The sequence below is a fragment of the Elaeis guineensis genome, chromosome 10 (genome assembly GCF_000442705.2).
Source record: "Elaeis guineensis isolate ETL-2024a chromosome 10, EG11, whole genome shotgun sequence".
Classification (NCBI taxonomy): domain Eukaryota; kingdom Viridiplantae; phylum Streptophyta; class Magnoliopsida; order Arecales; family Arecaceae; genus Elaeis; species Elaeis guineensis.
In genome coordinates this window covers 565,251-637,339 of record NC_026002.2, presented here as the reverse complement: position 1 = coordinate 637,339, position 72,089 = coordinate 565,251, and the positions used below count along the sequence as shown (strand labels likewise).

The window sequence follows — 72,089 nt, the reverse complement described above, 5'->3', positions numbered from 1 at the left end:
TCTTGGATCAGCAACAATGGATCAATGATTTCCTCGATCCTCTCAGGAAATGCCATCTTAACAAAACTATGAAGGGTCAATCCATTGTTAAATGCATCATCAACTGGTCTCTTTCCTGTAAAAATCTCCAAAAGAAGGATTCCATAGCTATACACATCACCTGATGAAGAGACCTGTCCCCCGCCCTATACTCTGCGGTTTATACATCTAAGAGTTAGTATTGCATAATCCTAGAAGAACAATAACTATGATGTTAAACAAAATAACCATTCTTTTCTAGAAAAAGAAAAAAAAAGAGGAAAAAATATGGTTAAATCTTGGTTTTGTTGTGATCTAAAATTACCTGGAGCAACATACCTAATTGTTCCCCTTATGATGTCAGTTGAGTTTGCTGAATTTTTCAAAGGCATGCTCATAGCTTCAAAAAGGATTTTTGCCAACCCAAAATCCCCTACATGAGCAACCATGTCAGCATCAAGAAGAACATTACTAGGCTTCAGATCACAGTGAACAACTCGTGGTTGACAGTTGTGATGAAGATAATCCATTGCTTCAGCAACATCAGTGGCTATGTTTAACCTCTGAAGTAAATTTAAACTGTTCGTCATTCCCTGCTCACTTATTATTTGATGCAGCCATTCCTCTAAACTCCCATTAGGCATGAATTCAAAAACCAGAGCTTTCAAATCATAACCTCTAAAATCAACACTGGAGCACAATGTTATGATCTTGACTGGATTATGATGTCGGATGATTCTTAAAGCATCACATTCAGCTACGAAACTCTTGATAGCTCCTAATTGTTGCAGGTTAAAAACCTTCACAGCAACAGCTGCATTCCTATGAAGCAGAGACCCTTCATACACCGAGCCATATCTTCCCGCTCCAATAAGATTGGTGGCGGAGAATCCATCAGTTGCCTCAGCCAATTCCCTGTAAGACACTTTAAGATATTTGTCATCAAAGGAAGATGCAGGCGATCTCCTGTCCATTCTTGGCTTTTGTTTCCAACAAAAGAAAACAAAGAGAAAGATCAGTGCCAAACATGAAATAACACTAATTATTGGTATCACAACTCGAACCAGATGAGACCTTCCATCATTTTCTGATGATTTTCTGGGACATCCAGGCAAGCGAAGTTCTGGTATACCTTCACAGAGCCCATCATTTTCATGTAGCGAGATCCAGATGGTTGAAAGACAATTGAGATATACCAAAAAGTGTAAGTTTGCCAGCAATTCAGGCACAGGCCCTGACGGGTTATTGCGCGAGAGATCGAGATTTTGAAGTGCCTTTATGTCACTCAAAGATGGAGGAATGGTTCCCTTGAGGAAGTTATTGTCAATGAAGAGGTTTTCCAAGACCTCACAATTGCTAAGTATGCTAGGTATCTCACCCGACGACTTGTTTCCAGAAAGAAGTAATGCCCTGAGATTTATCATGCCGCCAACATCCAATGGTAGTTCCCCAATCAAATAGTTGTCAGAAAAATCCACAGAATTTGACCGGAAAGAAAGGTTGAATATCTCTTTTGGGATGCTACATCTAAGACCGTTATGGGAGAGGTTCAGATCTGCTAAATGTTGGAGATTTTCCAGACTTGAAGGTATCGGTCCTCCAAAGGCATTACTGTCTAAGTAGAGTTTATTCAACCGGGTGAGGTTGCCAAGGGAGGATGGAAGGGTCCCTGTTAACCTGTTTCCACCCAAGGAAAGAGCCTGCAGCATCTGAAGTTTTCCGATATCTTCTGGGATATTACTAGTGAATAGGTTATTCTCAAACCCCAATGCATACAAATTGAACAGGTTTTCAATTCCAGAGGGAATGTTGCCCGATATGAGGTTACCTCCAATTTCCAGAAACTGGAGTTCTATGGAGAGGTTGGTGATTGATTTTGGCAATCTACCGCCAAGCAGGTTGATTTCTAGGCCCAACATCTGTAAAAAACTGCAGCTGGTTAAAGAGTCAAGAAATGCCCCTCCGTTAGCTTCACCTGTCCAGTAAAACCGTTTTCATACGCATCAATGTTTCCCATTCTGGTGGCATTGCCTAATGAAGTTGGAATGGGTCCTTCAAAATGGTTATCACCTAACCAAAGATTGATAAGTCTAGGAAGTGTATTGCCCAGGGTTGGTGGAAGGCTACCCTGCAGCTGGTTGAGAGCCACGTTGAAGAGAGACAAGGATGAGAAATTGTAGAGGCGCCAGGGGATGATACCAGAGAGCACGTTGTCAGACACCTGAAAGTATTCTAGGCTTTCGTGATTGGACTGTTCCACCTACTCATTGGTAAACTTGGTCTAACCAAAAAATTTCACATCAGCTTGATAGGAGCTTTAGTCCGGTGGAGTCAACACGGCGTCACTCTACGAAAACAGGACTGCTTTCACATTGTCTTCCTTCCATGCGTGTTGACGGTAACTCGCTGAAATCCCAACTACCACAGCCATATTTACAGTCCATGGCAAGGCACTAATAGTGGCTAGTCTGGAGGACCATAGGTGCTTAACTCTGAACTATCATAGCCATGTTTCTGGTCCATGGCAAGGCATCAATCATGGCTAGTCCTATGAACCACCACAACCATATTTCTAGCTTATGGCAGAGCATCAACAATATGGCTATTATAGAGCATCACAACCTCACATACAGTCATACAACTCAATTTCAAACTCGTTAGGTATTGTAATTCCAGATAACATTCTTTTGCAAAACTCGATGCACACAATTATCAAAATCCATCCAAGTCAATATTAATGATATGTAATACATAACGACGAACAAGTCATAAATATATACTCAACAACTAAGTACATAATATGTCATTATCAAAAGTTCATGGATCGAAATCACTAATGCATAAAATAGTTTTTATATAACTAGATGAATAATGTCCAAAAATTCTTAGCTCTACGGCCATCACATTGAACTCACTAGGTTTACAGTCTAGGTATCAAGAACCCTACTAGATATCCTCCTTGTGCATGAAATTGTTCTCCTACAGATCCAAAAGTAACAATAAAATAAAATCTATGGGATAGGGACTATCCATCTACAATCCTCTTTTGGGGTTCACTAAGGTCCACCGACAAATCCCTTAAATTGTTTCACTCATGGATCCTCTGGTTCATCTAAGAGAAAATAAACAACTCCCTAAAATTTTTCATCTAAAATTTCCCTAATCCATCCCAAAAGAATAATTAACTAATTAATTAATTAACTACCTAAATAACTAGAGAAGAGAGAGAAACCCTCTCCTCTTCTTCTTTTCTTTTCCAAAAGAGGGGACATCACTCCTATGTCCCTTCTCCTAGGTATGGCGGTGGAAGATTGGGGGTTGGCCACCTATGGTGGCTCCCGACGGTGACAAGACCATGCCCCCAATGATGGCCCTTGCTGGTGGGTGGTCAATGGATCCCAAATCCAAAATAGAGATTGTCCTATTTGAAATAAAACCGACAGCTTACGGACTCCAACCATAGGCCAAGAATGAGAAAAAGTTGGGGAAAAGGAAGAGAAGGGATGGAAAGAAGCTACCTAATTCTGACAAGGCCAATGGGGAGGGATCCGATGATAAATCGATGGTGGTTCTTCTAGCCTATTCTGGATTGGATGAAGTGCAACCTTTATGTATTGGAGTCACATACGTCCTACTGCATCTGTAGCCACCTCCAATCCAGTACCTCTATAGTAGTCGGCTTCTCCTCGTATAAGAGAGCATCGATCAACCCTAGCTAGATGAATACATCTTTTATCCTTATCTACCATAAGAAAAAATTGCTCTTTCTATCAAATCTGTTGATCTCCATCTTGATTGAGTCTATCTTCTCCATCTTCAATCTTACTCACCATCATCGCAACCTATGTCCTGGTACCGCCTTGCTTTAATACTACTTATTGGGGATGTCTGGTTAGGACACCACCTCTATAGGACCTTTTTGATACCACACGTCATAGCAGAAAAAAAAAAAAAACAGAAATACAATCAAATATGTGAATCAGTCAAAAAGCTCACCTCTACGGGGCATGCAAGCTTCACTATGAAAAAAAATTACAAGAGGAGATTACACCCTCAACTCTTGTACACCCAATCTCTTTCTCATAAGAAGCTCTCTCTCTAAGAAGATTCTCTGAACCCCTGAAGTGACCATTATTTGCAGTCTGACAGTCTGTCTGTAGCCTCTACTCCTACTTTCTATCAGCATCTCTCTAGGGTCTGCTGCTACTGCTTGCCGAACTGCCTCTTTTGGCTATGCCTCAGCTACTTTCAATAGGTTTTGTGCATCTCAATTTATAGCCCCAACTGTGTGTGAAATTGTGTTGAACATGGAGTTCGAATCGACCTTGAAACAGGTCTTTGAATCCTATTCAAACAACAACTCCAAATGCCTTAAGAGTTATTGGATCCGCATGAAATACCCGAACCCGCATCTGCCGAACTCAGATTTCACTGTAGCTATGCTATAGTTTCCCAACATCGTGATTTTTAGCCATGGATCTCTTAGGGGTCTACGGGCTACCATGGTCTATTATAACAGAAGCCGATCCATCATGGACCAGAAGGAGAAAATGCGGCTTGGGCCGCCTACTGCTCGCAGGCCACACGCTCGTTGGGTCAACCCCCGCACGCCCACATGCATCCGCAATGGGCTGCGTGCCTACGGTCGGCCCACGCTCTGCCATGTGCACTCGCTCCACCGCAGCCTCCGTCAGCCTGCCGTCGGCCTCTGCTGCTCCGTAGGTCATGCCACCACATTCTAATCTTCTTTCACGTGTAGTTTCTCTGTATGAACTTCATTTGAGCTGATTTTGAGCTCGTTGGACTCCGTTCGTCATCGCGGACCTTGCTATGGGGTTAGTGTGGATCGAAGCTCGAGACGTCAAATCTTAACACTTTATATACTAAGCCATACCTTTCTGCACCAATAAGATAAGTGGAGGAGAATCCATCAGTTGCCTCAACCAATTCCCTATAAGATACTTTTGGATATTTGTCATCCCAGGAAGATACAGGTAATCTCCTGTCCTTTCTTGGCTTTTGTTTCCAATATAAAAAAACAAAGAGAAGGATAAGTGTCAAACACGAAATAGCAACAATTATTGGTATGACTACTCAAACCAGATGCGATCTTCCACTCTTTTCTGATGATGTTTTGGGACATGCAGGCAAGTGAAGTCCTGGTATACCTCCACAAAGCCCATCATCGCCAAGTAGCGAGGTAGCCGTTGCATTGTTGAAGATCCCCTTAGTCGGCACTGCACCATTCAGATGGTTGGAAGACAGATTGAAATAAGGCAAAAAGTGTAAGTTTGCCAGCAATTCAGGCATGGGCCCTGACAGGTTATTGTGCGAGAGATCAAGATTTTGAAGTGCTTTTATGTCACTCAAAGACGGAGGAATGGTCCCGTGGAGGAAGTTATCGTCAATGAAGAGGTTTTCCAAAACCTCACAATTGCCAAGTGTGGCAGGTATCTCACCCGACATCTTGTTTCCAGAAAGAACTAATGTTCTGAGATTTGTCATGCTGCCAACATCCAATAATGGTAGTTCTCCAATCAAATTGTTGTCAGACAAATCGACGGTATTTGACAGGAATGAAAGGTTGAATATCTCTTTTGGGATGCTGCCACTAAGACTGTTATTGGAGAGGTACAGATCTGCTGAATGTTGGAGATTTCCCAGACTTGAAGGTATCGGTCCTTCAAAGGCATTACCGTCTTAGTCGAGTGTGTTCAACCGGGTGAGGTTGCCAAGGGAGGATGGAAGGGTCCCTGTTAACCTGTTTCCACCCACGGAAAGAGCCTGCAGCATCTGAAGTTTTCCGATTTCTTCTGAGATATTACCAGTGAAAAGGTTATTCTCAAACCCCAATGCATACAAATTGAACAGGTTTTCAATTCCAGAGGGAATGTTCCCTGATATGTGGTTAGATCCAATTAGCAGAGAATGGAGTTCTATGGAGGGGTTGGCGATTGATTTTGGCAACATACCACCGAGCCGGTTGTCATCTAGTGCCAATAACCGTAAAAAACTGCAGTTGGTTAAAGAGAAGAAATTCCCATCCGTTTGCATCACTTGCTTCAAGCTGGTTCCCACCAAGATTGAGATAGTAAAGACCTTGCAGTCTTCCCAAATTCGAAGGCGCCTGTCCGCTAAAACTGTCGTTAGAGAAATCAATGTTTACAATTCTGGTGGCATTGCCCAATGAAGCTGGAATGGGTCCTTCAAACTGGTTACCACCTAAAAAAAGCTGGTTAAGTGTAGGAAGTGTATTGCCCAGGGTTGGTGGAAGGCTACCCTGCAGCTGGTTGACAGCCACGTTGAAGAGATACAAGGATGACAAATTATAAAGGCGCGAGGGAATGATACCAGAAAGCATGTTTTCAGACACCTGAAAGTACTCTAGGTTTCCAAGGTTGCCTAGTTCCTCTGGGATGCTTCCTTCTACGAAGTTTGACAATAGATCAAGCACTAAAATTGAAGAAAAATTCCCAAGCCAAGGTGGGATGACTTCTGTGATGTTGTTTGCACCGAGCCGTACATGCTCGAGCTTTGTTAGTGACCTGAGTTCATCTGGTATTCTCCCAGCAAGAGGGTTGTTTTGCAGGTCAAGCACTCTGATTTCAGAGCAATTGGACAGTTCAACAGGGATCCTTCCCCCAAATGAATTAAAGTTCAGGTTTAGCTTCTGCAACCGGTCCAGATTACCAATATCAGAAGGGATGTTATCAAAGAATCTGCTGGATTGAAGGTTGATTTTTCTGAGGAAAGTGAGATTTCGTATGGATGGAGTAAGAGAGCCCACCAAGCCGCGGGAGCTGAGGTCCAAGGCTATGACCCTCTGCCGGTGCTTCCTGCCACACGTGACTCCCTCCCACCCACAGAAATGGGTGGTGGAATTCCATGTGCTTAGAACTCCATAGGGATCACTGATTTGAATGCAAGCAGTGCAAGTAGATCTGTCTCATTGCTGAACAAAGTCGGAGCAGTAGCAGCAAACCTGCAATGGTTGAAGGAGTTTAAAAACAAAAGGAAAAACAACAAGAGCATCGTTACCTCCATATGTGTTGCCTTCTTCTTCAACTCCACTTGGAATCAACGGTGAGAGTTCAGGATGAAGAATTGAGACACATTTATAGACTAAATGAGATTTCTGTATCACAAAAAAAAAAAAAAAAAATCTTTATCATAAGTACGGATTTGTAGACTGACATGAACTAACATAACTAACATGTACAAAGGGAAACAAAAAAGAAACGAAAGGGGGAGAGGGATCAATACAGATATATTTTGTGTTAAGTAGGTTTGTGCTTGGACTGGTCCATCAGCTTATCGGTGGACCCAATCCAACTAAAATTTCATGCCAGATTAGCAGGAGTTTAAATCAAATGGAGCCTACATGATATAGTTTTTCTCATGGTGATGGAACTCATTGTCAAATCATTCCACCAAGTAAAAAAGAAAAAAGCATTGCTTTCTATTTTACATTCTTCCTTTCATGCGTGTGGGCTAGAATATTTAGGTCTTGGTTATCCTTTGTGCATTGACGATGTCTTAGTTATCATTTGTGCATGGACGATGATTTATTGAATTTAGTTTCAGAAGCCATTTAGAAAAGAGAACAATCAAATCGTGAAAGAAAAAAAATAAAGAAAGAAAGAAAGTTATGAGGCTTCTCTACCTCACAGGCTTGATATTTTCTCAAGAACCCATACTGCACTTGGAAGCTTTAATTGCCCACAATCGTTTCTATATCAATCTGCCACTTTAATCCCTCGAGCTGAAGGCTTTACCCTTTGTATTAAAAGATCTATTAGATGGGAGAAATCTTTTGTTCTTGGTTATCATTTGTGCGTTAATGATGACTTATTGATTTTAGTTTCAGAAGCTATTTAGGAAAGAGAACAATCAAATCGTGAAAGGAAAAAAGGAAAATAAAGAAAATTATGAGGCTGCTCTATGTCAGGGATATGATATTTTCTCGAGCACTCATACTGCACTTCGAAGCTTTATTTATCCACAATCGTCTCTACAACAATGTGCCGCTGTAATCCCTCAAGCTGATGGCTTTACCATTCGCATTAAAAGATCTATCAAATGGGAGAAATTATTTGTTGGGCCAGGTCCTGTAGCTCAGTGATAGGTTAGTCAAACCTTGAACCAACACGCATAAAAATTGACAAAAAGGAAATAGAAGGTAAAAGGGGATCAGTACAAATATATTTGTGCATATTGTTTCGTGGTCAGACTGGTCCATTAGCTCATCAGCGAATTTGATCCAACTAAAAATTTCATGTCAGAATGGCAGGAGTTTGAATCGAGTGGAGTCCAGACAATATAGTTTTTTTTCATGGTAATGGAGCACTCATCATTGTCATTCCACCAAGGAAAAAGGAAAAAAGGATTGCTTTTTCTTTCACATTCTTCCTTCCATGCGTACGGGCCAGAATGTCTTGTTCTTGATTATCATTTGTGCAAATTGTGAGAAAAAAAAAGAAAAACAAAGAAAATTATGAGGCTGCTCTATCTCACTGTATCAAGAAGGTGACTTCGTGAGAATATGTATTGACATCATTTAATTTGGAAATGGAAATAACTAATGGTGTCCTATATATGACATGTACATCTAATCATGTGGCATTGGTTGGTATTCATTAGATGGTGTGGACTTTGCAGACTCCTCAAATCACCAAAAATAAAAGAAAAAGAAAAGTATACCATGAGACGGTCCTATTAAGCCAGGATTTTCATGGATAATTTAGTGTGTACCAAATACTTGTTGGAGTCATCACGCACTCCAATTCATCAATTAACTAAAATATTTTTTTTATATTTTACTGCTGGTCTGTGTCAGTTAGATTGAGCTTAGGCTCAATATACTAAAGTTTGAAAACAGTGATACGCCATCCTTTAGCATAAGAGAGAATTATTCTGGTGTTTTAATACAAGAGAGGGAGTGGTGTGAGTAGTTGGGAGAATTCTTTTCTTGTAAGATGTTTTTGTGAGAAAGAATCAAACTTATTGTTTCAATATTTATTTTCTTTTCAATATTTTTTTTTTCCCGCTGTTGTAGTTTGATTTAATAGGTGCTTACGCCGGATCTTGGATCAATATCTTTGATCCACACAGAAAAACCATGTCATTCTGCAATACTTTTTTCCAGTTCACCATGTAAACAGATCCATGCCGCCGTGTCAATTTGATATCTCATTGTCAATGCTTTTCCACTTGCTATTGAAGTAATCTGGATAGAAGACAAGGTTGTCAATATACTTGTTAAAACTGTCAAAAATGATGGAAGGAAGAGTTCACACCGAAACTGTTAGCAACGGCAAGAAGCAAGACTACTAGCGTGTATTGAAAGTTGAAGGGCAAAAGCTAGCGTGCCAATGCATCAATATTTAATTTTGATACATGTAACCATTCTTAGAATGCTCTTGGCTCATGTAATGCACGTGAAAGGTAGCAGGGCCTAAATCTAATTAACATACTTTTCCATGCATTTTGATACATTGAAGTATGAACAAATAGGGTTGAGAACAAGCCCACACAAGCCGTATCACCATCGTGCTACTCACAAACAACTTGATATAGTGAGAGCTTAAGATTATCCGAGATTTTTATTTATATAGCTGGACATAGTAAACCCAGAGCCGGTCCTGATATTTTTTAGGCCTGGGGCCAAATAAAAAAAAAAGCCTTCTCTATTAAAAATTAATATATTTTAAATATTAATTATTATTGAAAATTTAATCTGTGTATTTTGTAATACAAAATTTTTTATAATTTCTTTGTAATCAATATTTGACAATAATTCTTCTTCAATAGATAGCATAGCTAAACTGTCACGTCCAAACCCAACACCGGATCGGATACGTGATGGCCGCACACTCCTTAAAGCAAGTCCTAAAGAATATGCAAGACCAAATTAAATTATTACAACATCAACATTCATAATATCTAATTTTAATAATAATTAGTAAAATTTATATAATTATAAATTAAATTTCTTCAATCTTCTGATCAGATACTATGACACTCTATCTATCTATCTGCTCATCTGTAAATCCAAACCATAACCAATCATCAATATTCTGTAACTCTGAGAGAAAAAAAAAGATGAAGGGGTGTGAGCTTTACAGCCTAGTAAAAATTCTCATATCACACCGATATAATAATATAATCTAAAAATAAGCATAAACAATAAAATATAAAATTCGATATTCAATATCTGGAATAATGCAAACATCCATAAATTTTCTGTCTTGTTAAAATAGATGCATCATCATATGTTAACAAGTGAAACACTTTTGTTCAACAATTGTTTCATGTTTTATCTTTCATTTCTCTTTTCATAATCACATGATTTTTTACCTTTTCTTTCTAGCTTTGGACTAATCAAGTCTATACCTCAGTCATTATCCGAATCAATTTTCACTTAAAAGCCTTTCAAGGCTGTCCCAGAATGAGTTCCTGACGGCTGTCCCACGTATGAAAGTCCGTGAGAGGCTGTCCCAGACATAAGCTCCTAGCGGGCTGTCCCAAGCATGAGCTCTTGGTCGGCTGATCCACCTATAAATCAGTGGGGGCTGTCCCAGGCATAAGCTCCTGGCGGGCTGTCCCAGGCATAAGCTCCTGACAGGCTATTCCACATGACAGTGCTAGTCCATACCATATTTTTTTTCATTTAATCATTATGTGTTGATTTCATCAAATCAATTCTGACTTACATTATGATCAATTTAGAAATGTCATATCCATATAATCATGCCATCAATCTCTGATACATATATTGACATAATATACTCATACTCAAAAATCATATAAGCAAATAACGGTGTCTCAGATATAGCAAATTCATCAATCTCAAATCCAACGATGCAAAATCAATGATGCAAGACCAACGATAAAATAACATATATAATGGTGATCATGTACAGAAATTCTTACTTTATCGGTGACTAATCTAAACACAGAAATCAATGTTCTTCTTTGATTTATGAATTTCTCTAACAAGATATTCTGCTCGATATCTTATGCAGACAATCGATCTCTTCATGACCCTGATCAAATATAAAAAATATATATGAATAAATTATGAATAAATGATCCTGATAACATAAATTCAGGACTTCTCCTAGGATTATCCAAAATTAGGATTTGTCTAAGTATCTAGACCCTCCATTGGTCCACAAGACTTCTAAAGAGAGAAAATCTATGATGAAAGAAAAAACTTTAGAGAGAAAAATAGAGAGAGAAAGTGAGAGAGAATCTTCGTATCTTTCAAATGAGGCAATCATGATCGAGATCATTAGAGATCATATTAGGTGACTCAATATAGATTAAATATGATCGATGTTATAGATTTCGAATAAGGATCGAACCGGGATCCAATCTGCTGCATGAATTTCGAAGCAATCTCAGGTCATCATATTTTCATCTCAAATTTATCCTAGGATCCGTGATGAAATCAGAGAGAGAAAATGACCCTAGAGATAAAATTCATAAAGAGAGAGAAAAGTCGAGAAAGAAAAATAGAGAGATAATCTAGAGAGAGAAGATGGAGAGAGAAGGTAGAGAGAGGAGAGAGAAAAAAGAAGAAGGAGAGAGAGAGAGAGAAAAATTCTCTCATTCTTTTTTTTTTTTTTTTTTATTTTTTTCTCTTTCTCTTTTTTTTTCTTTTTTTCTTTTTCTTTTTCTTTTTCTTTTCTTCTTCTTCTTTCTTTTCTTCTTTCTCTTCCCGATCGAACAGAGGACGGACTGAGGGGGGTTCGATGGCTCAGCTCCGACAAAGGGTGGCGGCATGGCCGGATGTCCGACAGTAGGTGAAGGCGGCGTGGAGCAAGGGATGGCCGGCGCAAGGTTCGATCAGCGAGAAATCAAGAAGAGATCGGAAAAACAGGGGACCGTCATTTTTCTTTTTTTTTCGATCATTGGCCGGTCACCGCAGTCAATATCTTCAGAGAAGAGAGATAAAGGGACGAGGGTTCTATCCTAGGGATGAGACGCGCAACCAATGGTGCCGGTGGCCAAAAAAGAAAGGAAAGGTCTCGATCGAAACATAGCAAAACAGGATTCACCCTTTTCATGATTTTCCACGATCTCGAAGGCAGCGAGGGTGCACACAACCATGGAAAGGAGGGAAAGGAAGAAAGGAAGGAGGAGAAGGGCTTACCTCAAGCTTCGGCTCCAATTTTCGACGAGCATGAGTACGGGAGGTCACGGCTTCAATGGAAGAAATCAAGGAGAAAAGAGAGGGAGGAAGGCCAGTGGAGGTCTTAGGAGGGGGAGGATCTACTTATAGAGAGCCCTAGGACCTCCGATGGTCCTAGGACTCCCATTCCAAATGGGACTCATCGAAGAAGAAGACTCCTATCGAGAGTCTTCTTCTCGATTTTCTCCTCTTTTTTTTTGTGGGCTTCTCAGGTTTTTAGGCCTGGTCCAAACCCAAATGGGCCGGATGTTACATAAATCATTTAATCTTTCTTGTAACATTATTGATCGTAAATATGATTTTAATAATTTTAATTTTGAGAAACTTCTTTCAGCAGAGGCAATAGTGACAGGTATGTCAATAATATTCTATATACAATTGATGTATTTGGATAACAATTTATTTCATTAATATAATTAAGTATATCCATAGCAGTATTTTTTTTCTTTTGGTATAATTATTTTTAGAACTTTTAATTCTAAAAATAAATCAATCCCATCAAGATCATAATGATTACCATTTGTTAAAATATTTTAAAAATTAAGACAAGATTTTTTCAAACTTTCTTCATCCAATGAAATTAATATTTTAAATCAAAAAAAATTAAAATTATTTTTATATAATTAAAATTATTCAAACCTATGTTTCAATGAAAAGATAGCTTGATCTACTAAATATAAAAAATAATTAACTCTAAATGATTCTTCTGGTGATTGTTCAATATCTATATTAATATTTTATCAAATTATCTTTTTCTTTTTACTTGATTTTATATGAAATATAGGATCAATTTTATCTCATTTATAATTTTCTTAGCTAAAATCATGAAGAAGTAAAGCCAGTTTCTCTATATCTTTCAAAAAATGAAACTAATCTTTTAACTGATCAATGGCAACATCTATACGCATATCCTTAGATTATAAATTTTTGCTAACTAAATTAACAGTAAATAGTATATCATACCAAATAATCATTCCTAATAAAAATTTAAAATTTTCAAGCTCGTGTGTTGCTAAAGATTCAGTTTCACTCTTTGTTTTTGAATCCTCATAAATTTCAGCTAATTGATATAAAGCTTCTCTTATTTGTGGAGTTTAAAATCTTATTATTTTGACGCTCTCAATATGACTTTTCCAACATGTTTGTGACAATGACTTTAATGTTAAATTAGGTACATTATCAAGTAAAATTTTTTATCTCTTTGTAGAATCATCAAATACATTATATATACGTTGTATTACACCAAAAAAAGTTTTGGCTTTACTACAAGATGAAGCCATATCACAAAGTGTTAAGTTAAGACTATAACAAGCACATAGTGTATAAAATACTCTAAGATTTATTTCTAATAATCTTTTTCATACTCTCTATTTTTTTCTTTCATATTAGATCCATTATCATATCCTTGTCCTCTTATATCATCAATGTTTAAATCAAGAGTTTCTATAATAGATTGTAATTCATTAAAAAGGCCTAAACCTGATGTATTATCCACTTTTAAAAATTTTAAAAAGTATTCTTCTATTGTTATTGATCTTTTTGAAATATTCACACATCGTATGATCAAAGATATTTATTCTTGGTGACTTGCATCTGAAGTACAATCAAGTATAATAGAATAATATTTTACTTTTTTAATTTTTTTAATTATTAAATTTTTTATATTAGATGCTAATGCAATTACTAACTCATCTTGAATTTTATGACTAAGATAATGATATTGAATTTCATTATTTTGAATACGTCTAAGATGTTCTTGCATAATTGGATCAAAAACAGCAATCATTTGAATTAATCATAAAAAATTATCATTACTATTTTGATAAATCTTTTCATTTGTTTTACGAAAAGTAGAGAACTTTGAGAAAGAATTTAACAGCAGCTACTATTCTTAATAGTACTTTTTTTCAATGTTCTTTCTCCTTATTAATTTGCTCTTGAATATGTTTATCGATTGTTTATTTTTTTTAAATCTATTCTATAAATCAATCCAAGTGGTCATATTATGAATGTGATCATTCCTAATTTCATGAGCTTTAAGTCTTTCACTAAGGTATTTTAATCTCCAAAGCCATCACTTGCTAATTGACTTCTACTACTATTATCATTTGATTTAAATAGCTTACAATAAAAATAAAATAATTTGTCTAATTCTTTTGAATATACTGACCATTTTCGATCATGTTGCTCTCCATTTGATAAAGTTCGATCGTAATGTGTTAAAGAAAAATGTCAGTTATATTGATCAAGAGGAAACTTTATATTAATATCTCTTTTACGATCATTTTCAATTAATAAATCTTTAGAATTTGTATCAAGACTATCCCATATCCTAGGATCATAAATATCAAAAGTATTTGATTCACTTAATTTTTTATTCATTAAATTTTTATCACCACTAATGAGATCATCTGTGCTATTAGTATTATCATTATTATCATTATTAATAATATTATTATCATTATCCAATTCACAATAATATTTATATTTTCATTGACAAATTCACTAGAATATTATTGGAATTCTCAACTATATCACTTTTTTTTACTTATAATAAATTTATCAAGACCTCCTTTTAATGATTGAGTCAATTGTTCTTGTTTTCTTTTTTTCTTAAGTTTTTCATGACCCGAAGGATATTTTCTAGGTATCATTTTTATAAATAAAATAATAAATATTAGCTAAAATTAATAATCAATAAATTTGAAGTTTAGAACAATAGAACCTGATTTAAAGCTTTTTGATAGAACAATAAAACTTGCTTGAAGGCTTTTTTAATGGAACAAAATTTGAGCAAAAGCTACTGTAATTGTAATAAGAATTTAAATCTGAAAAATAAAATATGACAATTAATCAATTAGTTTAAGAATAAGATATAGTAAAAAAAATAAGAAAATGAAGTGAAACCATAAGCTATCTAAAAAAATAAGATGGATATAAAGACTATAATTATATTTATTTAAAAAAGCAAGTCCTAGGTGTATAAAATTAAATATATTCCATCATATGCAAGAATGCTAACCTATTGATTGAGACTCTCATATAGATAGGTCAAATTTCATATGCCTAAATCAATCAGATTATAATTAACAAATTCATGTAATTATATTGTGTGAACCATCTTTTTTTTTCTTCTTCTTCTTCCATAATAAAATAGAGGACTCATCCTCTCTTTTTTTTAACGAAACAGTGTGGATCATCTTTTTTTTTTTATTGTGTGGACTGTGGATCATTTTTTCTTTTCTCTTTTCTTTTTTTCTTTTTTCTTCCATGATAAAATAGGGATCCTTTTTTTTTTTAATGGAACAGAGGACTCATCCCTCATTCCTAAGGCAAAGCCGTAAGGGAGATCCTCCTCCCTGACCAACACCGCCATAACTAAAGGAGCAGTCTCCGACGATTGGATGATGACAACCACAGGCTCCGATGATTTTTTCTTTTAATTTTAAATTTGTTACATGCGGTAGAGAATGGTTAGAGAAAAAGTTCATCTGGAAGACTCAATGAGCTGAGAACAAGAGAAGCTGAGAGTATAATATATTCAAGGATCTAAAAGAAAATGAAAAAACTTATACATAAAGCATCAAAAAATTCAATTCAGCCAACAGTGGTCGAATAATAGCAATGGAGTCAAAAATACCAGATCAGATGGTCAGAAGAAAATAGGCATTTAACATCATGTGGTCGATAAGTATTTAACTTTTGTGAGGGATAGCCTTGACATGGAGCTTGTTCTTGTATCCCAACCATGGAAAATTTTAGTCTTCAAAGGGACAGCTATCGAAGATATTAGAGTTTCAGAAGATAGATAATTCTGACCGTGCTTGTAGATTCAAGAATCTATGAAGCAAAGCAGTAATAACGAAAGTACCAAAACCATTAATATACAAACCAAAACTAAATTGATATCTATGAAATACTCAAACAGTCAAAGGGATCAATTACCAAAGATAATTAGAGCAACCACAAGTCCACAACAAAACCACGAGCCACCAAATGGATAACAGATAAACAAACCACAAGAGTTGCACAAGTACAGTCATCACAGCTTTTTTTTTCCTTCTTCTTCCACAATAAAACAGGGACCCTTTCTTCTTTTTTTTTTTAACAGAGGCAAGGCCACAAGGGAGATCCTCCTCCCTAGCCAACACCGCCCACAACTAAAGGGGTGGTCCTCGACGATCGGACGACGACATCCATAGGCTCCGATGATCGACGGCGGCCTAACGGTGTCGGAAAGATTAAAAAAATAAAAAAACAGGAGAATTTGCTGAACTAAATTTCAAAAAATTTTGATAATAAATCGAAAAAATCAAGTTTAAAATTCATAGCAGATTGAAAGAGGAGGATTGAAGAGATTTACTTGACTTTTTGATGGATTTTGATCTGATTTTTATGCCCAAAATAAGGAAGAATCATCGATGAACAACAAAACAGGAAGAAATCAAGGGAGGCGTTGTGAGGTGATGGGAGACGATGAAAATTAATAGAAAATTGAGATGATGAGGGCTAAAAAGTTGATGCTGGGAGCCATTGGGGTGCCGGGACTCGGAAGAGGGAGTGCAACGTTTGGTTTACCCAGAAAAAAAAAATCAGGGCCTGGGGCGGTCGCCCAGTTTGACCGCCCCAAGGCCGGCTCTGAGTAAACCCAAACATATTTGATATATCTTGGAATCAACTACAGTTGACGTGCATGGCACAACTCACCAACCAGAGCCTTTCACGAATAGACCACAAAGTTTTCACCTTGATTGACTAGTTTCTACCACATGGTTACTCTAAAAGGAGCACAGAGATGCTCGAATTTCCCATGAATTGGTTATAGGCTTATAACTAGCCCACAATGATGGAACAACCTCCATAACCATGATATGCACATCTCACGATACCTTTTGAACATGCAAGCAATTATCCTCAATGATCACCCTCTCACATCTCAAGATTTAGATCAACGGTTCCAGTCCTCACTTATATAAACCACTCCCAGGGGTCTTCCAATTAAGTCTGAAGTCTAAATTAAATCCTTACTAAGTACACAGTGGAATAAATTGAGACTCTAGTAGTTTTAAACTCTCCTGGATTCTTTGAGCTCTCTCTGTCTCCCTCACAGACTCACTGGCCCTCTCTCTTTGCCTTCTGCTCAAAAGCTTCTCTATTACCTTGAGATGATCTGATTTAGGCGTCAGAAGGTCCTTGCCAAAAAATCTCCAGCAAGTAGACTTCTCTTGTCGATGGTGTTTTAGAGTCGATTCTGGCATTGAAGCAAAGATCCTACCACCATCAACCGCATTGAGATTTTTAGCTAGCTACCTAAGTCTTTTGGCCACCTCATCCAACTCTCCAATACACCTCTCCGCTCATCAGCTTGAGTCAAACTGATTCTCAGCGACAACAGATTGGTACTAGAGGAACGGTCATAGTCTCATGATTAGAGATTCTACACAATAGCGACTACCATGAGATCTAGGAAAGCATAAAAGGTGCCATCCACCACTCATCCTAATGTGCCTATAGAGTCCGACAGCTCTACCTCTTCGAGGCACAAATAGCCCTAGTAGTCACTACAAACTAGTTCCAATTGCTTCTGTAGTAGGTCCAAGCACTGAGGAGAGCAGTGCAAGACCTGCAATAAGTAGCTATCCAATAGTATTAGTAGAAGACTCACGTGCCAGCTGATCATAGAGCCCCTACACAGCCAAGCTTTCCACCTCCTTCACGAAGTCCAAAGTAGAGTTACCACTCCAACTCCTTAAGCTTCAGGAGAGCCCTCCATGGCACCGATCCTCTCATTGAAGCCTAGAGTGATTCCCTCATTGTCCCCATCATTGTCCAGACCCAAAGCCATCACTCTGGTCTGCAGAGCTCAAGATGAGGTTAGGAGTACTCACCCTCCACTTCTTTCTTTTTCTTCATACTACTACTATTTGGATCATCATCATCCCGAGAGGGTTTCCATAAGGAGAGATGACCTCAACCAGAAGTGACAAGTGAAGGATTGATACCTCAACATGCTATAGCAGCATTACCCAGTCTTAGAAATGATTCGGCGTTCTCCATTGAACCTCCTTTCTTGACAAAGATCATGGAGGAACCATTCCTTCTCTATTTAAGATGCTACAGTTGGAGAACTGATACATCATTGAACTATTCTGGATGACCTACAAGACTTGACATATACATATCTATATATGTATATATCTATGTATATGTGTCTATACACACGCACGCACGTGCGTGCGCCCACACACACACAGATATATATATATATATATATTTTTTTATATGTTTTTATATATATATATATATATATATATATTATTATGTATGTATGTATGTATGTATGTATGTATACATACATAGTTATATGACCAGATCTCTGTCTGTACTAGAAAGCTCTTTGCCACACCTAGAATCCTCAGAATCTGGAAATTCTACCGAAATATGTTGAAATAAAAGAAAAAAAGTTCTTCACGTTAATACTCTTTCTTCATGGTGACACTTGTTTAATTTCCTCCTTTTTCTCCCCCACCACTGCCTCCGACTCTTACGTGAGCTAGCGCGTCATACATTCTCAAAATTGTTATTACATTTTTCCTTTTTAGTAGCCTGTTGTTCCAAGATAAACAAGCAAAAGCAGTATCACAGACATTCTCCAACTATTGCTATTGAAGTTCTATTTTTATAATTAAAAATTAGCCTTGTAATACCTATACAAAGTAGTATCTTTAGATCTGAATATTTTTATCAACTAAAATAATAAACTTTTGTTCAGAATGAGTAATTTAAAATATTTTTTTTTTTATTTTTTATTGGTGATCTTTTTTTTTTGCTACAGGAAGCTGCTTTAGCAGTAATTATTTGATTATTAATACTCCAGTCCAGGCAAATCTGGAAAACAATAAACATTTAGTAAAATTGTTTGAATAAAGATTCCTTTTAATTAGTGGGATCCAAATGTCACTATTATTTAGCGGAGCCTAATTAGGATTTAAAGTTTCATATATATGGCATTGGATCATATAAATTTTGTTTGCTACATTTTCTTTTTCCTCGTTTCATGTCGGCGAGGACCAACTCGAGGCGAACGCTCCACCGCCCAACAGGAGGCCGGAAAAAAAAAAAAACGCCAAGCCCTGACGATTAAACGGCAGGCACTCCACAAGCCCACACCTGGCTCACATCCCCCACGCTCCAAACCAACAACGTGTCCCAATGACAAGGGTCCCATCCCCTTCCAAACCCTCCATGTCTCATCACAAAAATTCCAGACGTCAACCCCCCCTTGCTCCACTCACCTATATAAATACACACGCCGTATAAACGGCCTCCATTGTCCCCATCCTAAGCCGTTGATACTCCACGACTTGCATCACAAGAACCCAATCACTTTATCTGAACCCTTTAACAATGAGCCAGGAACCGCCAACGAGGGCTAAACTGAACCAGGCCGAGGCCTATGCCCGTGCCAAAGGAGAGCCCATCAAGTTGGGGCGTGGAGAAATTTTTGTGCACCCGTTCTGCACCATCCGTAGTGATTAATTCACGCACGAAACCGAAATGCGATGCATGAAAAAAAAAAATTTCATCGATTCTATACAAAAATCAATCGCCGCGGGTGGTGCACGAGATTGTGCACCACCTGCGGTGCACAAAATTTCTCTGGGACGTGTTTAACGTCCTGGGGGAGCTGGCTCGCGAGCCAATTGCACCTCGGGACGCGTCCATGATGCAATCCGTCGAGAAATTGGTCATGGGCCAGACCCAGAAGGGTGAGAGAGCCGCCGTCATGCAGTCAGCTACCACCGCAATGAGCAGGCCGGGATCGTCAGCCACCGCAACATCAGCAGCCTTCCAACCGACCTGGGCATCTTCGTCACCGAGACGGATCTCCCTGACAGTCATGTCATCACCAAGTCCGTAGGAGGATGGCAGAGTAATTCAGAAAATAATATCGAGATAAAATTTTTATAACCGAATTGATCATGAAAAAATTTATAATCGGACATATTTAAAAATTTTATCAAAAAAATAAATAGCCGCATGGTATAATAATAAATAAATAAATAAATAATAAAATATTTAATATTTAGATAATATTATATAATTATTATTTTTTGATGAAAGTTTTAATATATATATATATTGGCAGGCAATGACCATCATAATTATTTTCCTAGAGATTTTTTTCATAATATTGGAATATAATTTTTGCGGTTACTTCTTTATACTATTTTTTGGCTTTTGGACAGGTGGTGGGAAGGCATGAGACGCCAGTGGGGGCGCTACACGGCGATGCAACTACTATACTCGAGGTGACGGTGATGAAAGCCGGGGGAACAGAGCGATGCACCGGCGATATATATATGCAGCGGAAGTGGAGGCGACGGGGCAGAATGAGGTTCTGCCAGGGAGTGTCGCCGCCGGGGTGCAGTGGGCGGCGAACGCCAATCAGGGTGAAAAATAGATAAAGTGGGAGTGGACTTAGATCGAGTGCTAGTTTTTTGGTCGAGTTTTGCTCGAATGCAGTTTGTGATATGGAACTGTCTTGTTAGTCTAATGTGTCTGTTAGTGTTTCATGTATGTGAAAACTTAAAGCGAGTGCTAGTTTTTTAGTCCAGTTTTGGTCGAGTGCAGTTTTTGATGGAACTGTGGCTTGTTAGTCTCGTGTATGTGACTACTGTTTCATGTATATGAAAAACTTAGACCGAACGCTAGTTTTTTGGTCAAGTTTTGCTCGGATGCAGTTTGTGATGGAGCTGTGACTTGTAAGTCTTATACATGTGTGTGTAATTAATTGTTTCATGTATGTCAAAACTTAGAGCAAGTGCAGGTTTTTCGGTGAGGTTTTGCTCGAATGCAGTTGGTGATGGAAGTGTGTGTTTGTCTGGTTGTTAGTCTTACGACATCTGTCAAAAATGGTTCTTGCGAGACCTCGTTGTTTTTGTTAGGAAAATAATGATTCGTGAAACTAAATATAAGAAGGCCACTGTGGGACGTTGCAAGATCCACAGCACCTTGGATCTTTTGAATTTTGTGCATTTTGAACATTTTTTTGCTTAATGGGATCTAAAGTTATCCAGCTTGTGGCAAGCAGGAAGCCATGGAAACATTTCAATCTTACAAGAGCAGGGGACTACTCTCTAACTCTTGAAAGTTGTTCATGATATGCCCTGCCTTTGGCCTATGAGATGCATGGACTTTAAAAAGCTTGATCAAAATAAGCATAATGATGTGCCTTGCCTTGGCCTATGACATGCATGGGACTTTATTACCAGTAGCGGATTGAGGCCACTCCCATCTACAATCTAAGCTTGTCTATCCAAACCATGGCATAATTTTAAGGCCCGGTTTTCTCCCTCATGGTAATTCTGATTTATGGTAGTTTTATGTTGTCCCTGAATCAACAGGAAAAAGGGATACATTTATTTTGAATAATTTTTTAAATGATAAAATATTGATCAATGATACATTTTGACATCTAGATAAGAAAAATAGTTTATTAGTTTTTGGCGTACGTGCAACTATGCAAAGATAGTATAATGTGGGAGAATTTTTATTTCTTTTTTTTATTTATAGATGGAGAGCAAACGTGCAAGCCAAAAAAATCGAGGGCGCAGATCCTCTGCGGTACTCAAAAGTATCATAGAATGCTGTCCATGGTTGGATGTCGTCTATCTTAAGATGGATGGCTGCGCGCGTGTGAGCATGCTTATTCATGCATGTTAAAAAAATTAAAAAAAAAAGAATATATAAACTTCAAGAATATTGAACAATTTGGATGATCGTCTATTTTATGATAGATGGCATCTAACTATATACAGCACTCTATGATATTTTTTGAGTACCACAAAGAATCTCATTCTAAAAATCGAAAGCACATGGTCTGTCCTTTCTCTCGTTGGCCTCTTGGATCGCACATTAAGCCTATGCCGATGCTCTGTCGTTCAAGCTTCCTCTTTGGCCCACTCCAAACCTATATGTCTGTTCCATGGAGCATAGATGGAGATCTAAATTATCAAATCATTTTGTCGAAACTGTCACTGGCCCCTCTTGTCTCATCCCTACACAACTTGGCATGGTCCTTTTTTTTTTTTTTTTGGCCCCTCTTTTTTCATGGTTGTAGCAGCCAATTCTTTTTAGCACCAATGGATAATATTTGTCATCCCCATTGTTCCTCTCCGTTTGTTTAAAACATTGTGGCCAGATCATAACCTCACAATGGTGAAAAGATTATTTCCCACTTTATATGCAGAGCGCAGATCTTTTGTCGTGTGCATGCAGCACCATAGGGTAAAGTACATCTGTGGATGCCATACAATATTGCAAGATAGACAGCCGCATGTGGCGTGCATTGTACGGCCCATGCTCATGGGCAACTGTCCATTCTGTGATGGACGGCATCCATAGGTGCACCACATCTTGCGATATCGCACATACACCATAAGGATCTGTGCTCTTATATGCAAGCCCTGTGAACCTCATACGCAAACCGCACTTCTAATGTTATGTTACCTCAGGTCCTCTCTCTTGCACTGGCTCTCTTAGTCTTCGGCTGCGTGTTTTTTGTAATTCAGACTAGTCTAGCTATCTCACTTCCTTGGGTTCACTCAATGATTGTTGCATCTTTCTTGTTGATAGTCTCATTTCTTGGAAGTCTAAGAATAAACAATCCACAATTTCTCAGCCGAAGAAAAATATATCTATCTTCGACAACTTACGAAATTTTGTGGCCCTCCTTATACTATGAATATTCATTCTGATAGTCAACCTACAATACATATTACCGCCAACCTAGTTTCTATAATGCATACCAAGCACATCTAAATTGATTGCCATCTCATCCGAGAGAAAATTCAAGCTAGCCTCATTGAAACCTGTTACAACCACACTAGTCAACAAGAGACCAATCCCTTCATCAAGCCTTCAGATCATGATCAATTTCATAATTAAGCCTCTTAGCAAGTTAGGTATTTTATGACATTTATTCTCCAACTTGGGGAGGGCTATTATGCATATCACTTATTGCCAACCGACAAAATCTCATGATTTTATCATTACATTTTTTTTTTCAAATATTTAATTATCGATCCCTCAACTGATGCCGCTATAACAAAAACTTTTCACTAACCAAAACTGTAACTCCCGATCTCTACTTACGGTGACCTAATAGTTTTAGCACGAGATGACTTTAAATAATACCCAGAATATTCTTTCAAACCCCAAATCCCATTAGGCAGCAAAAAAAAATAAAATAAAAAGAGACAAGACGAAGAAGACTCCCAGCAAGTGCCATGCCCGAACCCCATCTTCTCCTCCCTGGCCCGCCCTCCCCTTCTCGACGACCGCCCGCGACGGCTAGAGCCATCAAAACAGGTCGGCCCTTCACGGGCCAGCCCAAAGAAGTCTTTTTGATAAACAAACCATCAAATAAGCAGTCCGGTTCTAACTCTTATAAGTATAGAGCCTAAACGGGCCGACCCTTATAACTCAGCAAAAAAATTAAAATAATCAAAAAATTAAAAAATTAAAAAACTCTCAAACATAATATTTTATTAAATAAATAAATAAAATTAATCCCTACATCAAATTTTAAAACACTAAAAGCAAATATAAAATAGCTCCACAAAAATTATAATAATATCATAATCTCCATTCTCTATAAGAAAAAAAATACCATAAACTAATTAAACTCTACAAAATCAAACAAATGGACCAGCCCACGGGCTAGCCCTTCACGGGTCGGGCCATAAACGAACCAAGCTAAAATGCCTTTTTGTTAAATGGACTGTCAAAATACCAGCCGAGCCCTACTATTTTAAGGGCCTAAACGGGCTGGCCTGTGGGCCAAGGCCCATTTTGACTGCTCTAGCGATGGCCTGCCCTTACCGTCCCGTGATGCAACGGCCCCCATCCCTCTCCACTGCCCGAAACCCCGCTTCCCCTCCCCCACAACTGCCTGCGACGCCTCCCCCCCGCCCACGACGGCCCCCCTCCCCTCCCCAGTGACCGCCCGCGACGGCCGCCCCTCACCAGCCCAAAATGTGATGGTCCCCCCTCCCCTCTCCGACGCTCGAAACCCCTCTTCCCCTCTCTGACGACTGCCTGTGACGGCCCCCTTCTCCTCCCTAGCGACCACCCACAACAGCCTTCCCTCGCTGGCCCACCCGCGACGGCCTCCTCTCACCGTGCTCCCCGTTGTCACCAATGTCAGCCTTCGACGGTCCACAGAGAGGACCATGAGCCATGAGAAATGGGTTGAAAATGGCCTTCGATCCACGCCTCGCTCCATGGATCATGTAAAATTTTATTTTAAATAATAAAAAATAAAATATATAAAAAATAAAAAAAATATAATAAAAAATAATAAAATATATAAAATATATAAAATAATAATAATAAATAATTTATTTTCAATAATAAAAAATAAAATATATAAAAAATAAAAATAATATAATATAAAATAATATAAAAATAAAAATTCGATCGATTTTGTAATTGATTTTGAAAATTAAAATATTATAAAAAATAAATTATGATAGATTTTGTGAATGATTTTATTAATAAAAAAATATTTTAACAAAATTAGCAATCGATATAATGATCGATAAATTAATTTAAAAAATTAAAAATAGTTATAGATCAATTTTGTGATCAATTTAATTAATAAAAAAATTAAAAATAATTAGCGACTATTTTTACGATAGATTTATTAAAAATATATTTTAATAAATTTATCAATCGATTTTGTGATCGATTTTAGTGATTGATTTTTAAAAAATAAAATATTATAAAATTTAAATTATTCTTCATGATCATTTGTTCACCAAATGGAACAATCGTTAAATTAACATAGTATATAATTAACTAACTATGATATATAGTTTAATTAACATGAGACATAGTAAATGAACACTGTACATAGTTAAATTAATATAGTACATAGTTAATTTAATACTATATACAATTAATTTGATACTGCACATAGTTAATTTAATACTGCATACAGTTAAATGAATCATGCATACAGTTAATTTAATATTACATATAGTTAAATGAACCCTACACAGTTAATTTAACATTGCACACAGTTAATTTAATACTGCATATAGTTAAATAAATTCTGCACACAGTTAATTTAACATTGCATACAGTTAATTTATAAATAATAAAATATTATTACATGCTTAATAATAAATTATTATTTGATTAATAATAAGTTATTATAATTTGATTAGTAAAAATATTATTTGATTAATAAAAATATTATTTTATTATTATTGAACTATAATTTTAAGAATATTATTTTATTATTTTCAAAAAATAATTTATTATTATTTTTAAAAAATAATTTTAAAAAATAATTTTTATTTATTATTAAAATCGTCGAGTGAACAGACTCAGACTTTGACATCGGAGAGGAGTTATGGGTGTTCGACACAGAGCCACGAAAGCAGACTCAAACTCATCATAGACTGAGATGCCTGGTGTACTTATGCCTCTCCTATGTGGCGTCAACTCTTCACCAAATTGACTAAACAGAAGTTACTGCAAAAACTGTAGTTAAAAATATTAATTTTAAAAAATAATTCTAAAAGCATAGGCCACCGCACCCCAGTGCTCCCTGCATATTTTTTAAAATTATTTTTTTAAAAATAATATTTTATCATTATTTTGAAAATCTAATTATTTTCATTACAAAAAATAATTTATTTTTAAATAATTTATTTTATTTTATTTTATCATTTTATTTTTTTATTTTTAGTTATTTTAAAAAATATTTTTAAAAAAAATTAAAACTATTTTTAAAAAGAACTATTTATTAATAAATTATTAATTTAAAAAATATAAATAAATAAATATATATATAATATTCTTTTGAAAGCGCAACTCACTAGAAATATTTTAAAAATATAAATAAATAAATAAATAAAATATTATTATTATTTTATATTTATTTTTATTTTTATTATTTTATTATTATTTTTATTTTTATTTTTTTCTTTCCTTCTCCTTCCTCCTGTCACGTCCCAAATCCGGGACATAACACGGCCATGCTACCGAGGGACGGACCTATGATAATACGAAGCCAAAATTCATCTTCTTAAATATAATAACAGGTGTATCATAAATAAATGTAATAATAAAGTTCAATTCAAATATTTAATTAAACCAAAACTGGTTCAAAGTATCTAAATCTAAAGATTAAATAATCCAAGCCTTAAAATTCATAATGACTACAATCCATAAACATAAACTGAATTGCTAGTGCAAAATTTTCAAGCTTGCTTTGCTGATCCCCAAGCCTAGATTCCCTTTCCACCAGTACTAGCCTTATTTCTCTATACATGAAAAAGAAAACAAAAAGAATATAAGCTACACTAGCTCAGTAAGTAGACTTCCGCTTCCTTACCGGATCAAGCATAAGTTTTCTATGATAATGCATCATTTAGCAAATAACAATTATTGTAAAAATAAATATTTTATAGAGCATATAATAAAACAAGTTATAAGCTCATCATGCATGCATAAATCATGTATATTTCACAATCATGAATCATAAATCATTTCTGTCATGTATTTGTGTCATGTTTCAAAAATATTGCTCACAGATGTTCGTGCTAATGTTACTATTATATCCGTAACAGGGCCATGTTTCTTAATCGACAGAATTCTTAATTCATGTGCCAACTTTATACCCACTGGCAGGATCATGTTTCGTGTGGATGCTAGCTCCAGATGTCGATCTTCCCGAAGGGATTCATTCATAGCCATCTGAGAGCCTTTGAAATCATTATATCTTTTTCTTAAATCATACATATACATAGAATAAAATCTCATACTTCATAATCATGCAACTTTTATAAAATACATTCATGCAATCAATGCTCATAATAAAACATGCTTTTTCATGTCACATATGCTAATCCTAATTTTACGAAAAATATGACTTCATCAATAAGAGATTATATGCATGAAAATTATGGAGATTTAAAAATAAATAAGGAGCATAAGATCTACATACTTCGATCGTCCTGGACCTTTTAATCTTTCTTAAAAGAATCGGACAGTCCTATTTAAAATATTAAATCATCAATAAATTTTATTTCATATATTTAATAAAATTACATAATATAAGGAGATGATCGATTTGATGATTAGTTCAATAAATCTCCTCCTTCGGCTCTAAACCGATTTAAGGTCATAGGTCCCTAGGAGTGGAGAAGATGGCCTAATAGGGGATCCATATGGCTTCTTAAAGAGAAAATTTTTTGAGAGAGAAAGTAGAGAGAGAAAGTCCAATTCTAGAGAGAGAAAGACTTTAGAGAGGGATGAGAGAAATTTTCTCTCATGTGTATTATTTATTATTATTATTATTATTATTATTATTATATATATTTTTATTTTCTTTTCTTTTTCTTTTTCTTTTTCCCATGGCCTTCTTTGGCCGAAACAGGGGACCTAGAGGTCCCCTTGTCTTTGACCGACCGTTCATGGCCATACCTTACCCGACGGTGGCCGGCGGCAAGGGGCGACCCTTCCGAGTTCGGAGAGGCCAGAGCCGGCGGTCGGCGGTGACTATCGGCGCCTTAAAAACCAGAAAAAGGGAGAGGCCGAACAGGGCTTCTTTTTCTAACGAAATCCGACGACTCCTGTCGCCGGCAGTCATGCCCACCGGCACGGAAAAGAAGGGAGAGAAGGGAGGAAGAGGAGGAAGGACTTACCATAGCCTTCGATGACCCCCACTAGCATGAAATCATGGCGAGCACGAGTCGAGGGGCCGCGGCTTCAATCGAAAAAATCGGAGAAAAACTCTGGTGATCGTCGGTGACTGTTGTGTCCTCTCTTAGAGGAGATGAGGAGGGTTCTTATAGGGCTCGTCCTAGGATCTTTTAATGGCCCTAGGACTCTGATTCCGATCAAGATCGGGGAAGGAGAAGACTCCTATCGGGAGTCTTCTTCCCCCTCTCCTTTTTTTTTTCCTAGGTGGGCTTAGTGGGCTTTTGGCCCATCGGGCCGGGTTATCACACCCCGCACGCCCAGGCTCCCCCCTCCCCCCCCTTGGGCGGCCTCGGGCTCCTTTACACACGGCACCCCCCATTGCACCTTCGGCACCACACGGCGACCTCCCGCGGCCCCCGACGCTGCCCCCTGGCCACTTGCACTGCCCGTCAGCCGCTCGCGCTGCCCCTGGCAACCCGCACCGCCCTTTCGACCGCCCGTGCTGCCCCTTGGCCACCTGCACCGCCCCCGGCTGCTGCTCCGCACCCCGATCCCCCGATTGCCCGCACTGCCTCTGGTCGCCCCCTTCGTTCAACCCCTCCGTTCGCCAAAAAAAAAGAACATAATTATAACCGTGTGCAAGGTATTTTTGAGGAGGCATTGTGAGCAAATTGAAAACGTTCTTCGATTATGCACGATGAAATAGTGCCTCTCAAGTAGCCAGCGAGGAGGGAAGAAGAAAGAAGGAAATTTTAAGGTGGAGATTTAGATGGGACAGTTACCGTATTAAAAGTGAGGGTATTTTTATCTCATGAGGAACTTAAAGTTAAACACCTAATTCTAATGGATTGGAAGTTATATTTTAAATCAATAGAGCTTAAATATTAAAGTTCGGTCCACAAATGTACCGGCATCAAAATCTCTTTTTTTTTTTTTTTTCATTAAAGAGCATTACATTTTCATACTCTTTCCTTCTATCCTAGTTGACCGAGAGAATCACACAATTTTAGCATTATAGCATACTCGATCTTTCCTTTTATTCAAGTTAACCTAATAGCTTTATGTTAATTTCTTTCCTTTTCTTGTATCCAAATTGAGCCAATAACTTCGTATATATATCCATCTTGAACATTTAAAAAATAAAATAAAAGGAATAGAAAAAGTTGGTTCTCCAATTTTTAGCATAACTTGGTTGATAACTACTATAAGAATACAAATGGGACACAAAATTATATTTAAATTTAATTCTTTATATCACTTGCAAATTTTGTTTTGTTTAGGAAGTTGACACTAATATCTAGAGGACTGGTATATGCTAACAATTAATCATATAATTTGACCTTCTTTGTATGTGGCCTCCTTAGTTGAGAGTTGTGACCTGCACTTCGATGATGATCATCATCATCTATGACCTAATATTGAGCTCAGTGGTCAACCCCATCATCACTTGGAAGCAAGGGGTCAAGTGTTCGAGTCTTGAATGGAGTTATCTTAAGAATTTGACACCTCATGAAAATTTACCAAGCAAAAATCCTAGGTTTGTGGTTGCAGGTGCCCTTTTTCTCACACTCGCAAAACCCAAATGGAGAGAACAGAGGAGTGTGGCCTTTATTCATCAAAGAATTCAGTATCGACAAGATTCTTTAGCGCCAACAGGAAAGTTCTGGTCCTATACACTGTGCATAATCATGATTAATTGATCATGGTAATAAAATTTAACTTACATGTTTTTCTATACAAATCCCGTCCATTACAATACTCCCATAATTGTATTTCTAAACCAGTGTGCTAATCTTAAATTTCATCTCCTTTTATAAAATAAAGCTTCCATCCCTCTTTCAAAAAATAAAAAAAATCTTTACCCAAAAAAATAAAAATAATAGTAATAATAATAATAATAAAAGATGATGCTGATCTCCCTGTTGCTCATCATCAATAGTAACCAGACTAGGATATGTATCAAGGGTATCATCCAACCCAATCCCCTACAGCGTCCAAACAACCCTATCTAGTAGGATTTATCATCTAGTAGCACAGCATGCCACTATAGGACAATAGGAACACAGTCTTAACCTTTGTACTGACATCCTCTGGACAATAAACAGACAACCGAGGGGGACCATCCTCCTTAATAAGCCAACCTCTTGACACGTTCTTATCTAACTAGCCCTTCGTGAGATGTCCAATTAACGTCTCCGGACACTTGTGGGAGAAACTTTATGGAGCCCCCCACCTGGTGGCCACAAAACTATGATAACCGAGTCATTGTTGCACCAACTCAGAAATTTATTAAGTGTTGGTGCTACCTCTCTCCAACAACAGTTAAAAGTACGACGTCTCCTTTCGTTTGAAACTGGGACAGGAGATGAGTTTTATGCGTTTGGACTTCGGGAAAGCTTCTATAATGGACGAGTTCTCCACTGTGGACAAATAGGAGGCACGTGAAGCCAAACCAGGCGAATCTCTCGTTGTACGAAATCTTACAAACGGGGAACGTGGATTTGGGATAGCTCCAACCGGACATCACGGATCTTGCCCACTAGATTCCCTGCGTTAAAATACACACAGCCACTGTCACGCTCGTTATGCAAATCTATAGATATTGGTAATTTTCATGTAACTTCCTACGTATGAATATGTTAATATCCTAGTGGCGGGAAAAGCTTGTTTAGTGTCATCGATGGCATAACTGAGAGATTATATTCCCTCTCACATGTTGTGTGGCAATGTAACAGGTGCATCGGTATGTTAAATCTGCCTATAGTTCCATGCACTACTTAGAATAAATTAGTATTGCCAGTTTAACTATAACTTTCCATAGGCTGTTAATTCGATATATCTAGTGCCGGACAAAGGCTGTTTAAGACAAAAATGGTGAAAGAATATTTACTCCCTCACGCTTCATTAAGATATTGGTTCCCATGATTTGTTAGGATATCTTTGAATTGGATTCTGGGCGAGCATGCACGATGGTTGGCCATTCTGTGTGCATCGATATTGTCACAGCATGGCAAACAGTGGACTGAAGTTCATCTGAATGCAGTACTGTTATGAGATGAGTCAATGGTCAGTGGTCATCAAACTTTTTTCTTGTTGAACAGTGGTCATCAAACTTTCAACAGCATTCAGAGCTCACTGGTAGAGCATCTGAGATGAGATATAATGCTGTTATATAGAAATTAATATAATGGCTTATGCATTCTTCGTGTAGTACAATTCATGTGGAGGTATGCAGGTGAAGCTGCTATTGCAGACATGATTAGGTATGATTCACATGAAATCTACAAGTTGTCTATTTTTAATAGCGAGTGTTTCATGATAATTTTTCTGAAAAAAACTGTCAATTGTTGTTTTATGACATCAAATTAGTTTTATAGGCAGAAATAATTTTTATATCTACAAGTTGAATATCAGATGCATTTGTGATTGGTATACTACAACCAAGCCAAAATGATCGAGTTTTTAAATGCTTCAAAATATCTAGAAGCACGATGTTACGTCACTCATCTGATTGTGATTGCCTGCTGCATACAGGTTTGTTGCAACATATAATGTGAGGCTGCGATCTAAATTAAGTATCTTCTATTGAAAATCAGTTCCTATTCAAGTTATGTTTAGCTGGTCTCTCTATATATGCTTGCAATATATATTTTTATTTTTTTTAAATTATTAATTTTGGTTTTCCTTTTCCAATTTATGATTCTAAGATTCTTAATGCAAGTTGTTTGTTATTAAGAGCGTGAAAGAAAGTGGCTTGAGGTGTGAAGAGTTTAGAAATTCTTTTTTTTTTTTTTTTTTTTTCCCTTTCCCTCAAAATTGTAACATGGGATGAAGGAAAGCTCAAGCAACTTTAGAAAAAATGGTACTATATGTTGCAATATTTTATTTTGAATTTTATTTAGATTTTGAAGACTAACTAAAAATGTCTTTTCCTTTTTTTTCTTTTTCTTTTCTTTTCTTTTCTTTATTTTCTTTATTTTTTTTTGAGAGAGAGAGAGAGAGAGGATGTAAATCCACCAATCTTTAAAACCCGAGTTCATAAGTTTAGGGTTGCAGCATTAAAGAATTGAACCAAAAACTCCAGCTGCTAAGCATGGGCGTATGACCATTAAAGCAAAAGCAAATTTACTTTTCACAATTCTATTTGTATTTCTTAGCAATCAAACAAAGCTTTATCGACTTCTTCTAGAATTAGAACCAAAGAAAATTCAGCTAAAAATCAAGCAAGTAGAACTTAAATCTGTCAGGGGATCAATCCCTAATAACTTTACCAACTGCAGTAATTGACACCCTCAAAGCTCTATTAATTAATTAAAGTTCAACTAGTTTAAGTAATTAAAATTACATACCATATACTTCACTCCAATTACTGTCACAAAAAATATATATATATATAAAAGATTTTTATAATCGAGATTTTAAAATTGAAGTTTTTATAATCGAGATTTTAAAATTGAAGTATCCTAGAATTATGTCACAATGGTAGCATAAGCTTATACAAAGAAGCGAATCTCAAACTGATATGCTAATGTGTAAAACAAAATCAACAAGAAGCTCTCAGAAACCTTGCGAGAAAGTTTGACAAGAAAAGAAGAAAAGTCCAATTTACTTAAATATTTTTTCTTCTTTGAAAAAGATAGTTTTGTTAACATCGACGCAATTTTTTGAAAGGTACCCAATGCAGTACCCTTTTTGGATAGTAAAGTTGATGCGTTTCCTTTCATCTGTTTCAATCTCCTATTGATGCTAACCCTGGAAACTCCTTTTTAGTGTACTTCTATTATCTTATTTTCATGATCCATTACATCAGAAGCTCAAAAAATTTGATGCTTTTGTCTTGATGGTAGAATATAAATCAAAAAGGAATGCTGGATCTACATTATCCTGTAGATATGGACCGCTTCACTGCTTGTCCAAGCAACAAGTATAACAGCAGCTTCAAACTTACATGTGATCATGTGTGAGCCTCGTGACTCAACAAAAGAGTAAAAAGAGGCATGTACAATTCATTCTATCTATGACGTGCTCCCTCATATGCATATGTATACAATTTGGTTTTGCACGGTAAAAGCTTCAGGGATTCCCTCAGGTTACAAATAGGAATAGTAAAACCAAATTCAGCTGATATTTATCCGACATGAACCAACATTTTGACCTAAGTGTTCGATACTTACATCAAACAGATACCCAACTGCCAGTCCTAGATTTTTCGGAAAAAAAAAAATCTAGCTGAGGAAAATGGACCTAACCAATGTAGGGGTCGGTTGTATATATTTTTCGCATGAGAGAATGATCCACCATCTTTTACCACGTCAACTGTTGGATTTTCTCGAACAAAACATCAATCATCGGATCGCGCAACGGTCACTTGAAGATTTATACAAATATATCGTAAAAAAGAATTGAAGTGCTTTGAGATGTGTATAGGATATAATCTAATGGTTGATATTGCATAAGAAATATCAATCTTTCTTTCACACGGAAGACACATCCTCAACCCTCAATCTAGAGCTAGTGAAATAGTTTTGAAAAATTTGAATCTAAAACATACGAGTAATATATTGAGACAAGTAGAGCCAAGATTTGCAGGACATTAAATTCTGAATTTAGAAATGCCCACATCCTGCCTTGGTCGCAGAAAAAATTGCCTCCAAAACCTTCGCTCTGTGGACATTACGACAATCACGCAATCAGTCCCAGGCTCATGCAAAAAGCTTGACATCCCCACGTCAACCCCCTCAGTCTAAGCTTCCAACCCTTCGGTTGGTTCGGTCTCCGAACCGTCCGGTCCGGCTCGGTCCGATTAAGTCCAGTACCCGGCCCAAAAATCCGGCGAGAAAAAGTTTATGTACGTGCTCGTATAAAATTCTTATGCGCGAGTTAGATCTGCCGTCCATCATCCCTATAATCGAAAGCCGTCAGATTAGACTTCACTGACATCAGACGGCTGTGCATCAAATCGGCATTGAAGATACCGACGGCGATCAAACCCTCGAAACAACTTCCTATTAATTATTCTCTTAATTAATTAACTAATTTAGTTGATTACTGTATTAATTAATTAATTTAATAATTTGTGACAACTATAAATGGATCCCCACCCTTCCTTCCTTCCCTCCCTCCCTCCCTCTTGGCTTCCGAGCAGAGGAGAGAGAGAAGAGAGAGAAATGTTGGGGAAAGGCTTAAATCACTGCTTCTCTCGCTTCAAGCGCCCTTCCCATTCTACCCCTCCGCCCATCACCCATTCCCTAAATGCCCCCGGGCCTCCGCTACTTCGTCTTCCTCCGTGGTCTTTAAAAGTTTCAATTCCCTCTATGACCCCGCCGCCGCTACCGCCTCCGACTCCGAAACCCTAATGCTAACCCTCTCCTCCTCCGCTGCCACCGCCGCCGAGGGCTCCTCCTTCTCCTCCTCCTCTGATTCCGCCGCCGGCACCACGGCGGCCTACGAGGGCTCCTGCCCCTCCGACCGCGACCTCTCCACTGCCATCGCCTCCCGCCGCTTCTTCCCAGCCTCCCCCGGCCCGTCGAACTCGATCGTGGACTCGGCCGCGGTGGCCGTCGGCGTCCTCGGTGCCGGGGTCGCCGTGCCGACGTACTCACCGGACCCATACTGGGAGTTCCGGCGGTCGATGGAGGAGATGGTGGCGGCGCTGGGGCTGGACCTCCGGGCCCATGCCGCCCAACTCCACGAGCTCCTCCTCTGCTACCTCGCCCTCAACCGGAAGCACGCCCACAAGTACATCGTCGGCGCCTTCGCCGACCTCATTCTCGGCCTCGCCGCCGCCGAGACGCGCCGAACCGACGCCTAACCTCCCTTCCTCCCTCCTCCGCCGCCGGAACTAAAGACCGTTGTTATCCTGCGCCTTCGCCTCTAACCTGCGCTCTTTCTTGTTTTTTTTTTTTTTCCTTTTTTTAAAAAAAATTAAAACGACGGTTTGGATGACTTGCCTTTGTTTTGTAATCTTATACGTAAACACGATCTTTGTACAGCTTCTTTGCGAGAAAAAATGGTTTTTTTTTTTTTTTTTTGTTCCTTGTTTTCAAATGTAAATTTTTTTAGCATAGAATGATCTCTGCCGTCCATTTAAATCCACACAGATAGCAGGGAGTGGATGGCAGCAGGTTAAAGGGAGGGGATAGCAGATATATATATATATATCAATGCTTACGTGCCATATATATATATATATATATCAATGCTTACGTGTCATTATATGATTGGCAAACAAGTGGGGCCGGTATTGGTTTTGGGAAAATGTCACTGCGTAGATTACTTGTGGGCCCGCATTGTTTGGTGGTGGTGGAGGTAGCATTAGCGGTGAGTGGGGAGTGGTGGTGGCGGTGGTGGTGGCTGGGTGGACGGCACATTTGGAGGTAGCCAAGTATGTTTCCACTTTCATCTTGCTGTCACCACTCACCACCCACCGACGTTTTTGGATCTTTTTTGCGGAGTAACGTAAAGCACTGTTTGGTTCGGGGATAATTTGGGACAAATCTTTAACGTGAATATGTTCAGCCAAATGCATGGCTTAAAAGAAGGGGAGAAAAGAGCTTTCTTTAAAAAAAAAAAAAAATTATAACAATGTCTTTTTCTTCTAGCCAGCTTGTTAGCCGATGTGTGAGTTAGAATCAACTAATCTACTTTGCATGTGTCAGTTTCTACTTTAGTTTGCAATTGATTTCTAAAAAAGATAAATGAAAAGTGGAATTTTCTTAAGACTTATGTTTGTACCCCTTGTATGTCATTATCTATCTTCTCACAGATAACCTCAAATGTTTTTGTGTTGCTTGCTTGTTCAATCTTAAAATAGGGATATATTTGGTTTGCATGAAATGGTATGGTTGATCCGACCTTTTCTTATCCCACCACCAAATGTAGTTCAATTAAAGTCTAAAATTACAATCAATATAACGCTACAGTGGTTTCAGACCTCCTTTCTACACTATTTATAAAATAAAAAGGAAAGATAGTGGCCATTATGGCACAAGATTTGGTCCACTGTAACGGCAATAAAGGTTGTTACTTGTCATTTGGACTATCTTCTTGATAAAACAAAATCTTTTAAAAATTGAAAGTTTTTCCAAGAAAAATTTGTACCACTGGAAATTAAATAGTTGTTCATTAAGTAAACAATGATTTGGACAATAGTACTTATTATGGTTTGCTATTTTCCATTGCATGTTTTTAGATAGATATCGGATCATTATTATATAACCATTGTAGTTATTATTATAATAATATTAAATAATTAAATTGCATAATATAGGTAAACAATAGTTGTTTAATTGTTACGATGGTCCACAACGATTAAGTAGGGTCTATATCAAAAAAACCTAGTTTTATCGAGGATACTAGCGGGAAGAGACTCAAGAGTGAGACAGGGAGAAGAGGGGAAGGAAAGGAGGATGAGAAAACTTGAGCAACTACAACTCATCTTGCAATTAATTTGGCAGCAAGTCAACCCACGTAAGATAGCCTTGCCTTGAGTTGTAGCTTAATAAGCAACTCAACTGATAATGCAGTTCAAGTTACTGGATGTTCATGAGCGGAGATAGCTACGGAAAAAACCCACTATCCATAGATTGATTACTCGATATGTTGCAGATGAGGCGGCATGCTTACATTCAACATTCGAGCGAGTTGTCAAGTTCTACAAGGAGATATCTAAAGCTCGAAGGAATGGTAACTGGCTCTCGTAAAAAGAATGGTCGGTCAAAGGCTCAATCCAAATTTCTTACATCCACATATATGCAAATCAGATATGGTTTAGTGTCAGATCGATGGCTAATGGACACTGTTTTTCCATTTAAGTTTGGATACGCTTTGATGACCATCATTGGAGTTTGGTATCAGGTGATAGCAGGGCAACTTCATGACATTGAAACTTCAAGGTGATAAGGCTCCTCTTTTTAAACTGCAGTTTGGATACGCTTTGATGACCAACCATTGAAGTTTTGCAGGAGGATTATCGCTGCAACAGGAAACCATTTATAACTGGATAACAACACATAGAATTTGAAAAAGCTTGCCTATGCGAGAGCCTGTGTTCTCATTAACCTTGCTGAACCTCTAGTAACCGGAATTGATATTAATGAGTGCACATACCACCTGTCAAAACGCTGAAGGTGAAGAACCGCCAATGGTACCAACAGGAAGTTGAATAAAGAAAACCATGGTTGGTGGCCGGTGGAGGGGAAATTAAAAAAGAGCCCAGCTACCAGGAGCTGGGTTGGCATCCAGAGGGACTCGAAAAGCAAGGGATCTCAGGACAGGGAGGAAAGGATCCAATGTGCTGACTGGGGTGAAAGACCAGTAAGTTGACTGGGAGGTAAAGAACAAACCGATAGCAGCTTCTGATCTCCCTATTCCCCCAAACTAGAGAATAAACCAGCACAATGTACAGTTCGCACCACAGAGACTAAAACCCTTTATCAAGTTATCAGAAAAAGATGGAAGTTGCCGCTGCATGGGCGTGTGATATGCCATGCGCAGCCCCCATAATGATGAACAATGACGATGAGGTCCCCAGAAAAAAGGATGGGCATATCACTCAATTGGTAGATAATATATGGCTCTTTCTAGATAGCATACCTTTTTGGTATGAGTTCAAGAGGATGAAACCAAGTTCTGTCAGTATTCCCATGTTCAATACAGTTGATGAAGATTATATTCATTTCATAGAGAAACATATAGAACCTTTGATGTTGCCAAAAGCCACAGGCTATCCAATAGCAGTAACTTACAATGGCACCTTTAACAGCAAACTAGAAAGGTGAACCATTTTACAGAAAGCCCCATATGAACTAGGAAGGCATGAACTTGGTGCGTGCGGTAAACCTTCACCAATGCTGTGGAATCTAATTTCTGGTGACAATAGGATGCAGGATTAAAGTAGAGCAGCAACAGAGCCATGTGATCAATTTCAGTCCAAGTAAAGGGCAGAAACACAAAGGAAAAATTCGTTAATTGCATATAGGTCCAAAGGAAATTGCACCCTTCAATCCCCCAACCCCAAGCGACTAAATTCAAACAATTAAGTGCACAGGCATTCCTCGTTTTCACACCATTGAAAAGGTGACATTACCCAAACCGTGTATTCATGTTCATCATCTGATTCTGCGAAACACACCAAGTACTTTCTTAAGCACTAGTCAGATAGGTCAAGCTCCCTCCTGCTCTTGATCATGATCTTTTTCTTTGTATCAAAATCAAGTTTATCGAGATCTGAAGCAATTGCCAGGTACCCATAAAAGATCCTCTTCCTCTCACCAGTTTTCTCATCCACCTTGACCAGTGCTGGATTCTTGTCATCATCACCAGACCGAGAAGCTTGTGCGCGTGCCCAACCTTTGCGTCCATGGTTTTCCCTCTCAAAGTACTCCACCAGGCGCTCAGCCTCCTTTAAGCCAGCTGGAGTGTTGGCAAATTTCACCATTGTGACACCCGTATGGCCCTCCCTTCCATAAATTGACTTTGACTTGCCACCACCGAAACCCAGTTCTGCAAACAAAAATAGAGAACATAGTTCAGCAAATATTATTTAACATGACATTGTTTCATGAATTCTAGGGGGGCCATAAGCATAACCAGATATCAACAGCGGGCATCACCAAGTGCCATTCTTCTTGAATGAAAAGAGTACTCTCATCAATTAAATAATCGCTAGCTTACTGTATTACTCAATGTAGTCAATGAAAGATTTATCACTTCACAGAATATCTGGTTCAGGTGATTCTAACAAGACAGATCTTCCATTTACCTGTCCTTTTTACCAAAGTGAGGATAGTTTGCCCTAATAAGATCTTACAGATTAGTTCCATAAAATTTCTTTTGAAACTCTAATGCAGCAGCTTGTATCACTGACATTTTGCAACATTTTATCTGAAGATCATACAGTCTGGGTAAGCACTCTGAAAAAGGTCATTTTCATCTGAAGACAACACTGGTTTTTTTTTTTTTTTTGGGTGCAAATAGTTTTAAATATCATTTGCAACCTTGCCCTTTTAATGCAAGGGATCCTCTCCACAGAAGATACCCCCAACTAAAAAATTCTAAAATCTACCAATCATAATAGGAAAAATTATGAAAATTCTAGATGAAAAGTCAGTCGAGCCAAAACCAAAATGAAACTAGTGTCAATATCCTTGTATGCAGCTAAAACAAGGAGATAAGGTTTCCTGCACAGATTGCTCTTGTTGCCTCTCTTCTATAATCATGGAGAGAGAAGAGAGAGAGAGAGAGAGAGAGAGAGAGAGATCCCAAGTCGACATCTGAAGCTTCAAACAAGGTAGGCAATGTGGAGATGTACCTGTTACAAAATCACATACGGTTCACCCAAATGTTGGTACACGACGAGGGACTCCACACATACAAGGAGGATTTGTTTAGTGGACATTGTAGTAACGACAGGCCTGGTTAGAATATGTGCAATGCAGGGCAAAAATGCCAATCTGAGGCTAAAAATTTGGTTGGCCAGAAAAGATTTTACAAGACAATTTCACTCACTAACGTGGAAATCATTGGTTTAAATTGCTGGAGATTGGAAAGAACAGATAGCAAAGCAAACTTACATACGTGACCCACAGGAGATAGGGGGAAATATGTCACTGACTTTCATGTCCCTTCACTATAAACAAGGAGAGTAAAAGAGAATCTGACCTAGCTATAAGTTCCTAGAGGTCATGTTGCATCACTCAAAACCGATACAAGAAATGTGACATGCAATTTAACTCGTGCAGTGTTTCTTTCTTCAGGAGAATCAAGGCAGTAAGTACAAAAAAAATGGTGCATGATGGAACTCAATACTCAAACTAACAAGTTTAGGCATTTGTGAGACCAACAACTAATATAAAGAACTAGTTATTTAGAGCCACAATAACTAATATAAAGAACCTCGCTGAAGCATAATATAAAATACAATGCCGAAGCATAATAACTAATATAAAGAACAGCGCTGAAGCATAATGAATGAGATGCCAACCAACCTTGCCATTATTAGATTAGAGAGAGAGAGAGAGAGAGAGAGAGAGAGAGAGAGAGAGATCAATGCCCATATAAAAGGAAAAAAGTACCTTCACCAACCAATTAGAGCCACAATGTCAGTTAAAGTAACTAAATGAGACAAGTGAAGACAGAAATCTTGTCAGCTAATTTCCACTGACGTTGATATATTCATCACTGAGTCGACAATCAAAGCCCATTGCCCCAAAGATCAATATCCAGTTTTGTATTTGTGATTCTACAATAAAGATATAACAATAAAAAGTGCAGTAACTGAAGCAATCAACCACAGCAACAATTATTTTTCGGGAAAGGAAAAAGACATACACCAAGTTAAGAAAGGATAGAACAAAGATTCATGGGTTTCAACATAGCATATTCAAGAATTCATAGCCTGAATGGGATATCAGAAATGCACACATGTAAATCTGAATGTGGCTTGCAATCAAAATGAGCAGCAGTCTTGCCAATCCCTCAAATCAAATAAAATGCAATGATTGAAAAACATCAAAAGTTTATCTATTACCTTGACTACAGTTTTCCCCATCAATATCACAATGACACCATCATCAACAAGGTTGATGATAGCGGTTAAGGTACCCGCACCGGTACACGACTGGTAAGTGTCCATATGGTACAGTTCTTGACACCAACACTCAATATGGAGGAGCATGCTGAGTATCGATTTACCACTAATATGAGTCAGCACACCTGATATGTACCAATATGATCCAGTATTGACAACCATGATCATTAGTAGATCTAGGGCAAGAGTTGTTTGCTAACTATGTAGGGAAAAATCACAATGGCATTTACAACTATAACTATACAATTGCAGAGTCTTTTTCTTTAAGGGTGCGTTTGGTTAGCCATTAAAAAAGTATTTTTTTTGCTTTTTGACTAAAAAGCAAAAATCAAAAAGCAATGTTTGGTAACACCATGAAAAGCAAAAAGCAAAAATCAAAATAATTGCTTTATATGCAAAACAAAAATTTTTTGCTTTCCAAAACTTGCTTTTCTTCTTTTTTTGCTTCCGCACATCTAAAATGCCAAACCAAAAAGTAAAGAGCCCGAATCTTTCTTCCTCGTCAAGCTCTTCACCTCCCTACCCCCTTCTCCCTCCCTTTCTGAATCTTTTTCCCTCGTCGAGCTCTTCATCTGCCATCCCCAAACGTTGCTTTTTACTTTATAGCAACGTAGTTATCAAACATACTTTTTACCTTTTTGCTTTTACTCAATAGCAAAAATCAAAAAAAAAAAAAGTACTTTTTAAAAATCAAAAATCAAAAAATGTAACCAAATGCACCCTAAATGTACACCTCTCCTTCACAACACAATTATCTATTCAAACATTATTACTGGAAAAGAGAGGTCTCACTGTAGCAACACCATCAAGGATGTCAAACATGTGTGACACAATGAGAAAAGCATAAAGGCCAAAGCATAGAGGCTATACAAGCCATAAATATGACCTAGTTAAAATATATATGAGAAACAGGATGCATTTAAGAACATATAAGTGTTGCCAAAAGTTTCCAGGAGGAGGACAACGTCACAATCCATTTCCAAATTGAGGATATGGTGAAACCAAGTTCCAGATTCCCAGGATTTTTTTGATTCAGCATTACGATATAAAATCCAGAGAGCACTTCAACAATGAATTTTGTTCACACCCAACACCAGTTGAGATTAAATCAGTAGTAAGAGGTTGAACTGCAAAGCAGCAATGGCATGTGGAACCTTGCATTACACAAGCTTTAGAAACCCCAATGTGGAAAAGCCAATTCAACTCCCATGCTCTTCCTGCTTGTGGAACCTAGATGCATATATTGGCAAACCCACAATTTAAACTCTTCCAACTAAACAACAATGGCAGCACAATTGCTGATGGGTCAGCCCCAGTCAGCCTGACCTATCAAGGGCACACCCAGACTCACCTATATTAGATTTTCAAATTAGCACAAACATAGCCATATCAAAATGGAGAGAGAACTGGATTTAGGACAAGGATAATGTACATGGTAGCCATCACCAATTGTGTGCAAACCGTCCAAGGAGAAGGAGAGTCAACCATGGACAATGAGATGGGAGCGGATTGAATTGCATGATTGGCAGCATATAATGGTGGAGAAAGATAAGAAGACAACGAAGAGCATATATGAGACAGAACACCCACTAGTGAAGGGGTGGAGAATAAAGGGGAGGTAAGGAGTCCGGAGGAGAGAAGAGGTGCAATAATAATTTTAAAAAGGGCAACACAGTAAAAGGACTACCTAACACACAAGTAATTGGAGGCAAGAAGCAGATAAGGAAGAGGAAGAAACAAGTAGGTAGTGGCTAGAGGGAGAAACAACACAAGAAAAAGAGAAGCTGGAAAACAGATGAGGAGAAGAGCGGAGGAAAAAGGGGGCGCACAGGAGACCAACAAGAGCAAAACCACTAGGCAAATGTACAAAGAGAGGTGGCAGAGGAGGTGAGACCAAAAGGACGAAGATATAAAGCCAGCAGTTGTTTGCCACCGCAATCAAAGGTTCACTTTCCACCATTCTCATATGATGCCCCTAAGGTAGCAAAAGGTCGGGCTAACTAGTGGCCCAACCCAGTGCCAACATGGTTAGCTCCAATCAGTCGCGATCTTTTAGGCTCAAGAGTCAAGTTTACATCCAGAACATGACCTAGATAACAAGTTGGATATAGGTTTGTTTTCTTGCACAAGCCAGCATAACCAAACCAGTGGACTAGTAAGATCAAAGTCAAACATTGGACAACCCAACTCAAGCTGGTCCAGCCCGACCCAGCCCAACTTAACCATGATCCCATGACTTTGGAAGTAACAACTCTATCATTAATGGAATTCAACAAGGTTTTGAGACCTACCTATGGTGTCAATGAAGGAATGTGCGCTTATGGATGGAAGATCATTAGATTTTAGATAATGTTTGGCATTAAATTTCATCTAGTGTTTCGCTTTGTTTATTTTTGTTTTATTTTAGATTAAGCTATTTATGAATTCTAGGTTTGAGGGACTTGCATTAAAATTTTTAAGGACTTTATTGTAATCATATTTGTTAGAAGGGGTCCTTCTACAAAAGTGTTATTTAATCTTATAAATACTGCCCAACCCTAGGGTATTTTATTATGATGGTTGCACAGTGAAATAATAAAGAGACTGCTGTTTCCTTCATCTTCTTCCTGCATCACATAATCAAGGTGCGAGAGCTCCTCCAAAGCAAGTCCGATAGTTATCCTTTCTTCATGTCTCCTATTTCTTCCCAAATCAGATCTGCATCTCTCGTTTATTTCCTAGGGTCTATTTCTTCCCTGCTGTTGCTATGATTTAATCAGAAGCCACATTTGTAGCAAACATATTTTACATCATTCTTAGGTTTAGTTTAGAAGATTCTTTACATCCTACCAGATCATGCATTTTTTTCTCATTTAGGAACATCCAGTCTCCTATATTTGAGGTTTGCCATAGTTTAGCTTTCGGATTCATTCATATTGCTTGCTGTTTTGCATTGGAATCATGATAAGCATTTAAATTCTTCCCTTAGATGGTCCTCCATTAGTCATGCATTTTTGGTTTGTAAGAGTATTGAGAATGTTTCTTTGTAAGGTGAAGACTAAGGTTAAATACTTAAATTTCATCTTTCTTGACAAATGAGGGGTAGCATTCTATACCAAAACCTTTTTTTATTCTTCTCCACTTTCCATGCACCTCAACTCTCAAGTGAACTTTTCTTTCCTCTTTCATTTGAACCAAAGCAAGATCCAACATAACATGGACCCAAATATAATGGGTTGGTCTGGATCATGCATGACCTACCCCAGGCTGGATGGGGGCAAATAATTTCCATGGACTCAGCCCAATCCAACTTAGTCAGCAACTCAATTGGGCCCAAGTCTAAAATCATGTCCTAAAAGGAAACCAAGTCATGGCCAGTTCAGTATTTTAAAATATAGAGTACGGCTGCATATGCAGATGTGGTTCCCAACCACACCACATTGCTTCACACATGTATGCCTCAAAAGCAATCTGCCTAGCATTTTGTGGCTATATATGCAGCCCATGTAGCATTGCGTGGTTGCATATGAGGCACGCTGAGCATTATGTGATATGTGGCATCAAGGTACAAGGTTGGCTATGCCTACATTGAGGCCTGGACCAATCAGCTGGTGATACAGTTCGCTACGCCCCTATGCCATTCTATGTCAGATCCGAATCGACACAGTAGAGAGAGTAGGAAAGAGCTAGAACAAGAGGGAGGAAGGGAGAGGGGAGGGGAGGGAGAAGAAAAGAGAGAAGCTAGGAGGTCAGCGGAGACTTCTGGAGGAGGGGCTCCACCCACCTCTTGATCAAAACAAGAACAACTTTACTAGGGGTCAACAACAATGAAAAAAGAAACAAAGGTCATCACCGTTGTTTCGATCGAGAGGAGGGTAGAGCCCCTCCTCCGGTCCTCTACGGCCCTCCACCAGCCTCCCGGCCCCTCCCTGTCCTTCCCGCCCCCTCCCCCCTCTCTCTTTTCCTTTTTTTCTTCTCCCTCCCCCTTTTTTGTCGGTTTCTCGTTTCAAATGCTAGAACCATCCTAATCCATCGCCAATATGGTTCAGTATGCCCCAAAATGAATGGTTCGGGATGGTTGTGCAATCCTTGTGTGGCATACTTAGCATTGTGGGGCCACATATGCAGGCCATGGGCTCATGTAACAAAACTATTTCAAGCTCCATCTACAATGCTAATTATTTGCAAATGGAATGTCCGATGCCCATATAAAGCCCATGAACTCTTGCAATGAAACTAGTTCAAGCTCTGTGCAAATGGAACTAGATTTTGGACGGCCAAATGTCCATATTATAACTAATGTTAATATGCTGCGCACGTTATAATTATTAACAAAAAAGAGCAGCCCAATGCACAAGGTTCCTACCCCTATAGGTCTAGGGAGGGTCACATGTACGCAACCTTACCCCCACATGCAAGGAGGCTATTTCTTCATTTCGAAACATGACACTCAGGTCACAATAGAACAACTTTACTGTTGCATCAAGGCTCACACTTTATGTTTTAACTATGGATATTAGATAATAAATGCTTAGTAGGAGGCACTAAATTTTAGTTGCTTTTATTATCAATATTACTCTTATTTATCCAAAAATACTATCAATACCCTTTTAATGCATTTAATGCATAAAAGAATGTATCAAGGCATACCATACCACACCGATATAGAATTGATACACAATACAAGTAGCGTATTGAGTATCAATACGCCGAACCGACTCTCATATTGGGCATACCAAAATTGTACCAAGATGGTACCAATATGAGGTTTGGTACTAAGATTGAGAACCATGATTTATGTATTATATTTATTTTTAAATGGTTAAAAATAATAATAACCACATGTGCCCTCTTATGTAGTCCACATATCATAGCAACCTTTTGAAACTTGGTCTAGTTCGTGCTAGACCTAGTCCATGATAGTCTCAGTTGAAGGCCTAGATGCCTCTTTCTTCTCTTCCTTTCATTATTTCTCTCTTAACTCTTGATAGAGGCACAAGATAGATAGGGAAGTAGAATATGTAGAGAGCATATTCATATTGCACCATCAATGTGGCACTGAGTTCTAACTTCAAACCATTACAAATCCTCCACCTATGTTCAAAGTGAATAGTCAATATTGGCACACCATACCAATGTATGCCATATTGTACCAGTTCGGTGCCGATATGCAGTACAAGGGACATATCAACACTCAACACACCGAATCAACCCCCATGTTGGGTGTAATGACACATTAATAGGGGTGGCATCAATAACAAGCTCGATATCGAGATGGCATACCTTGCAGCATACCAGCTTTGAGTTCTCTCATCCAAAAGTCAACTTGGACCATGAATTTACTAGAATCATCTTTAACCTCCTTCGCATCATTCTGTATTGCAATATACGTCAGCACAATATTTATGTATCAATGTCCAAAGCATCAAAACCATGCACATGCAAGCTCATGTTAATCCTCAATGTAACCTTTGCCTATATAAACCCTTGTTTGAGAAATAATTTCATGTACAAGGCTTGTACATGGTCAACTATAAGAATATATTACATGTTTGCACTATGTCTTCCCACTTAAAAGCTTAAACATTACCCTAATTATACTGCAGAAACTGCATTGTATCACCATTAACATGTTGCCTCCACTTCACTTACATCTCAAGCATATCATACCAATAATAATTACTCTTCCATGAGCACAATCCAATTACCAATCCTAATAGCATACATTTTCTATCATAAAGAATTTAAAAACAAGCTTTCTTAAAGATGTCATCAGTTGCCAGAATTTACAAAAAGCCATCCATGAGGTCTTGCAAGTTGCATCATATACAACCACTTTAGTCCATCACCATGTTCCTTATGTATTGAAAAATCATAAGTTGGACACTATGGTGGTGACAGTTTGAAATGATCCACCTAAAAGCAGTCAGATATTGACATTCAGTGTGTGTGTGTGTGCGTAACTGTTTAATTTTTGAACATTCTTCTCAACACTCAAAATCCAGCACCCCATTGCATTGATGATTGAACAAGTTCATATGGCAAAATTTATTTTCCTTGAGTTCTCATTGTACTCTGATACACAACTTAATCATATAAAAAATTGAAACCATTATATTTGATCAAATAATAAAGTTTCTAACTAATATTTTTCTAAGGTCACAACTGTTTTGAAGACAAGCATCAATACAAATTAAGATCTCCGCACGTATAACCATCGAAGGTAAATATCGAAAATGAGAAAAAAATAGTCTATAGTTTTCACCTCTGATATTGTTAATCAGAGACGACTCTTAAAAACAAACTCCTAACAAATAATCCCAATGAAACATGTCTGTACTCCTCCCCTCCACTGCAATTTCATGCATCTAATACAAAAATAAGATCTTGACTTAATGCATATATGTGCAAACCAAGTAATATAACAAAAGGGTGGTGATAATCAGGACCACACTTGTTTATGGATAACAGGGCATAGGTACAATGGAACACTCAAACCATGCAGAAATTTGAGATTTTATTCTTATGGCAACAAATAACATTTCACTGAAGAGAGGAAGGGGGCAGGGGAATAGGTTCCATAAGGTAGCAGCACTGCATCTCAATGGATATAAACAACTAAAGGTTTAAAGAAAAAAAAAAAGAAAGGAAAGCAAATTGTGAGCTAAACCAGGAACAGACATAACATCATGAATGCATTTCCTTCCAAATTTTGACATCACAACAATAGTACCCATTCCGCATTAGGGGAAAGGAAGTACAACTGAGCTACATAGCCATGCACTCAAGGACCACTAGGAATGAGGCCAATTGAACAAGCCTCCATAGTGGCCCATCATCAATATGTTTGCATTAGTATGCATGGGCCAAGTATATGGACCCAAAAAAGTATAATCGTGTATAACCTGAAATAGGTGCATGAACTATTGCTCACCAAATCAGAATACAGTTTTGATTATGAACCATAAAAGTTTTACCAAAACTGACGGCCCAAACAACTAAAAGATCGTGGTCAACCTTATTTGATAAGCAACACCAGTATGCATACCAAATCACTAGAAACTAATAGGAGTTGATGCCCTTGCTGAAGATCAATGATGCCTAGAAACAACATAGCTCTAGTTGTTAGAAATTCATGTGGCAGGAAATAAGGCAGGAGCAAGAACATAAAGGGGCCAGTGTTGAATTTCATGTAGCTCGAATTCAAATTGACATAGAGAACCAAAGAGGAGAGAGCGGCAATGGGGTTCAGGCAAAGACCAGATTAAAAATATCACAACAAAAATTAGAAGCATAATGACAATTCAACAAAAATCAATTGGCATGTCAAAAAGGAAATCAGGATAAAACAATGACTCATTTTAAAACAAGAACAAATATATGTTAAGAAGACAGACCAAGCATGTTTCTAAAATAGAACATAAAAAATCAAAACAATTTTCAATCTATTTGGATCAATAAATTGACCGATGAAAAATATATAGAGCATGACCAATGAATCTTCAATTGTATAAACATTCTAATACGTTATCACGTAAAAAATAAAGTGAAGCTAATATGTTATATATACCTTTAAGTTTAGTATCCATTTCTTTATTACCCATACCCTCCATGCGACCATCTTTTCTTCTTCCTGAATTTGTATTATGAATTATCACTGCTGGTGGCCATAAAATAAGATCTTCCCTATTTGCATGAGCATCATCAGCAGATAATAATTGATATGCCTTGGAGTTCTCAGGGGCCTTTGTGAAGTTCCATCCCATAAGAACACACAAGGCCTTGTGTAACCCAAGATGATCAACCCGCAACTCTGCATTTTGCGAGTTGTATACATGCATAATAAGTCCATGCACATCTGCAAAGTCTTTAGAAGCCCTGTAATTTAGCACACAAGCACATTGAATAACAAAAGAATCAGAGTTTCCCGATTGAACAGGAGGGAGAAAAAAGGAAACTGAAATTAAATGCATATCATTGTGAGAAAGAATTATAATAATTCCAAGTCTGTGAAAGCATGCATATATAGAACACAACTATCAGCCTAACAGACAAAATAACAAAACAGTTTGCCATAATCATTAAGTTCAAAGCTATATATTCTTTGCAACTCACTGCATTGCTACATAAGTTCTTTCATCACCTAAACCCCAACTACAAATTTCACTACAAAATCAGCATCCAAAACAAAGTTTCACAAACCAACTTGAGAATCTACTCTATAAAGTCACCAAACCAGTATCAGGGCTTGAATCGCCAACCGGCATAATATAGAATGAATCTGTACCATATCATTCCAGGATGTACCGATTTTTTTTTGTTGATTTCAATTTAAGTTGATAAAACAATTGCCTGTTTCAATTCGAAGTTGGCAAAAAAGAAAGGTTCCATTGTTTTGAAACGAAAGAGGATCCCCTATTCCGATCTTTTGATGAGAACTTTCAAGCCCTCTCTCCCTCCCTTCCTCTCTTTACCTCTATCCATCTCCCTCCCCCTCTATGGGCATGGTAAGGCTTCCATTTTGAATTGAACAGATGAACTATGCTGATAACCGAAGGAGCCAATTCAGCATGCCCTGAGCCACCTAGTTTGGCATGCCCTGAACCAGCCGGTTTGACACAATTCAGCTGACCTTACTATAGACCACCAGCACAAAATATTGAACTGAAATAATATTCTAATGACATAACTCTTCACGAATTATTGCTCCCTTTAGTGCATTGTAATATAATAAGACAACAGACAAGAAGCATTGCAAACAATTCTAACTATGCACAAGTGAACATGAATTAAAGAACAACATTCCAAGCAAGTACAATCAACCTAGCAATGGAAGGTAGAATGTCAAAAAGAATTCTTTTGCACACACCTTAACAAATATTTCAGTGCCAAGTGCACCAGCAAAAAAGACAGCACGTTTAGCAGCATTCACAAAAATGTCCCAAAAGAACGGATATCATAGGCCAATTAAATGAATAACAGCAGCAGCGCTAGTAATAGCAGCATGGATGAAAAGAGGACCAAAGTGAACTCATTATGCACAACAGCCAAGAAATAAGCCAACAATCAAAACAAAATTAAACTATAGCAGCCATCAAAATGGTCAAAGCAGAGCCAAGTCAACAATTGACCCAAAAAAATGAAGCAGAGTAACACAAGCAATCACATACTTGATATAATTAGATAATAAAGCAGTTTTCAAGGTGAGCAAGCAGACAAGCTAGCACCACCTTGTCGCAAGTTTAAAGAGCATTTCAAACCAAACAGAAAAAAACCAACATGCCACAAGTGGTATCTGTTCTAGATATTTGCCACAAAAACTTGGCCGTACAAATAAAATGCAAATTGTTCTTGCACCAATTAAAACACAAGCAGCAGCAGATAGCCAAATGAGAATTGCATGGCCAGATAAATTCAAAGCAGAACAAAGAAAATCTCCAAATCCATGACATGTCTGCGTATCAACCAAGGAATAGTTAAACTTTCATGCTCCCACCAAAAGGACCAATTGTATAGGCTTAAGGACATATCCAAGTACCTACTTATGTAGCTTAACAAGGACTTTTTCTGTCTATGCAGTCAGCAGTTAACTGCGACGATATATATCAGACATGGATCAATCAGTAGCTCACTTAAAAGCACGTTGCATTTCAAAATTATAAAAAATTCCATGTGTTTTTCAACAACAACTGCATCCAAAACCTCCATGTGTTCTTCAACAACTACTGCATCCAAATAAAAGAGGTTCCACCCAAGTGACCATCACGGGTGCACAAATCTTGAAAATCAGTGAATCTGATCGTAGCAAAAAGTCATCCTTAAAACCATGGATAAGCAGATTGATCATAATCAATTAGTGCCTCAATGGCATGCTATTGTGGTTAATTAGTGAAATTTCATGAGATGCGAGCTCGGTAAATTTGATACTCAAATGAAGAGGGAGAACTTTCTGCTTAATTTGGATGTTGAGAAAGAAGGGAGATGCAAATGAAGATGACTGTAACAATATGGGCAACCCCACAAAATCATCTTAAAATTTAGGCACGAAAAAACCCAAAGTGCGCCTTTTTATTACCTATTCTTCTCTTTCCATAATCAAAATAAAACCTCAGGGATCAAAAATCAATGCAAGTAATAAAAGATCTACACTATAAATCAAATAACTCCATCAAAGGCTGAACATGAAACTTCACCTGATATGAAACTTGTTTCCTTCAGAACACAATCCCAATTTTAGGCGATACAATTTGCTCTTTCTCTATCTCTAAATCCTGATCTACAGAGAAAAGGACATAGTAGAAGCGTAATCATCTTTAAAAATGGGTTTCTCTTGAAACTTGAATGAGCATCTCACATGCACAGGAAAACAACATGTAAAAAATGAAATCCCCATTAGGGCATCAGAGTAATTGAAGCATGAATTAAGAGTGAAGGTCAAAAGACTTGATTAAGATTATCAACTACTGCTTTCTTATATCACATGTATAGAATGGCTAAATAAGCAAGAGATGGCTAACAGCATTACATTGGATGCATAAAATTGGGAGGAATTCAAGAATGTTTCCACAGTCACTACATGACTCTAAGCCTTGAATATACGTTTACAAAACACAAGCTGACTATGTTGCAGAGCAGATAAAGCACATTCGATGAGCATCACGCAGACAAGAATGTTAAAGGGGAAAGGTACAAATCAAAAACATAAGAGGACATGAGGTTAAAGCTATATACACGAACACAAGCATGAGATTTGAACCATGATTAAAGTATCTTACAAGAAACTATGATGACTATGTCAACTACAAAGATAAACCGTTCCCATTCTGGGGCAATCCAATCTGCATTTGAGGATAAAAACTAATGACAAGACCAAGGTTTTACATTCCGATGGGACGGGGCATCCCGACTGTCCCCTCCCATTGCTGTGAAGAAATGAGACCAGGACGGGGTTGGGACCTCGAAACCCATCTATGCAAGAAAGAAGAAAAAAAAGAAAAGAAAGAAGAAAGGAAGATGAAAAAAAAAGTGAAAGGAAAGAAAAAAGAAGAAAAACAAAAGAAAGAAAGGAAGGAAGAAGAAAAAGGAAGGAAAGAAGGAAGAAAGGAAAGAAAAAGAAGAAGAAAAAGGAAAAAAAGGTAGGATGGGATGACAAAAAGAAAGAGAAAAAAGAAAAGAAAAGAAGAAGAAAGAAAAGAAGGAAAGAAAAAAAGAAAGAAAGAAATGAAAAAAAAAAAAAGAAGAAGAGAGGAATGGAGGATGTCTATTATGATGCATGACCGAGACGGCTGTCGAGATCGGACAGCAAAGCATCCGTTTCATGGATATATCGGGACACCTCCATCCCATAGAATTTAAAACCTTGTAAAAGACTCCTAATTTCTAAAAGAATGGATACCAATTTTATGATTCTGAAATCTTACCATGGTACAGGATGTAGCCTTCCACAAGAATAAACATCAAAACAGAATTTGCAAAAATACAAGGGGATGGGTTAGGCATGATTAGTATGCTTAGTTCATAGACATCATCTCCCTTGGCAACCTAGGTTCCAAAGAATGTGAACAAGAGGATAGCACATCATTCCAATTAACATAGTTGCTTGGTTGTGGTCAAGTCTATCGGTGCCACACAGCAACATAGATGTCATATTGAGAAAGGAAAAAAATCACGCGAACATGCAAGGAAGAAACTGGACCGACAATAAATTTGATACATGAACAGAAGCAAGCACAGACAGATACTGAGGACAGCATATGAAAGGGCAAAAAAAAAAAAAGAACATAGCCAGATGAACTTCGAGTTCATACTTCACCATGGAAGAATGTTGATCCTGACCCATCAATGGGTTCACATCTTACCATTAGTGTCTGCCATTCATTCATTCATTTGAATGCAAGACCCATCATAACTTCACAACTCAAAGAGATTTAGGTAATGGATACTGTTCACTACATAGCAGCACTCCAACACAAAAAATGACTATATCCTCTGGGAGAAAATAAAATGAAACAGAAGAAATAGGAAACATAAGTATCAAGAGATTCCTATAGATTTCTACTAGCAATATAGAAATGAATATTAATCCCCGCAGCCAGGAAAGAAAACAAGAAACATACTAAACCATTAGTTACAGTATCCAAAGAGTGAACATAACACTCTAGTAGCTGTCCGCAAAACTGATAGTAACCATGCATGTGATAATTAAACAATTACATAAAATTCTTGTTGGCATAAGGATTTCTGCTGCAAACCTAAATAAAGATATGAAAGAAGAATGATGATAATGATGTAAGAGTAATAATAATATAGAAATAAACAAGTCTTCACATAGATGTGGTTGCAAAATCACTTTTTTTTTCAGACTTCTGCGAGAAACAAGTTATAGCTGATAATTTCAGTCAGTACAAGTAGTATGTCAAGGTGGTGTCTCACTTGTACGAAGGACAGCCAGATAAAATGGAAAGAACATTAGTAAATAAACAACACTTTAGCAAAAAGCAAGGCACAATAATTGAACCACCATACATTTGGCTGTATAAGTCAGCAACTGACAACCGACAGCCTATCAGCCAGTATTGAGAATATAGGCCTGCACTATCTCATTATAATTGTATAAACCAGATTTGGGACTACCTGAGTCATAGATCATTTGTTGACAATGTTGCAAGCTTACGACGACCTGAGTCATAGTCACCAGATATGAAGCCAGTATGTACATATACAAAAAATTGAAAAATCTAGATTCTACAAACCCAGATATTCAAACTTTCCAGCCTAATCCCTAAACAAATACCAACAGAATCACAACCATCAAAAGCAATCATAATGAATAAATAAATCAAAAGTTGACAATCAAGTTGTTTAAAAGAGTATTGATGTCAGAGAATGTGCTGTTTTTGGGAGCATTGATGCCAGGTAGCCAGCTGACTAAACAATGTTTCAAGACCCAGTCAACCTTGCCAACCCCCACCCACCAGGGTTGGGGAGTTCAAGTCCATGTAAAACCTAAACTTGGAGAGGAGGTAGTGGACACAAAAACCATTTGACCCGGGCAGCTACACCATCCAAACAAACCAGGTAATAGACAATGACCCCACAGGTCAACAAACCCAAAAACAGAAAAAGAGAAGAGGAAAGAACACAATCCAGTTCACAAATACCCACCTGATTGACTCCCTCACCCATCTCCCTTGGTCTCTCTCACCCAACTGGATATCACCTTGCCATGGTTGTTACCAGCACTGGAAGGAGAAATTTGCCAACACTTCTCATTACCCCTCTCTTTCTGTAGGCCATGGGAAAGGCCGTGCCAGAGGAACGAGCAACAGAGGATGGCATCATTGTCAGAGTCGGGGAGGTGAGAACCAGCAACAAGAGGATATGAAGGAGACAGATCTAGAATGAAAGCAAGCTCCTTGTCTTCTTCATGTGGATTGAGGTTGTGTTAGGGGTGAAAGTGGACCGGGATCCATTCAGATCCATTTTCGCATCTGAATCTATCTGGATGTGGATAGAATTTTGAGCATTAGACTAATATCCATATTTGTATCCATATCCATCAAAAAAAAATGGATATGAATATAGATAGACAACTACCCAATCCATATTTAGATATCTGATTCTATTTGTAACCCTATTTTAATTTTATACAGCACTCATGAACGTTTAGGTTGCGTTTGGTAGCCGATAGTCTATCCAGATTGCCAGCAATTTAAAGTGGTAATCTAGATTACTGCGTTTGGTATATTTTTTAGGTGGCAATCCAGATTGCCTTGGGAAGGGGTGGTTATCCAAATTACCATATCTTTGGTAATCTTACAATAATATTTTTGAACAAAATTATCTTCATCAAAAAAATCAAAAAAAAAAACTTCTTTTCTTCTCGAAGCCACTTCTTTTCTCCCCTTAACCTCTCATAAACCCTAGCCATCGAATGCATCGCCTCTCACGTTGTCTTCAGTCGCTTCCACTGCACCTCCACCATCACCCTTGCCGCCATCTCTGCCTCCACCCCTTCCATTCGCTGCACCACCACCCGCACATAGAACTTGGACATCGACAGGGGCCACGGCCGCCACCACATCATCCTCGCTGCCATCTCCGTCGGAGCACTAAACTCCCCTCCTCGGCCGCTGCCAAAAAACACCAAATCTCCACCAAAATGAGCACCGAAACATTGAAAAAAATCCATGTTTTCGCAGAGAAATTAGCAAGGAAATCCGAAAATTGGTGCAGATTACTCACCGAAAGGGGTTTGGGGGGAGAAGATCGAAAGAAAGATAGGCGAAGATGGGGAGAAGAAGGGAGAAATGCGAGGGGGAAGCGAATAAATTGGGAAGGAGATATGGATTTACACAACAAGTTTAAAAAAATAAAAAAAATAAAAAAAGAGAAAGAGAACAATAAAATGAGAGAAAAAGGGGGTGGAGATCTCCGAAGCCATGGTCGGTTTTATCTTCTCGTTTTCCTTTTTTTTATCTATTGTTATCTTATCTCACAAACCCAAATCACAGAGTATTGTGGATTTTTTTTTTGAAATCTTATTTCTTTATGGCTAGTTAAAAATTTGATTTCATTTAATTAAATTAACTTCTGTATCCTGGCATCTTCACATAATTAAATTAAGTAATGGTCACTGATCAGAGATGATCAAGTAATTTTTCATCTTTAAGCTTGAATTGGCTTTTCAAAATAGTACCTCTCATGGATTCTATGATATTGTGCCATCAAATCGAGCGTCCTGTTGACCTTTTGAAAAATATATTTTATGATATATGAAGTTAAATTAATTAGTATTTTCTAATGAATATATTTTAATTAAAAAAGGGCAAAAAATTATGGTCACCAACCAGTAATGATGGCGATGGGGGCCGGCTATCTGCGGCGGATGACATGATCGACAGCTGACGGTCGGAGACTGCAGCAGGGGCAGCGGCCGGCAGCCAACGGCCAGGCATGTTGCCGTCCGGCAGCCACGATGCTAGGATGATGTTGAGTGTAAGTCATAGTATATGAATTTACAATAGATTTGACATAAGGGTATTTTAGAAATTTGATTTCATATTACCGGTAATGTGATTGTCATACCAAACATGTTAATCAAGATTTTCAATAATTTTACTGTAATATTACATGTATGTACCAAACATAGTAATCAACATTACTGACAATCCACATTACTGACAATTCAGATTGCCTGGCGATGCACCAAACGCCACCTTAAGGGAAACATATAACCACATTAACATGCTGTTAATTTTATTTATCATCTACTTAGTAATATCATTGATTCTTTAGTCATAAAGTTTCACCATCCGACTTATATCCATATTTGTATACATACTTTGATGTTTCAATATCCAATTTGTATCTATATCCTTTTAAAATAAATATAGATATGAATTTTTGCATCTGATCCATATCCGATCCAGTTCAGCTCAATGTCGGATGGCAAACATTAATCCATGGCCAGATTCTGGAAGAGTCTGTGAAAAAGGGAAAACCCTCCTCTTCGCCTTCCTCCTCAAGAGGGTGTGCCTCCACTCCCCCAAGTTCCAATCATCCATTGGTCTCCATTGTTTTATTTCCCCCAGATACCCTTACATGCAGGGTTTGCCATACCGGACCGAACCGCCCGATATGGGGCGTGCCGAACCGTCCCGACGGGGAACCAAGACGGTTCCGGCATGCAAAACGGTACATGCCGTTGCCGGGAAGAAAAAGAGAGGAAGAGAGAGAAATAGAGAGAGAGAGGGAGGAAGGAAGAAAAAGAAGAGAGGAGATCCGCCGGAGGGGCCGTCGGAGGCCCTCCGACGGGCAGCCGTGGCCGTCGGGCGGCGGAACGGCCTCCCGCGGCTCCGCACGGGGAACAGGGGTGGATCGCCCCTGTTTTTCGAAAATTTTTTTTAAAAAACTTTTTCAAAACGAAGTCGGCAAGTGGTTTGCCGACTTCACTTAATTAAGTCGGCAAGTGGTTTGCCGACTTCATTTTGAAAAAGTTTTTCAAAAAAAAAATCGAGAAACAGGAGCGGATCGCCCCTGTTCCCCACGCGGAGCCGCGGGAGGCCGTTCCGCCGCTCGACGGCCACGGCTGTCGCCGGAGGCCTCCGGCGGATCCCCTTCCTTCTTTTTCTTCCTTCCTCCCTCTCTCTCTATTTCTCTCTCTCTCTCTTTTTCTTTCCCGATTTCCTTCGTCGGTTCGCGTCGGTTCGCCTCGGTTCGGAACGGAACAGAGGCGTGCTGTATCGTACCGCCGGCCGGCCGATCCGGCCACCGGTACCGGTACAGAAAACCTTGCTTACATGGGTTCTCAAGAAAACAAGAGGTTACTCTGTTGTGGAGCCAAGCAAGCTATAAGGAAATACAGTTTAACTCCCAAATGCATTGCATGTACTATTTACGAGGTAAAAAAGATAGGTGCGAATTATTGCATGCCAATCCATCATAGTTCACAAAAAACACCATGCTCTTGCAACATGGATAATCACAAATATGCACCATAGGCCACTTTCTTCCAGAAAGAAAGTACAAGGAATTGCATTCATGTTCATCTGCTCCAAAAGCAAAGGTTCTCTGATTGCTGTGCAAGAGCTACATCAAACAGTTCTAACCAGATTGTCATTACACAAGATAATCTGATAGAGAAATTATATCTATACTGTGCGTTTGTGTGTGTGTGTGTGTGTGAGAGAGAGAGAGAGAGAGAGATGAACAGGCTCGCCACCTCCACTCAGCCAGTATGTAAGAAATTGCGCATTTGTTGGATATGGAACGCAGCATTCATCATGTTGTAGACCACATTTATCTCATCATTCTCTTCATCTGATGTACACACTCCATTTCATAACCATTCAAAAGAATGGTAAGCATAAACCAGCAAGGTCTATTGTACACCCCAGCATTCAAATGATCCCTATAACCATCCAACAATTTAAGAAGGCAAGCAAATCATTGACATGGACAATGTTTATTGTGCTAAACCTAAGGGGAGAGGGGAACTTATTGGTCAGCATGTAAATAATATATATATATATACATATACCTTATTGGTCAAAATGTAGAGAGAGAGACACACACATATATACACACACACACACATATACATACATATATATACATATACATATGTACATATATTGAATCTCATAGAATTTTGAGTCAAACCACCAATAAAGCCAGAGGTGGTATAATAAAAGGGATAAAAATCGGATCAGGTCAGGTCGGATATGGGTTGGGCTAGATGCAAGCGACAATTGGGTCGGTTGGATGCAGGTTGGGTAAGAAATTCATCAACATGAACACAGACTGTTTATTAAAAAGGTCAAATATTCATATCTGAATCCAACCTATTTATTAAACAAATAACCCAAGTCAACCCGTATAATTTATTTATTAAATAGATCAAGTCAGGTTAAATGGGTTAAATAGGTTAAGTAGATTTTGAATGGATTAAATGGATTTAAATGGGTTAAACATGTTAAATAGGACAGGTTAAACAAAACAGAAATAAGTAAAGTAGGTTTTAAAAAGGATAAACAAATCTTAATAGGTTAAATAGATCAGGTCATGAACCGATCCAATTATTACATGGGTCAAAATAAGTTAAACAGGGTCAAGATCTAAACCTAAAACCAACACATTCAATAAACAGATTTAGATAGGTTGATCAAATTAATACCCAAACCAATTTATGTCAAACCCAAACCTGCTTAAAATGGGTCATTTGCAGGTCGGGTTGACAGGTTAGATCATAAATTACCACCCCTACAAAAAAGTTTAATCTCATGGAGTGAACTAGCTATAGAAAGGATGACTAATGCAAATCTCTATGTTTAGACCTCAAGAGTGCAAGGGCGGATGAAAGGTTTGCTCTGGTCAAACACATGGAGCAAGTCCTATCAAGGACCAGATGGCAATGCATAAAACTCAAGCTCCTTGCTAGTAACATAAGGGTATGCACGCGAAAATAAGACCATCCAGTATGGTGATAGTAGCAATTACCACAAAAGAGATAAAGTATAATATGTTCGCAAATAAAAGAATAACAAAAACAGCTTACCAAAAGGCAAAAGACGGCAACACCAAAAAAGAAGCACATGCGAGAAAGAAATGCAAGAAGGTCCAGAAACTAATCATATAATGATAGACCAGGCTAAATACGGTCTTGAAAGCTTGAGAAAAGGTGGAACCAAGACATGAAGCAAAAAGAAGCAAATGACCCATGAAGCATCACATATACGGACAGCAAAATTCACTAAATATAATTGAGAAGCAAAACAACAAGATTGATGCAACGAAAGATCATTGAATCGGAACCAGACCATGTGCCAACCAGCCAGCCGATGGTACTATTTAGTATGCCCCGCACAAAATCACACCAGAGCTCGAATCGACATAGCAGTGGGGAGGAGAAGGAAAGAGAGGAAAAGAGAGAGGATGGGGAAAGGGAAGGGAGGGAGAGAGAAAGAGCCTTCGACAAGTAAAGGGCCACTGTGCCCGTTGGATGGCCCGCGAGGAAGGGGGGAGCAAGAAGGAAAGAGAGGAAGAGAGAGAGGGGGGGAGGGAAGGAGAAGGGAGAGAAAGAGAGGGCCTTCGGAGGCATCGGATCAAAATAGGGGCTTTGGCCCATGTTTTGTTCCTTTTTGTTTAGCAATATCAGGTGAAATCGACAACTAGGTTTGCCGATTTCAATCGAAAATACCAAAAGAAAAAAGAAAAACCAGTGAAGTCCACAACATAGTGGCCTCACAAACCCTCTAGAGGCCTCCAATGGCCACTGGCAGCCTCTGGATTCCTCCTCTCACTCCCTGTTCTTCCCTCCCTACATCCTCTAATTTCCCCTATATGTAGCGATCCAGACTATCCATTGGCAACCTCCGACAACCTCCAAAGACCCTCTCTCCCTTTCCCTTTTCTTCTCTCTCCTCCTCTCTCTCTCTTCCATTCTTTCCTTCTCCCTCTCCTCCTCACCTAATATCCCGTTTTATTACCAGAACTATACCAGCCGGCCACCAGTACATTGCAGCACTCCATGAACTGCCCGATTCGAGACGATTTGGCAAACCTTGGATGCAACCAATCTTATCATGTGTAAAGATGTAGGAAGATTGGTTAATATAAAAGGAAATGGAAATGATCTAGCCTCGAATAGCTACACAAAAATGAGCAAACAGAAGCCATGAAAAAGGTGAATCAAATTTGCCAAGGCTAAAGAATCTCATCAAAGTAAAATGTGACATCATCATTTGAAATAATAGACTAACAAAATATATATCATCGAATAAGGAAGATGATGACGATCTAGAATAGGCAGGGCAAACATGTTGATTGGCGATAACAAAAAAAAACCACAAATTCAAAAAACATAATAGTATAGGGGAAAAAAGCAAATGCAGAATCAAATCCAACAACATGCAAAACATAATAGCATGGAGGACTTGATAACTGCAACCAAAAAAACAGAACCAAAAAAAGGATCAATGAAGAAATATAGCCAAAATAAAACCTATAATGACAATGCGGTTCAGCATGGTGCAGATGACAGCATAAATGGATCAAGAAACTGAAAAAACATCAAAAGGGAACCAAAAGATTTTCACACAAATTGGAATAACATGTGTTCGATTGGATGAGCTTTAGAAATATTCAGGACAGGTGCTCTAGAATCAGGAAAGTAAACCGCCTAAAAATTCACCATGGTTTAAAATACCAAGATACAGGCCCATACAGGTCATTGACCACTAAAACATATACCACATCGAACCCCTATACCGGTACAAGGTATGGAAAACCGCAGCTCACACCTTGTATTATATAGGCAATATGGACCAGTATGCACCAACCAATACGTGCTATGCCAACCAGTGCCTGAATAAGTGGAAATGAGATACTTCACAGATTAACAATAGACTGACCAAAAAGCAACAAAAGAGGAGCAACCTGATGTCTCAATCCTTGAGACCCACCAGAGGAGATGACATTATTAAAGTTGTTTCCTTTTTCACTAATTTCAAATAATATTAAACAAAATGGCAAAACCAAAAGGCCCTTTTGCATATCCAACTCTAAATTCAAGCTCTTTGAGAAGTTTGAAACTAAAAGCCAATAACTTGGCACAGTAGTCAAAAGCATTTAAGACCAACAACCAAGTCACTGAAACCCAATACGTAGCTTGTTATTGAGGGTGCAACAACAGAGAGTGTATCAAAACAATACAATCATTCCATGGCTGGCAAAACATGAGGCAAACAAACTACAAGCTCATCGTATCTAACTAAATCATTACAGTATAAACAAGTCATTCATAAAAGCAACTGTACTTACATTCTCTAAGAAATCTAAAACCAATCTCATGGAAGACTTATTTTGTCTGGTTAATGCAACATAAACTATGAGAATGTATGAACTTGTAGATAAGAAAGAAAGCAAGAAGGCAGAGAAGCATAAACCTAAAAAAGGGAAAAAAGGAAATGCATTCTCTATGGATTAGTCTTCATTTGATTTTGTTTCCAATACCAACAAAATAAAATGAGAAAGGCAGAAGAGGGAAGAAAACAGCCTGGCATTTTTTCTACAAAAGTAAGAAAACAGTAAAATGAGAAGAGAGAGAAAATTATCCTACAGCTTTTCATTCACGGTGCATCTGTTTATGGTAATAGATCTTCTGCATTGGTGTATGTATGAAGCCCTCTTTCCTATAAATAAGACAACTTGTTGCATAGCTATCATATGACTATAATTATAGCATAAGTAATACAACCAATTGAATAAAAAATCAAAAAAATTAAATAGCAACTAATAAGCACACACAGATACACATGCATGCCTCCGTGCTATCAAGCAGTGCACCTGCAAAAGCTGCAGCAGACGAACCTAGTATAAATAGTATATGTTAGAGATCCACAAGCTAGCGCATTAACAAGAATGCGTTGTATTTCCATGAGCACCAATAGAAAAGTTCACCCAAACTCCAATCAACACAGGTAACATACTTGTAGTGCAACTGCAAAACTGAATATGAAAAGCTGAACAACCCATAATCGTATGCAACATACTCAAGCTGGAAATGTGCAACTATTGGAATGATCAACATCGAAAAAACATGATCAACAGCTCCTTGCATGTGGATGTACCAGATCACAATTAACATAATGCACATCACTCCTTACCAACATTCATATAGAAGCATTCACACAAAAAACCAACACAAACTGTAGAAGAACTCAAATTTATGGAAACCAAATAATATCAAAGACAGAAAAGTTAAACAGATTTAAGGATTCAGATTATCCCTGTCTACACAAAGGAAACAGGTACGTGGGCACTTGAAGAATATAGCAAAGAAATACTTGGAACAACCTATGATAACCACAAGAAAATATAATATCTATTCAGGTATCAGGTACCAGCCAGAGATGTACCAAGCTTGTCTAACAATCCAGGTTCCATATACTGCAAATGAAGAAGACACTCTAACATTCTTCTAATAAGAGAAGAAATAGTGTGGATTCTGGATCTGATCTTGGGTGCTTAGTCCCATATGACCATGTTCAAATGCTCCCCACAATGAAATATTACATCACAATTAAAAAAATAAAATAAAAACAAATCATAAAATGAATGGAAAGCAATCACACCAGACAATACCAAATGGAACATAGACGCTTTGACTTGGTCATAAAGGAACAGGCTCCAATTATGAGTCATGTTAGAAGCTAATAAGGCCAGTAAGAGATTGTGTTCCACTTGAGGGAATATTTTGCACCAGTCCTTTCCTTTAATAACTATTTCTTGAGAGAATATCAGGCATCCAAAACATCGTTTCCCACTATTTCCAGGTACTTAAGCAGTAAAGAGTACCCCAAACAGTATAAGCAGGTTGATGGAAATGTGAGATCCAAGGAGGTGTCGTCACGGCGAAAAAAAAAAGATAAACTGAAGAGTGATCATACACAAGGCAGAAAATTGGAAATAAAGATATGCATATCCACGTCAAGCAAAGAAAAGAAATCAGTAAAGATGCTGGGACAGTTCCAAAAGTTCAACCTTCATTAAAACAAAAATATTGAAAGAATTGTACAATTTATCTCCCTATGCACCACTAAGACATGGAGAATAATTTCCACCTTCTTCATGTTCACTACCTTGTCCTCATTAGCACCTCCGCTGTCACCATTGCCACAGTTGCCGTGACAAAGGTCGAGCCTCAGGTAGTTGGTGAGAGACCTAACGAGCCCTTGATATGGTTGTGCTCTTCTCCACCTCTTCGGAAGCAACGACACTACTACCATCGAAGCCCTTGATGGGAATGCCTTTGCCACCAACAAGGAGGGGGGCGTGGGTGATGTCGAGGGTTTGGAAAAGGTTAGGGTTTAGGATCGCGGAGGGAGGAGAGAGAGGGTGTTGATGGTGGTGGTGCGACGAAGGGGGATGGAGGCAGACTGGAGTAGTCCAACAAGAGGCAACTAACTCAGCCAAATTGCACTGCCACAAACCCACCATCTTCGATCCACAACTAGATTAGCCAGGTATGGCCATATTGCCGCCTCCTCCCTTATCACCTTCCATCCTCATTCCCCACTGTCTCCCATCCCCAATGTGCATCTCCAACTCACCCACAATGCCCTCTTCTCTGCCACCTCTTCTAGCAATAAGATTGAGAGGATTGAGTTCTCAACCCTTGGGAGAGTAACTTGATGTCTACATTTAGAGTGCATCAACCAACTGGTAAGCGGGATACCGACCCTCGATGATGGCATGAGGGTTGGAAGGAGGGTGCTCGGGAGGGGGAGTGCAAAGGAGGTGGTTGGAAGAGTGAAGCTCATGAGGGAGATGGCCAAGGCTTGAAAGAAGAGATAGGAAGAAGAAGAGTAAAAAATAAAAAAAAGATTTTATCTCATCTTTTTTTTCCTTCATCAAGGGCAGCAGGCTTTGAGAGAAGTGCAAGGCAGAGCTAGATGGCCATAGTGCTGGGCTTTGCCAACGAAGAGGAAGGAGCTTAGGTTTTACAAAATATTTTAGATTTAAAAAGAGAAAGGGCATTCTTGCCATTAAAGAGGGAGTATTTTTGTCATTAAAATAGAAAGGATACTTTTGTCATTTGGAATTGCGTTCAAATGATATTGGATGACTAATGGGATAAAGGATGACATTCAGCCAACAAAGAAATTTGAGGGACCCAATTAAAAAATTTTTACCAAGAGGGTTTCGAAGGGAACTCGAGAAATGTCAAGGGGGTGAAAATGTAATTTTCCCAAAAGCTTATTAATAAGCATATATGCTTTTCCACTATATTAAATAGCTTAAGAATGATATGACTATGCAAAATGGAAGCAACACACTAAGGCACAATTCATTGCATAAATAGGCCTATGCAAATTCAAAGCCTCCTTTCAGTGAGCATGTCCATCTAACTAGGTCAATCTAGAGGCCGCCCTTTATATATTTCACAAAGATTAATTAGTTGTTACCTATCAAAGCAATCTTCAATGATATCTAAGTCCCACAACCAATAAGTATGATTAAAAAACTTAATAAAAACCAAACTATCAATCTGGTTAGAGATGGTGCCTTGCTGAAGGCCTCAAGCTCTATTCCACAGGGAAAAAGAAATGATCCAAAGTTAATACAATCAATGCTTTCTAACTACATTTATGCATATATAGAAGTGTCAAAAGTATTTGTCATCTCAACCTGAACCCCCAGGTTTGGGGTGTACCAACCCGTATAGAGTTGAAATGAGGATGAGATGTGTCTCGGTTCAGTACAGGCCCCAAATCGGCCTGAACCGACCTGAACCAAGCTAAACTGCCCAATTCAGCTTGGTTAAAGGAGTTCAGCCACTCATTCCACCTCAATATAAAAGAGGGACATAGTAATGGCCTCTTATGCCTTCTCTACCTCTTCCTTTCTTATTTTTTTAGAAATATGCAAGAAAAGGAGAAAAGAAACAAATTCTTACTAGATTCAAACCAAAATCAAGGAAAGATCCCTCTATCCTTTCCTCTTCCTCTCTCCCTCCCTCTTTTCTTTTGGTTTTGAGACCCAAAATAGGCCAAAAATGAGGAAAATGAGTGGAGATCATGCCAAATTAATGTCTTTTAGCATGATTTCATGATATGTTATAGATCTAAGAATGATCTACAATATACCTAAAAATCATTTTTTTTGTTAATCATATTTTTTGGCATAAAAATATATTTTTAGAAAAAAATAAAAATAAAATAATGTTCAAAAATTTCTATAAAATTGGTAGCATGTTTGGGGTATGCATGCTGCTTGCTATCTCAATTGGTAACAATTAATTTAAATTTAGCCAACACAAACCAAAGCCCAATTGAAATAAATTTAAAAATAAGTGGTGATTAGTGCATAACCATGGGCTAAAAAATATATATGTAGCACCCCTAGCTGGTAGGGTGCTACACTAATCTGAATTAAAATTATTTTTTACATATTTTATAACTAAAAATCAATTTATTATTTTAAAATAATTTAAAAATAACTTAAATCAAAATATTAAAAATTTGCCTTATGTATAAATAATGTAGAAGTATTTTCTGAAGTAATTCAGTGATCTTTTATATTACAATGTAAAGTCATGAATTTTTAATTAATTAAGGTAATTATGAATTTGTGTCAAAGTACATGACATGTGTTCATTAAACTTGCAAAAAGGATCAAAGAGAAAAGTAGCCAAAGTGTGACATAGGTTGAGATCATGATGTGATGCTTTTGGACCAATAATACTGAGGTGCAAGTGGTGCAACATTGAATTTGGAAGGGATAACCAGGTTGAAGCAACATCTAACTGGTAGCTACCTAACATGTCAGCTCAAAGAATTCCGTACCGATCCAAATCGGCCAGGCCAATCCACCCATCCCAAGCCGGACCTGTGGGAAATCGGGATGGTTCGGCCGGAAGAAAGTGGTATACCAAAGGAGGGAAAGGAAAAGAGAGGAAAAGAAAGGAGAGGGAGAACAAATGCCGTTGGAAGCCGATGATGGCCTGCTATGGCCGTCGAAGGGCTGCAGAAGCCTCCACGGCTCGACTATCGCTCGATAGAACTTTTAAACAAGTGAGAAAGAGAGGAGGAGCGACGTACCGGAGGGAGGCGCAGCCAACGGAGGGGCAACCGAAATTTGTCGGGTGGCCACCGTGGCCATTGGGCGGTGGAAACTGCACGAGCAAAGCCGCAGACAGCCCCTAATCCTTCATGTTTTTTTTAAAAATGACAATGAATGGTGAAGCCGGCAATCGATTTGCCAGCTTCACTTTTTTAATTTTTTAAAAGAAGTCAAAAAATAATGAAGTCGGCAAACCCATTGCTGGCTTCACACTTTTTCGGATTTTTATAAAAAAATACTCATGAAACAGGGGCATTATCCCTGTTTCACGCCCGTGGCGCCGCACGCATGGAGTGCGCCATCCGACGGCCACGATGGCCAGCCGAAAGCTGTCCGACGACCTCTCCGACAGCTACCCCTCCCTCCTTTTCTTTCTCCCCCCTCTTTCTCTCTCTTTCTCTCTTTTCTCCTCCCAATTCGTTTCCTTTGCCTGTGTCAGTTCACACCGATCCGATTTGGTACCGATCCGTACTGCCGATCGACCAGCACAGATTTCAATACCGAATCTGCGAACCTTGTGTCAGCTTGTAGGAAATGTCTGCAGAAAATCTGCCAAATGATGAAAAAAACACTTCATCGATTTTAAGATGAGCAGCAAAAAAAAATGTTGAGAAAAACCAAAAAAAATGGAGCAACTGAGCCACCTTCTACTACTTGATAGATCTAGAGAACTATAAGGCGTTGGATCCAAATTACTGGGAGGAGGTGCACATTCAAGTTGCCATACAAAAAAGCTTGAATGAGCAATGGTAAAGGTAGGAGGCTACCTAGCACGGGGCTCAGTCTGGAACCTCATGGTACAAGATGGATGCTGGCTCCAAATGCGCAAAGATAGATCCATGCTACAAGAGAACCTCATCCGTCAAAGAGGTGGTCAATATAGCCTCTATGTTTGGGGCCTTTGGCAATAAGAAAAGAGAGAATTTCAGAGATACACCAGCAGTGATGGTTGGACAAGTCCTAGCCAGTAGAGCATCATTAATTTTCTAATATATTGTGCGACCTTTGCCAAAGGCAAAGGGTACTTCAAATCGACTACATCCATTACATCCTTAGCTTGATGAAGTTATTGATCAAATAGGCAAGCAGCACAATTGTGCATGCTCACGGATAATAGACAACATTGTAAGGCCACCAGAAAGATTTTGATGATCAAACAATCACATATTTTTTAGACCCCAAGTGCTGCACACTGCATGGATCTGATACCAAGAACATCAGGAAGATCCATAAGGTAAAGCAAATTGCTGAGACAGCCTAATCCATCACAAAATTCATATACAACATATGAATTCTATCTTTAAGAAAAAAAGCACACCAAGGGCAAGATATTGAAGCCAGTAGTCATCTGCTTTGCCATACATTACATCGCAATCAACAGCCTCGTCGAGAAGAAAGTGGACCTATGTCAATTCATAAGTATCAAATGGCAGGAGAGTAAATATGCCTAATAAGTCAGAACAGAGGCTTAGTCATGAGCTAGCAATTTTGGCAGTGGATCAATAGAAGTGTTAAAGCTATACCACCATTACATCAAGTGCTGAGGGCCATAGACTATGAGAGATACCCTCAAATGGACTTCCTTTATCACATGATGATGGTTGCTAAAGCCAAGATCAAGCAGGCAGATCCAAAGCATGCCCAAGAGTACACTGATACCATTAAGCAAAAGAGGTATTACCAGATGGGTAGGAAATTACATTTGGCAAGTAATGTTTTGTTTAGTTGATTCTATACTTGTTTATTCTGATCTAATAAAATTCAAGTGCAATCATTTGTTCATTAACTAAATCAATTGTAAAATATGTTGGCAGCCAGCCTACTACCTCAACTCGAAGTTTCGGTGCAACGGCCAATAATGGAGATGGATGGTGAACTTCGTGCCACCCTACACAATATAATCTATAAGATGGAGCCTAATCCAATAGTTGATGATCGATGTCTAGAGGAGGTAACTTAATTTTAATGAGATATGGGATCATTACTTTATCAACTCAAGAAAACCACGACCATCATATAATATATGCATGTTTCATAGACTAAATTTAGGGGTGGCTCCCACAACTTCACCGAGAGAGCAACTATGGCAAGCAAAGAAAGCATGAATATAAACATTTTCAGACATCACGTATAACCAATCTAATGTTTTATGATAAATAGTGTCTGATATGCAATTTGCTTGATTGGTTGTTCCATTTTGGACAATCATCAAAAGCCCTAACAAGGTTAGTGATCCAAATGCTCTGCAAAAGGTCTCCTCTAGTGGACATAAGTGCAACTAGTCTACCTTCACCTTGATCCATAGCAAATAGAGAAATCACCTTACACAGAAGTGCTTAAACAACCTAGTTATGTTCGTTATAATCTGAGGCTCAAATTAAAGTTTATTGAAAAGGAAGTGAAGTTGAACTTCAATGATTCACTTCTTAATGATTTTGTATATGGTGAAGTTCTGATTTTTGTTTGGTTTTAGGGCTAGCAAAAGCTTGAGTTTAATGAGTTAGGATCACCTCCTTGACCAACCAGATTCATAGCAAGGAAGGTTGGATGGATGCAAAACCATAGGAAGATCAACAAATGCAATGCTCACATCCAACCAAACAAACATAGAAGTTTGGGGGAGCAATTTGTCATCGCAGGCTCCATGCCCAGACATCCACCTTGACAAAGAGATGCTAAGAAAAGACCACCATGGTATCAAATTTAGTTAGGCATGTAGAGCCACTCAAGATGGTGGGCTTAATCAAGCCACCTAGCAGAGCCAAGCAAGCAAGGGCATGTAAGGCAAGAAAGCAATTCCTTAGATTAGCAAGAATGGAAAAGAAAAGAGATTTGCAGTTCCATTAAAGAGAGTATATGATAAGTTTGCTCACTCTAATTTCAAGACCAGCGAGCTCTTAGATGATCGATTGCCCAAATCATCTCACGATACCAACAAGGATAACAATAGTTCTAGCAATGATGCATTTGGTGGCCCCATGGTATTTTACTAGTGAGGCGCAATTCACTCATGCCACATAGGATAAGGATGACAATGTATGACTTAATAAAGCTAACATGGATATATTTACATACAAGAGAAAAACCTCTCAAGGTGGTTCAGAACATAGCATTACTACTGTAAATGACCTCGCACGTGAAGTAGGATCCAAAACATATCTAAATTTGAGTCATACACTGGATACCCACTTGCATGGATATCCCTCATCTGAGGCATTACGTTCAAGTAGCTACCATCCATCAGAATCTCATGCAACTGAAAGGTCGAACTCCATTACCTCGATCTTCAAATGGCCAATCCAATTTTAGAAAGGGAATCAGTATCAAAGTAGCTATCCAGAAGATAGAGCTTATAGACCGTAGGGATGGGTGGCATATTATCTAGAATGTTGGAGTAATATACCAAGCTCATACTATAACCAAGATCCAAACATCCATATGGGACGAGCACTCCACAATTTTAGATGTCTGCATATTTTTTATACTTGAAATCCATTTAATGCATCATATGTATATTCAATTTTATGTAATCATGCATGCAATTATATTACAATTACATTAATTTATTGATTATAGTGAAAATCGAGATCAAACTAACATAAAAACATCAAAATAATATTGAAATCCTAAATTAAACAACCACAATCATTAAAACAAGCACTAAAATATTTTTTTTAAAAAAGAGAAATAATGAAAAACTAAGAAAAAAAGGAAGATGGCATTACCAATACGGAATCAATATACCACTGTGGACCATGTGCAGGCATGGTACGAAACCAATACTGCACCAAACCGATTGCCAACTAGTACGACACCCCATACCAGTTCAAGACCTTCGTCAAAACACTAATACTATTCATGCAAACCATTAAAAGCAAAAACGATAATTAAATCCAAAGTTCTAAAAAATGAATGACTAATCACCAAATAATAAGTAGACCCAAAAGAAGAAAAAAAATGATGATTGTGAATGAAAGAGATCATAATCAAATAGCAATTAAATAATCATAAACATAATGGAGCCACTATCATGGACCTAACAACATAAAACAAATATAAAGGCATTAAGATTCTCTCTGAAAGATCGTAATCACAAAAAAATAATGATTCAATAACCAAACACAGGAACTAATCTCATGAACCTATTGCAGCAACACATAACCAACAGAAACGCATTGAGTTTCTTGCATCTATAATCAAGAGAACAGAGAAGAGCTTGTCCCAATACAATCATCAAACATAAAACAGAAGAAAATACAGACTATAACCAAATAAACATAAACTTATACATGAGCTCTAGTTAACCTTAAAGAAAAACTTGTGAAACATAAAGGCAAAAATATAAATCCATCAAAAGCATGCCATAGTAATTGCATTAGATAATCAATGGAACTAAAATAATTTAAGCTTTCCAATTTAATCAAACCTGCCACAAACAATGCACTGCAAAGGCCCATTTTTTCCATCCTCCAAATAATTCTTCCTCTGGGTAAAACTCTCATTGATTGTCTTTGAGATCCTGAGGAACGCTTTCTTCAAAGCCTGTGGATCCACATCCACGGCCGCAGCAGGCACATCATCAGGCAGAGTCCTCCTCGAGGGCAAGTCCTGATAGCCTTCCCCTCCAAGCTTTATTTGCTTCGGTGACCTTAGATCATCATGATAATCCTGACGTAGTGGGCTGCCAGTCCTGCGCAAGTAGTCTGGCCGATCACCAGATCCCGAAGGGAACCCACTAGCGTTGGCATTGGCGTTTCCATAATGCATCACATGCTGCCGGTGCCATGCGAAGTCATCCTCTTCCCCGAATTTCCTCTTCAGTGAGGACGGTGCCCCTTCCAGGGGGACCCGAGGGCCATCAAGCCCGAGGGAAGCCCAGTAGTCGTGCTGGGCGCCCGGGCCACGGCCATACGGTGGCTCCCGGAAGTCCTCGGGGCTGAACCTCCCACCGGTTGGCGGGAAGCGCTTGTCGAACCCTAACCCTAGTCCGGGCTCTGGCCCGTGCCCGAACCCAGGGCGGCCACCGTGGCCGTATGGGAACATCTTGTCGGCGGCGAGGTCTGCCGGCAGGTCGGGAGGGAGGGCGAAGTAGGACCGGACGCTGCCGTCGGCGAGAACGATGGTGCGGCGCTCGAGGTTATGGAAGCCGTAGGGAGGCGGGGACGGCGGCAGCGCGGCGGCGGGGTCGGGGTGCGGGATGAGGAGCCCACCACCGGGGGGAGGGCGGAGTGGGCCGGAGACGGGCGGGTGGTCCTTGGGGGGTAGGGATGGGGAGGCGGCGGAGGGGCCGGCGGGGTCGTCTTTGGACTTGGAATGTTTGGGATCGAGAGGGGCAGGGTGGTCGGAAGGAGGGTTGTCGGTGGACTCCCATCGGGATTTGCGGCCGCCGCTGGCGGAGGAGGAGGAAGAGGGGCCCTTGAGGGAGGAACCCTTACCGCCAGTAGGCTTGGGGTTTTTCATTGGGGGTTTTAGGATTTTGGATTGGGGGACAGCGTTAGGGTTAGGGAATAAGGTCCGGGGACGGAGGATTAGGGTTCCATAGCGGAAGATCAGGAGAGGAGGCGTTCTGGGAAGAGATAGAGATCGTTTTTTTTTTTCGTAATTTTTTTGTTATTACTTCGTTGGTTTACATTGATCAGAGGCGCAGTTAGAAATATGCTTCCTATGGAACTCCAATTGGAGCTGGTTTAATCCAAGTCTGATCCAACCCAATCTGTAGTTATAGTCTGGTTGCACCAGGAGCATAGAGAGATTGGATTGGGTTTGGGTCAAAGTACTTCCATTGAAATTGGGTGGAAGCTTGGTTGCTTGACTAAATTAGATTGTTCGTTCCAAGATTAATTTTAATGATAACAAAATATTAATTACAAATAATATTAATTATATATTATAAAAATAAGTGTAAGATTTTTTAGGTATTCACATACATGTCAAAAAAAAAATCTTCTCAGCCAAATCAAAAAGGTTTTCAAAATAAATTATATATGTTTGGGATGGTATCTCTTGACTTGAAAAAATCAAGTTAGAAAAATATTTGAAGTATTTTAAAAATATTTTTTAAGTAGTACATACATCAAGTCAACTCCAAGTATGACTTAAGAAAAATAAAGAATAGATTTTTCTGCACTAGCTTTGAGCCAACTCCTACTGTTCTCAAATCGATTCTAAATTTGCACGAATCAGCTTTAAGTCTGCACGAGTTGACTCGATTGCGATAACAATCTAACCACTAGTTTTTCCGCAAACTTCCGATGGGCAAATTTGACTTCTTATAGTTAGTTTGACCTCTCAAATAGCTGGTATTCTTTCTCCAACCAAATTTAAGTATATTTAAGAAATGAAATCTATTGAGGAAATAAATCTAAAAGGGAACAAAAGAGAAAAATCCAAGTTCTTAGTGAGGACATTGAATATTTTTGAGCAAGTAAAAAAAAAAAAATCAAATGCAATCAATTGAGTGAG

The 72,089-nt window shown here is 38.4% G+C and overlaps 2 protein-coding genes and 1 pseudogene across 2 annotated transcripts; 2 read left to right on the top strand and 1 right to left on the bottom strand.

The window, feature by feature from the left end:
* The first annotated feature begins 19,621 nt into the window (after window positions 1-19,621).
* Window positions 19,622-20,678, top strand: LOC140851969 (late embryogenesis abundant protein D-34-like; annotated as a pseudogene).
* A 13,393-nt stretch (window positions 20,679-34,071) lies between these two features.
* LOC105053353 (transcription repressor OFP16-like) lies at window positions 34,072-34,933 on the top strand. The gene is given in 2 exon segments (XM_010934456.4): window positions 34,072-34,192; window positions 34,195-34,933. Coding segments are annotated over 2 exon segments (642 nt in total). The 5' UTR covers window positions 34,072-34,101; the 3' UTR covers window positions 34,746-34,933.
* A 2,658-nt stretch (window positions 34,934-37,591) lies between these two features.
* On the bottom strand, window positions 37,592-71,256 carry LOC105053352 (uncharacterized). The gene is made up of 3 exons (XM_010934455.4): window positions 70,054-71,256; window positions 48,073-48,380; window positions 37,592-38,437 (listed from the first exon to the last, which is right to left on the bottom strand). The coding sequence occupies exons 1-3, from the start codon at window positions 71,085-71,087 to the stop codon at window positions 38,085-38,087; spliced, it is 1,695 nt and encodes a 564-aa protein (XP_010932757.1). The 5' UTR covers window positions 71,088-71,256; the 3' UTR covers window positions 37,592-38,084.
* Window positions 71,257-72,089: the final 833 nt, after the last annotated feature.

Bases quoted from the DNA above. Each gene is read 5' to 3' on its own strand.
- LOC105053352 (XM_010934455.4), bottom strand. From the start codon at position 71,087: ATGAAAAACCCCAAGCCTACTGGCGGTAAGGGTTCCTCCCTCAAGGGC. The intron at 48,381-70,053 runs GTTTGATTAAAT...GCTAAATTACAG, and splicing joins CAGTGCATTGTTTGTGGCAG to GGCTTCTAAAGACTTTGCAG. The intron at 38,438-48,072 runs GTATATATAACA...TTTTGTTTGCAG, and splicing joins AATGGATACTAAACTTAAAG to AACTGGGTTTCGGTGGTGGC.